The sequence below is a fragment of the Hyla sarda genome, chromosome 6 (genome assembly GCF_029499605.1).
Source record: "Hyla sarda isolate aHylSar1 chromosome 6, aHylSar1.hap1, whole genome shotgun sequence".
Classification (NCBI taxonomy): domain Eukaryota; kingdom Metazoa; phylum Chordata; class Amphibia; order Anura; family Hylidae; genus Hyla; species Hyla sarda.
In genome coordinates, this window is record NC_079194.1 from 145,657,545 (window position 1) to 145,729,633 (window position 72,089).

The 72,089-nt window shown below is 44.6% G+C and overlaps 2 protein-coding genes across 3 annotated transcripts in view; both read left to right on the top strand.

The window, feature by feature from the left end:
• The first annotated feature begins 9,287 nt into the window (after positions 1-9,287).
• On the top strand, positions 9,288-35,637 carry WFDC1 (WAP four-disulfide core domain 1). Its single transcript, XM_056528362.1, has 7 exons — positions 9,288-9,474; positions 21,993-22,188; positions 23,422-23,505; positions 30,700-30,840; positions 33,009-33,050; positions 33,161-33,224; positions 34,022-35,637. The coding sequence occupies exons 1-6, from the start codon at positions 9,352-9,354 to the stop codon at positions 33,220-33,222; spliced, it is 648 nt and encodes a 215-aa protein (XP_056384337.1). The 5' UTR covers positions 9,288-9,351; the 3' UTR covers positions 33,223-33,224; positions 34,022-35,637.
• Positions 35,638-62,518: 26,881 nt separating this feature from the next.
• ATP2C2 (ATPase secretory pathway Ca2+ transporting 2) overlaps positions 62,519-72,089 on the top strand; it is an 89,942-nt gene continuing 80,371 nt past the window's right edge. The window contains exon 1 of one of the 2 annotated variants that reach the window (XM_056525475.1): positions 62,519-62,749. In XM_056525475.1, the coding sequence (XP_056381450.1) occupies positions 62,600-62,749 (150 nt within the window). In that variant the 5' untranslated portion in view covers positions 62,519-62,599. Of the gene's footprint in view, positions 62,895-72,089 lie in introns of both variants that reach the window. The other variant, XM_056525474.1, reaches the window with a different exon arrangement.

Genomic DNA, 72,089 nt, shown 5'->3' on the forward strand with positions numbered 1-72,089 from the left:
GCATGGTTCTTCAGAGACTTCGTGACAATCAACTTTATGCCAAAATGGAGAAATGTCTGTTTGAATGTCAATCTCTTCCTTTCCTAGGATACTTGGTCTCTGGCCAGGGGCTACAAATGGATCCAGACAAACTCTCTGCCGTCTTAGATTGGCCACGCCCCTCCGGACTCCGTGCTATCCAACGTTTTTTGGGGTTCGCCAATTATTACAGACAATTTATTCCACATTTTTCTACCATTGTGGCTCCTATCGTGGCTTTAACCAAAAAGAATGCCAATCCTAAGTCATGGCCTCCTCAAGCGGAAGACGCCTTTAAACAGCTCAAGTCTGCCTTTTCTTCGGCTCCCGTGCTCTCCAGACCTGACCCATCTAAACCCTTCCTATTGGAGGTTGATGCCTCCTCAGTAGGAGCTGGAGCGGTTCTTCTACAAAAAAATTCTTCCGGGCATGCTGTTACTTGTGGTTTTTTTTCTAGGACCTTATCTCCGGCGGAGAGGAACTACTCCATCGGGGATCGAGAGCTACTAGCCATTAAATTAGCACTTGAGGAATGGAGGCATCTGCTGGAGGGATCAAGATTTCCAGTTATTATTTACACCGATCACAAGAACCTCTCCTATCTCCAGTCTGCCCAACGGCTGAATCCTCGCCAGGCCAGGTGGTCTCTGTTCTTTGCCCGATTTAATTTTGAAATTCACTTTCGGCCTGCCGATAAGAACATTAGGGCCGATGCTCTCTCTCGTTCCTCGGATGCCTCGGAAGTAGAGCTCTCTCCGCAACACATCATTCCTCCTGACTGCCTGATCTCCACTTCTCCAGCCTCCATCAGGCAAACTCCTCCAGGGAAGACCTTCGTCTCTCCACGCCAACGCCTCGGAATCCTCAAATGGGGTCACTCCTCCCATCTCGCAGGTCATGCGGGCATCAAGAAATCCGTGCAACTCATCTCTCGTTTCTATTGGTGGCCGACTCTGGAGACGGATGTTGTGGATTTTGTGCGAGCCTGCACTGTCTGTGCCCGGGATAAGACTCCTCGCCAGAAGCCCGCTGGTCTTCTTCATCCTCTGCCTGTCCCCGAACAGCCTTGGTCTCTGATTGGTATGGACTTTATTACAGACTTACCCCCATCCCGTGGCAACACTGTTGTTTGGGTGGTCGTTGATCGATTCTCCAAGATGGCACATTTCATCCCTCTTCCTGGTCTTCCTTCAGCGCCTCAGTTGGCAAAACAATTTTTTGTACACATTTTTCGTCTTCACGGGTTGCCCACGCAGATCGTCTCGGACAGAGGCGTCCAATTCGTGTCAAAATTCTGGAGGGCTCTCTGTAAACAACTCAAGATTAAATTAAACTTTTCTTCTGCCTATCATCCTCAATCCAATGGGCAAGTAGAAAGAATTAACCAGGTCCTGGGTGATTATTTACGGCATTTTGTTTCCTCCCGCCAGGATGACTGGGCAGATCTTCTACCATGGGCCGAATTCTCGTATAACTTCAGAGTCTCTGAATCTTCCTCCAAATCCCCATTTTTCGTGGTGTACGGCCGTCACCCTCTTCCCCCCCTCCCTACTCCCTTGCCCTCTGGTTTGCCCGCTGTGGATGAAATATCTCGTGATCTTTCCACCATATGGAAAGAGACCCAAAATTCTCTCTTACAGGCTTCATCACGCATGAAGAAGTTTGCTGATAAGAAAAGAAGAGCTCCCCCCATTTTTTCTCCTGGAGACAAGGTATGGCTCTCCGCTAAATATGTCCGCTTCCGTGTCCCTAGCTACAAATTGGGACCACGCTATCTTGGTCCTTTCAAAATTTTGTGCCAGATTAATCCTGTCTCTTACAAACTTCTTCTTCCTCCTTCTCTTCGTATTCCTAATGCCTTTCACGTTTCTCTTCTTAAACCACTCATCATTAACCGTTTCTCTCCCAAACTTGTTTCTCCCACTCCTGTTTCCGGCTCCTCGGACATCTTCTCCGTAAAGGAGATACTGGCCTCCAAGAAGGTCAGAGGGAAAACTTTTTTTTTGGTCGATTGGGAGGGTTGTGGTCCTGAAGAGAGATCCTGGGAACCTGAGGACAATATCCTAGACAAAAGTCTGCTCCTCAGGTTCTCAGGCTCTAAGAAGAGGGGGAGACCCAAGGGGGGGGGGGTACTGTTACGCCGAGCGCTCCGGGTCCCCGCTCCTCCCCGGAGCGCTCGCTACACTCTCGCTACTGCAGCGCTCCGGTCAGATCCACTGACCCACTGACCCGGTGCGCTGCGATACCGCCTCCAGCCGGGATGCGATTCGCGATGCGGGTGGCGCCCGCTCGCGATGCGCACCCCGGCTCCCGTACCTGACTCGCTCTCCGTCGGTCCTGTCCCGGCGCGCGCGGCCCCGCTCCCTAGGGCGCGCGCGCGCCGGGTCTCTGCGATTTAAAGGGCCACTGCGCCGCTGATTGGCGCAAGTGGTTCTAATCAGTGTGTTCACCTGTGCACTCCCTATGTATACCTCACTTCCCCTGCACTCCCTCGCCGGATCTTGTTGCCATTGTGCCAGTGAAAGCGTTTCCTTGTGTGTTCCTAGCCTGTGTTCCAGACCTCCTGCCGTTGCCCCTGACTACGATCCTTGCTGCCTGCCCCGACCTTCTGCTACGTCCGACCTTGCTTCTGCCTACTCCCTTGTACCGCGCCTATCTTCAGCAGTCAGAGAGGTTGAGCCGTTGCTAGTGGATACGACCTGGTCACTTCCGCCGCAGCAAGACCATCCCGCTTTGCGGCGGGCTCTGGTGAAAACCAGTAGTGACTTAGAACCGGTCCACTAGCACGGTCCACGCCAATCCCTCTCTGGCACAGAGGATCCACCTCCTGCCAGCCGGCATCGTGACAGTAGTTAGCGTAGCATAGTGTTAGCACAGATTTACACAGGTGTAGTTAGTAGCTAACTTAGTTTTACAGGCAGATAAAACGTAGGGAGTGTAGTGTAGGGTGTAGCTTAGCTTAGTCATACAGTGAAGGGGCTACAACTCCCAGCATACCCAGACAGCCAAAGGAAGGATGGGAGTTGTAGTTTTGCAAAAGTAGCAGAGGCATTTGCACTCTGCTACATTAAAGTGGCAGAGGTCATTGTGCTCTGCTACATTAACGTCGCAGAGGCGAGCACGTCCTTGTATGTTAAAGTAGCATAGGCAGTTGCGCTCTGCTACGTTAATGTGGCAGAGGCGAGTGCACCCTGAGCTGCACTAGTTAGTTCATTAGGGGTATACAGCCATCTATATAGATGGCTGTATACAGTGATCAGAAGGCCACTTACCCACCTCTGTTCCTGCTCCATCACTAGACGTGGAGCAACACAGGAAGATGACAGAGCTGGAATGGGGGTGGTAAGTTAGGCTCTCCAGAGGAAGAACCTCCAAAAATGTACTAACCCATTTTTTTGTGTTTTCTTTCTATTCTCGTTTAAGATACGTGAATGCGGAGGACTATGTCGGATTCAATGCACTACGACGATGACCTGCATTTTTTTTTGTTTTAATAAAATGGTTAACAAGGGCTGTGGGGGAGTTTTTCTCGTAATAAAAATGTTTTAACTTGTATGTGTTTTTTTTTTTTTTTTTTACTTTACAGGCTTAGTAGTGGAAGCCGTCTCATAGAGGGGGCTTAGCGTTAGCCCCAAAAACAGCTAGCAGTAACCCCCAACTATTACCCTGGTATCCACCACTACGGGGGTACCGGGAAGAGCCAATACCAAAAGGCCCAGAGCGCTAAATATAGCGCTCTTGGGCCTAGGCGTTAACAGGCTTGTGTTATTTAGGCTGGGGAGGGCCAGGCTGTTGCTGCTTGTTGGTATCTGGCTGAAAATGAAAAGACGGGGAACCACATGAGTTTTTTTTTTATTTAGTTTTTATTTAAAAAAACGTGTGTGGTTCCCTGTTTTTTCATTTTCAGCCAGATACCAACCAAGCAGCAACAGCCTGACATTACCAGGGTAGGCAAGGAACATTGTTACTGGCCCTCCCCAGCCTAAATAATGCCAGTCTGTTACCGCCTAGGCCCAAGAGTGCCATATTTGGCGCTCTGGGCGTGTTGGTATCGGCTCTTCCCTGAACCTCTGTGGGGGTGGGTACCAGGGTAATAATTGGGGGTTAGCTGTTTTTGGGGCTAACGCTAAGCCCCGGCTTAGTTATGGACTCCGTCTATCGCTAAGCCTGTAAAGTAATAAATAAATAAAATACACAAACACAAGTTAAAACATTTTTATTAGGAAAAACACCCCCCCACAGCCCTCGTTAACCATTTTATTAAAACAAAAAAAAATGCAGGTAATTGTCGTAATCCACCGAATCCAATGTAGTCCTCCACATTCACGTATCTGAAACAGGAAGAGAAGTAAAACACAAAAAAATGGGTTAGTACATTTTTGGGGGTTCTTCCCCGGGAGAGCCAGCTCTGTCATCTTCCTGTGTTGCTCCACGTCTAGTGACGGAGCAGGAACGGAGGTGGGCATGTGGCCTTCTGATCAGCATATACAGCCATCTATATAGATGTCTGTATACCCCTAATGAACTAACTAGCGCAGCTCAGGGCTAGGGATCGACCGATATCGTTTTTTTAGGGCCGATACCGATAATCGGTGGAGGTTAGGGCCGATAGCCGATAACTTATACCGATATTCCGGTATAAGTTATCGGCTATTCATCCCCCGCGACACCGCTGCAGATCATTGATTTAAAGCGGGCGCTTCAAATCAATGAATGCAGTGGCTTTTGCGGGGCCATAGACCGCCGCCGCCACCCGCTTCACTCCCCCTGTCTGTCCGGGGGTCCTGAGTCCTATCACCGAAAACCGCCCAACCCGCCGCACCGCTCCCCCCCACCGCCGCACCGCTCCCCCAGAGCACAATGGCCTCTGCTACATCTGCTACAATTGCCTCTGCTACTTTTGCAAAACTACAACTCCCATTCTGCCTTTGGCTGTCTGGGCAGGCTGGGGTTGTAGCCCCTTCACTGTATGACTAAGCTAAGCTACACCCTAAGCTACACTCTCTAAACTACCCTTTATCTGCCTGTAAAACTAAGTTAGCTACACTACACCTGTGTAAATCTGTGCTAACACTACGCTACGCTAACTACACTACACCTGTGTATAACACCACACTACGCTAAATACGCTAAAACTGCGCTAACACTACACTATGTTAAATATGCTAAAACTTCGCTAACGCTTCGCTAAATATGCTAACACTACACTACAACTGCACTAACACTACGCTAAAACTGCGCTAACACTACACTATACTAACTATGCTAAAATTGCGCTAACACTATGCTGTGATAAGGTTGGTTTTAAATTTGTTATTTTTCTTGTGGCAGCCTGGGCAGAATGGAAATATATTAAAAAAAATCTGTGGATAAACCATTTAAAGGAGAAGTCTTATACTTGGAAGTACAGAAAAACATATTTCCTGGGGATAGGGGATAAGTTTTAGGGGTTCTACCACTGTGACCCCTGCAATCTCCTGTACAGAGCCTCAGCTCTTCCCCAGAGTGGCCTGTCACGGGCTGAAAATGGGCTGCCAAGCCCCCTCCATATATCTCTATGTGAGAGCCGTTTGGCAATCTTCTGGGCTCCCATAGAGATATATGGAGGGGGTGTGGTGGCCCCCGCTTCCAGGGCATCGTGACGCGCCACTCTTGGTGATCTACAACTTACTTAGGGGATTCGTTTTTCTGTACTTCCAGGTATGAGACTTCTCCTTTAAAGAATGAGACACAGATAAATAAATTTAGAACTTTTTTCACCTTTAATGTGATCTAAAACGTGAACAAGATAATTGCAAAACAACTGAAATCTTTATGGTGAAAACAAAACACTTTGATGTGTAATGACTTTTATTTTTTCTGCAGACTCTGCACGGAATGATAGCTGTCTATGAGACGGCACATTTCTGTGCGGTCCTAGCGGCATATTATTCAGTCTCCGGAATGTCTGCACGGAGATTTTCCTTACAGTATATATCAACATCCCGTTTTCTGCAGAAAGTCGATGAATACGTCTATTGAGAGGCAAAACACAGTATGAACCCAGCCTTATTGTACGTTCTTGACCAAAAGGACACACCCCTAGAAATATGTTGACCAATATAATTTCAAGTGTCTATTAGGATGCGAACCTTCTTCTAAGGGTGCGTTCACACGGCTGTCTGTCCCCGTTCTTTTATACCCATTTCAGTTCCGTTTCTGCAGACTGTAAACGGATTAAAAATGGTTTTAAAAAAATCCCATTCATGTCATTGTTTTTTTTTTTTTTACAATCCGTTTACATCCCTGTGCACCCGTCTGCACTCCTTTCCATTTTTTTCATGCAGTATTTTTTCTTCCGTGAAAAAAACGGAAGAAAACACGGACATCATAATTTTAACATTGAAGTCTATGGCCAACAGATGAACCTTTAATGTCATCCGTTTGCACCCGGGTTTAAAATATCCGTAATTACATCTGGGCATGCTCAGAAGAGGTGACATCAGCAGACTCCTACAGTGTTGTGGGACTACTACTACTCCCATCATGGAAACAAGTCTGTTCCATGATGGGAGTAGTAATTCCCCAGCTGCGGGAGTCTGCCGGTGGCTGGGGGGACTACATTAGTGTTTGTACTACTATCCCCATCATGGATCAGACTCCTGTTCCATGATGGGGGTTGTAGTACAGGGCTGAGGGATTGATCGCACCGGGTCTCACTTCTGAGACCCGATCCGATCAGAAGTTATTAAGCAGGGGAGCGGGGCGGCATGGTCCGCAACCCTGCGATGTACACAATGTATTTTACTTTCAATTTTAAATTCCCTGCAAGGAGCTCTGAATGGCCCGTACTTAGGAGCCAATCAGGGCTCCCTGCAGGGATTTTTAAAATGGACAATGTATATTAAAAAGTGCTGTGGGGGGGGGGGGGGGGGGGGGGGGGGCAAGATATATAGTGCTATATATCTTGGCCCCCAGCACATTTATAAGTCTGTGGGGGCCAGATAATACTATATATCTGGCCCCCACAGCACTTCTATATAATATGCCCCTGCAGCACTATGTATGAATAGTATTCTATCAGCAGCATCACGGCGGCAGCTGGTGCGATGCTCTGCGAGTGAAAAATACTATTCACGAGATAGCCCTACATTAATGACATATGCGCCAGCGGGGGGTCACATAAATGCGCTGGCGGGAGGTCACATAAATGCGCTGGCAGGCGGTATATATTGATAAGTGCACCGGCGGGGGGTATATAATTATAAATGCGCCTGCGGGGGGGTAACATATATATACTGCGGGGGATATATTTTTGCACTGCCGGGGGTTATATCTTTATAAATGCACTGGGGGGCTAGGTATATAGCGCTATATATCTTGCCCCCCACAGCGCTTTTAATATACATTGTCCATTTTAAAAATCCCGCAGGGAGCCCTGATTGGCTCCTCAGTACGAGCCATTCAGAGCTCCCTGCGGGGAATTTAAAAATGAAAGTAAAATACATTGGGTACATCGCAGGGTTGTGGACCATGCCGCCCCGCTCCCCTGCTTAATAACTTCTGATCGGATCGGGTCTCAGAAGTGAGACCCGGTGCGATCAATCCCTCAGCCCCTGTACTACAACCCCCATTATGGAACAGAGTCTGTTCCATGATGGGGGTAGTAGTACAAGCACTAATGTAGCCTCTCCCCAGTCGCCGGCAGACTCCTGCAGCAGGAACTACTACTCACACCATGGAAACAAGTCTGTTCCATGATGGGAGTAGTAGTAGTCCTGGCTGCAGGAGTCTGTAGGTGGCTGATTTTTCATTAAAAAAAAAACGGATAAAAAAAACGGTTCAAAACGGATACCCGTTGATCAGCCATTTCTATCCGTTTTTTTTAAATCCGTTTTTTTTTAAATAAACGGAACGGGGGCAAACAGCCGTGTGAACGCACCCTAAAACAGAAACTGTCCGAGGACACTACAGGGAACTTTCAATGATGTGAAGAGTACATTGTTCCCCTATGAACCCCTATAATAAATGGGCTCCAGACCCCTGTACCTCCATAGGCTGCAGTATTCTTCTATTTCCCTGGATCCCATGTACACAGCCCCTGCCCCTTCTGTAATGTGGAGACAGGGGAGCGAATGCTGCTTCCCGGCTCCAGGTTTAAATAAAGCTCAGATCCATGATTTACAGCAGCTGCCGAAGGAGACACAAGATTCTTGCACAACCTGCTCTGACACACGAGACCAACTAGAGCAACGCTCTACAGGGGTCCATCTGCAGCCTCCATCACAGAGCACCAACCCCTATACCCACTATAGGGGCCCTACCACTACACCGCCAAAGGGGATCTATTACTGCATCCGCCACTGGGCCCTACCACTGTGCTCACCACTGGGGCCCAACCACAGGGGTCCATTTGGAGCACCACCCCACATAGGCACTACTACTGCACCAACCATAGGGGCCTTACCACTGGCACTGCGCTCACCACTGGGACCCTACCACTGAAACCATCACAGGGGCGCTACCACTGAACCCATCACAGGGGCCCTACCACTGGACTCACCACAAGGGTACAACCACTGCACCCACCACAGGGGTACAACCACTGCATCCTCCACAGGGGCCCTACCACTGGACTCACCACAAGGGTACAACCACTGCACCCACCACAGGGGCCCTACCACTGGACTCACCACAAGGGTACAACCACTGCACCCTCCACAGGGGTACAACCACTGAATCCTCCACAGGGGTACAACCACTTTACCCACCCCAGGGGCCCTACCACTGGACTCACCACAAGGGTACAACCACTGCACTAACCACAGGGGCCCTACCACTGGACTCACCACAAGGGTACAACTACTGCACCCACCACAGGGGCCCTACCACTGCACCCACCACAGGGGCCCTACCACTGGTACCCTACCACTGCACCCACCACAGGGGCCCTACCACTGGTACCCACCACAGGGGCCCTACCACTGGTACCCTACCACTGCACCCACCACAGGGGCCCTATCACTGGTACCCACCACAGGGGCCCTACCACTGGTACCCTACCACTGCACCCACCACAGGGGCCCTACCACTGGACTCACCACAAGGTTACAACCACTGCACCCACCACAGGGGCCCTACCACTGGACTCACCATAAGGTTACAACCACTGCACCTACTACAAGGGCTTTAACACTTAATACAACCTATGCACTAGTTGTACCATCTCCATACATCACAACTCCTACTAAACATAAAATCCCCCCTTATGTTACAACCTCGGCATCCCTAGCCGGGCAGCTGCGCCCTCCTCCCTTCCCCAGTATCACCGCCCCCGGCCGCACAGCTTTCAGGATGGCCGGGCAGAGCCGGAGCGCGGTGCTGAGCTGCCTGCTGATCTGCGCCCTGTGTGCGCCCTGTGCCGCCCGGAACCTGAGGAAGAGAGCTCTGCACCTGAGAGTCACCGACAAGGACGAGGTAACGGCGGGGGCCACCGACTGCATCGCCCGCACACCGAGCACATGTAGCGGGGGCCATGGGGCTTGTATGCGCGGACCACGGGCAGTACCACTTTTCATGTTCTGTATGTAAATAGGCACTGCACAGTATCACTTCACGTGTTCTGTGTGTATATAGGCACTGCACAGTATCACTTCACGTGTTCTGTGTGTATGTAAGCACTGCACAGTATCACTTCACATGCATGTTCTGTATGTATATAGGCACTGTACAGCATCACTTCTCATGTTCTGTATGTATATAGGCACTGCACAGTATCACTTCTCATGTTCTGTATGTATATAGGCACTGCACAGTATCACTTCACGTGTTCTGTATGTATGTAAGCACTGCACAGTATCACTTCTCATGTTCTGTATGTATATAGGCACTGCACAGCATCACTTCTCATGTTCTGTATGTATATAGGCACTGCACAGTATCACTTTTCATGTTCTGTATGTATATAGGCACTGCACAGTATCACTTCACATGTTCTGTATGTATGTAAGCACTGCACAGTATCACTTCACATGTTCTGTATGTAAATAGGCACTGCACAGTATCACTTCACATGTTCTGTATGTATGTAAGCACTGCACAGTATCACACATGGTGCCTATATACATACATATTCTGTATGCATATAGGCACTGCTCAGTATCACTACTCATGTTCTGTATGTATATAGGCACTGCACACTATCACTTCACATGTTCTGTATGTATGTAAGCACTGCACAGTATCACACAAGGTGCCTATATACATACATGTTCTGTATGCATATAGGCACTGCTCAGTATCACTTCTCATGTTCTGTATGTATATAGGCACTGCACAGTATCACTTCACATGTTCTGTATGTATATAGACACTGCACAGTGTCACTTCACATGTTCTGTATGTATATAGGCACTGCACAGTATCACTTCTCATGTTCTACTATGTATATAGGCACTGCACAGTATCACTTCACATGTTCTGTATGTATATAAGCACTGCACAGTATCACTTCTTATGTTCTGTATGTATATAAGCACTGCACAGTATCACTTCACATGTTCTGTATGTATATAGGCACTGCGCAGCATCACTTCTCATGTTCTGTATGTATATAGGCACTGCACAGTATCACTTCTCATGTTCTCTATGTATATAGGCTCTGCACAGTATCACTTCACATGTTCTACATGTATATGCACTGCTCAGTATCACTCCTCATGCTCTGTCTGTATATGCATTGCACAGTATCACTTCACATGTTCTGTATGTATATAGTCATTGCACAGTAACACTTCACATGTTCTGTATGGATATAGGCATTGCACAGTATCACTTCTCATGTTCTATATGTATATAGGCAACGCACAGTATCACTTCTCATGTTCTGTTTGTATATAGGCAATGCACAGTATCACTTCTCATGTTCTGTATGTATATGCACTGCTCAGTATCACTCCTCATGTTCTGTATGTATATGCATTGCACAGTATCACTTGACATGTTCTGTATGGATATAGGCATTGCACAGTATCACTTCACATGTTCTGTATGTATATGCACTACTCAGTATCACTTCTCATGTTCTGTATGTATATAAGCATTGCACAGTATCACTTCTCATGTTCTATATGTATAAAGGCAACACACAGTATAACTTCTCATGTTCTTTATGTATATAGGCAATGCACAGTATCACTTCTCATGTTATGTATGTATATAGGCACTGCACAGTATCACTTCGCATGTTCTGTATGTATATAGGCACTGTACAGCATCACTTCTCATGTTCTGAATGTATATAGGCACTGCACAGTATCACTTCTCATGTTCTGTATGTATATAGGCACTGCATATGATCACTTCTCATGTTCTGAATGTATATAGGCACTGCACAGTATCACTTCTCATGTTCTGTATGTATATAGGCGCTGCATATGATCACTTCTCATGTTCTGAATGTATATAGGCACTGCTCAGTATCGCTTCTTATGTTCTGTATGTATATAAGCACTGCACAGTATCACTTCTTATGTTCTATATGTATAAAGGCAACACACAGTATCACTTCTCATGTTCTTTATGTATATAGGCAATGCACAGTATCACTTCTCATGTTCTGTATGTATATAGGCACTGCACAGTATCACTTCTCATGTTCTGTATGTATATAGGCACTGCACAGTATCACTTCTCATGTTCTGTATGTATATAGGCGCTGCATATGATCACTTCTCAAGGGTGTGGAAATTTTATAAAAAACTACTTGTCCACGGGACTAAAATGGAGCAAAATCTACTTGTCCCTCATGACGATCCACTTGTCCGGACATTTTTTCGCTTTTACACTCATGTTTTTTCCTCCTCGCCCTATAATAGCCATAAATACCTACTATAATGATAACTACCTACTATAATGATACCTTTTAAATTTTCAATAACATATTTTCCAAACCAAAAAAAATATATAATCGATGAAGTGAAATTGAAATAGTAAGAGATAATTGTGCAGATTTGGTGTTTTTCTTTTCTACGCCATTTACCTTGTGGTTGAGCTAACATGTTGTTTTGATAGTTTAGGTCGGCCTGATTACAGCGATACCAGATTTGTATAGTTTACGTCATGTTCTACTATTTAAAAAAATAATTTGGAACTTTTTTGAATTTTTTTAATAGCCATTTTTTGACCCCTGTAGCTTTAAAAAAAAAAAAAAAAAAAAAGAATTCTGCATACCAGGCTGTATGAGGGCTATTTTTTGCGCCATATCTGTTTTTTGTATTGGCACCATTTTGGTATTGATCTGACTTTTTAATCGCTTTTTAACTTTTTTTCCTGGGATATTATAAAAATTGCGATTCTGTGGTTTGGTATTTTTTTTACATTTACGGCATTTATCGTATGGGATTCATAATGTTATATTTTAATAGTTCGTACAATTACGCACGCAGCGATACTAAATGTTTATTATTATGTTTACATGTTTTTATATAGGAAAAGGGGGTGATTTGAACTTTTAACATGGAAGGGGTTAATGTGTGTCTTTTTTATAAAAAACTTTGTTTTACACTTTATTAGACTTTTAGGAGGAATCATTAGATTCCTCATACAGATCAATAGAGTTCTATTGAACCCCAATGATCTGTGTGCTCTGTGATCCATTGATAGAGCCTAGTCCAGCCAGACTCTATCAATGACAGAGCGGGACAGCAGGGGAACAGAGATAAGCCCTCCGGCTACCTCTATAGTGGATCTCTCCCCCCCCCCCCCCCACGATTACGCTGCGGGGGGGGTGGGCGATCCACCTCACTAGCCCACCAGGGAGCATTCACGTGTCCCTTTAGACGCCGCTGGGGGGGGGGAGAGATCGCGCGCGGGGGGGGGGGGGGGGGGGAGAGATCCACTATAGAGGTAGCCGGAGGGCTCATTGATAGAGTCTGGCTGGACTGGGCTGATCTAAAGGGTTAATAGCCAGTTGCGGCGATCGCAAGATGCTGGCAATTAGCAGTGATGTGAGGTGGAAATTTGGGGAGGAGCTGTGGCAAGTCTGCACAGGTCGCAAATTTCCACCTCACAGCGGCCCCCGGCTACTGAGAACAGCCGGGGGCTGCATAGTATGGAGTGGGCAGGAGTTGGGGGCCCCCTCCATACAGACTGCTGAGCGCCGCCACGATTGTCTGGTCCGGCCCTGCTTGCCCGAAGCCGGGCTAAGGGCCGGAAAAATTCACCTGCCCGGTGCCAAGAACTGCATGTCCCGGGCGTTGGGCGATAGGAATTCCACATCCCTGCTTCTCATGTTCTGTATGTATATAGGCACTGCACAGTATCACTTCTCATGTTCTGTATGTACATAGGCACTGCACAGTATCACTTCTTATGTTCTGTATGTATATAGGCACTGCACAGTATCACTTCTCATGTTCTGTATGTACATAGGCACTGCACAGTATCACTTCTCATGTTCTGTATGTCTATAGGCACTGCACAGTATCACTTCTTATGTTTTGTATGTATGTAAGCACTGCACAGTATCACTTCTCATGTTCTGTATGTCTATAGGCACTGCACAGTATCACTTCTTATGTTCTGTATGTCTATAGGCACTGCACAGTATCACTTCTTATGTTTTGTATGTATATAAGCACTGCACAGTATCACTTCTTATGTTCTCTATGTATATGCATTGCACAGTATCACTTCTCATGTTCTATATGTATATAGGCACTGCATATGATCACTTCTCATGTTCTGTATGTATATAGGCACTGCATATGATCACTTCTCATGTTCTGTATGTAAATAGGCACTGCACAGTATCACTTCTTATGTTCTGTATGTATATAGGCACTGCACAGTATCACTTCTCATGTTCTGTATGTATATAGGCACTGCACAGTATCACTTCTCATGTTCTATATGTATATAGGCACTGCATATGATCCCTTCTCATGTTCTGTATGTATATAAGCACTGCACAGTATCACTTCTCATGTTCTATATGTATATAAGCACTGCACAGTATCACGTCTCATGTTCTGTATGTATATAAGCACTGCATATGATCACTTCTCATGTTCTGTATGTATATAAGCACTACTCAGTATCACTTCTTCTGTTCTGTATGTATATAGGCACTGCACAGTATCACTTCTCATGTTCTATATGTATATAGGCACTGCATATGATCACTTCTCATGTTCTGTATGTATATAAGCACTGCACAGTATCACTTCTCATGTTCTGTATGTACATAGGCACTGCACAGTATCACTTCTCATGTTCTGTATGTCTATAGGCACTGCACAGTATCACTTCTTATGTTTTGTATGTATGTAAGCACTGCACAGTATAACTTCTCATGTTCTGTATGTCTATAGGCACTGCACAGTATCACTTCTTATGTTCTGTATGTCTATAGGCACTGCACAGTATCACTTCTTATGTTTTGTATGTATATAAGCACTGCACAGTATCACTTCTTATGTTCTCTATGTATATGAATTGCACAGTATCACTTCTCATGTTCTATATGTATATAGGCACTGCGTATGATCACTTCTCATGTTCTGTATGTATATAGGCACTGCATATGATCACTTCTCATGTTCTGTATGTAAATAGGCACTGCACAGTATCACTTCTTATGTTCTGTATGTATATAGGCACTGCACAGTATCACTTCTCATGTTCTGTATGTATATAGGCACTGCACAGTATCACTTCTCATGTTCTATATGTATATAGGCACTGCATATGATCACTTCTCATGTTCTGTATGTATATAAGCACTGCACAGTATCACTTCTCATATTCTATATGTATATAAGCACTGCACAGTATCACGTCTCATGTTCTGTATGTATATAAGCACTGCACAGTATCACTTCTCATATTCTATATGTATATAAGCACTGCACAGTATCACTTCTCATATTCTATATGTATATAAGCACTGCACAGTATCACGTCTCATGTTCTGTATGTATATAGGCACTGCATATGATCACTTCTCATGTTCTGTATGTATATAAGCACTGCATATGATCACTTCTCATGTTCTGTCTGTATATAAGCACTGCACAGTATCACTTCTCATGTTCTGTATGTATATAAGCACTGCATATGATCACTTCTCATGTTCTGTATGTATATAAGCACTACTCAGTATCACTTCTGTTCTGTATGTATATAAGCACTGCATATGATCACTGTATGTATGGGCACTGCACAGTATCACTTCTCTTGCTTTTCTTGTGCTGTGTGTAGTTAAATGCATTAAGTGATATAAGTGCAGGAGACCTAAGAGGTTCTTGGGAGCTGCATGGAGCAAAGCAGAAAGGCGCCACTGGGGGGTATGATGCCAAGTGCGGAGTACACATCTGTTATTGATGATCAGGGTATGGAGGCAGAATGGTGCTAAATGATGATAAATATGGAGCTTTCTGATGTCCTTAAAGCCTTAATATGCTCCATCTCAGTAACTATTCTCATCAAGAGTCATTCACATTTAGTCAGTCTTTTACATCAGTTTTTATAAACCAAACCCAAGAAAGAAAGAATAGAGCAGACAAAGTACAAAAGTAAAATGGAAAAATGCCTTCTCCTAAATTTTACACTCACTGCTGGAGTTTTGCCTTACAAATACCGTTAATAAATACTGGCTGAAATATGGAAGTGTAAAAGTGGCCAAAAGTTGCAATGAATGCATTCTGTCCAGGAGCTCTGCTCTCACAGAAGGAAGGGGTTAAGTGCGTTCCTGAGTGTTGGCATGGGGTCAGGACAGCTGCTGTGTGTCTGTGCTGAGAACATACAATATATACAGAGGCTAAGCCGGACCATCAGATGATCTGTATCCAGCAGTATACAGAGGCACCAGGTCATGGGAGCCTGCAGTCTGTGGGGAATGTTCTCCTTCCATGTTATATAATATAGAGCCCAGTGACACGTTTCACGTCAGCATTGATGGTGGTTTCACACAATGGAGGGTTCAACGGCCCAAAAACAGCAAAAAGTTAAATATTATTCGCACAAGCTCCAGCTGTGCGCAAAAAGTGTGCTTTTTTCCCATTTGTACTGCTGTTGCTGAGTGGTGAGGCTTGCTGCTGAGGGGGTGTGGTTGTCCTATGCGCCAAATTTACTCCAATTTTCGTCTACTAGTATTTCAAAGCTGGCGGAGATTTCCTCCAGAGAGCCTGGATTCATCAAGTGGTGTACACCTCTTAAAGGGGTACTCCGGTGAAAACCTTTTTTCCTTTAAATCAACTGGTGGCAGAAAGTTAAACATATTTGTAAATTACTTCTATAAACAAATCTTAATCCTTCCAGTACTTATTAGCTGCTGAATGCTACAGAGGAAATTCCTTTCTTTTTGGAACACTGATGACATCACGAGCACAGTGCTCTCTGCTGACATCTCTGTCCATTTTAGCAACCATGCATAGCAGATGAATGCTAAGGGCAGCATGGTGGCTCAGTGGTTAGCACTGCTGCCTTGCAGTGCTGGGGACTTGGGTTCAAATCTCACTAAGGACAACAATAAATAAAGCATTATTATTATAATAAAGTCAGCAGAGAGAACTGTGCTCGTGATGTAATCAGAGAGCATTCCAAAAAGAACAGAATTTCCTCTGTAGTATTCAGCAGCTAATAAGTACAGGAAGGATTAAGAAATTTTAAATAGAAGTAATTTGCAAATATGTTTAACTTTCTGCAACCAGTTGATTTAAAAGAAAAAAGGTTTTCACCGGAGTACCCCTTTAATAAATGCAGCAGACTGTTTGTTTTTACGCAAAAAGTAATGTGGCAATTGTTTGCTGTAGGTCAGTAAGCAGAATGGCAGCCCACCACAGTGTGTCTTTTTAGGGTGTTTTTTTCTAAAATTTTTTGGGTCCATAGGGGGACATTTATCTTGGCGTTTACCCTTTCCTTTGTTTAAATTAGTCCCTAGCAAAGTCGAAACTTTTTTTTTTTTATAAACCGTATATAACTTTTCACATTGAGCAATTTTTACACACCACTGCATTTATGCGAACTATAAAGTTTTTTTGCAGTGGTCATTGCTTTATCATTTACCACTTTAGTAAAAAGTCACTAATTTATGCGCAATGGACCTCATTTATGCCCACACACCAAGCCTGACCACATGGTAAAAAGTTTCTATACAATACAATATTTCCATACATCATTATCACTGATTCTTCTGCACACAATTCATGAAAGGCGGTGGGACTTTTTGATAAATTAGCCCCAGCATGTCAAATACACCGCACAAAAAACAGGGTAAAAAACATGTACATCACAGACACTATAACAAATACCCCTCCCCCATAATGTTTTTTCTTTTTTGGAGCATGTATTGCATGATGTACATTTTCAAAATGTAGCATGCTCTAGTTATTACTTTTTTTTCTCATGTCAAAATTTTTTGCATAAAAAAGCCCCAAAAAAGTGCCTGTAAAAAGTGCATGTGAAGGAGGCCTTAGGGTAGGTTTGCATATAGTGAAAATGATGCAGATTTTCCTTAGCAAAAGAGGGCTTCTTTCTCTTCCTCTCTCCACTCACTGAACTTTCATTTACTCTGAATAGAAAAGAAAAAGTGATCAATTTGCCCAGTGTTTACAAGACAGACTAACAGATCACTAAGAGATCAGTTACATGCTGCCTATGCAAGTCTATTAAGAGGAGTGAGAAAGGAGAGGTAGTGGGTTCAGCGAGCAGAGAAGATAGAGACATGAGCAGAAACTGCAAATAGTCTACACAAGTAAAAGATCTCACCACATGGTTTGATTCACAGCTTAAACCAGTGATGGCGAACCTATGGCACACGTGCCACAGGTGGCACGCCGGGCCCACTCTATGGGCACGCTGCCATAGTTCACAGGCGGGGCAAACCGGGACATCCCTGTGTCCCGAAAGATCTTTTCGGGACACAAGGATTTCAGGTTACCTTTCTGCGGCCCCGCATTAACCTTAAAAACACAGGGGCCGCCGGGAGGTAGCGCACGCTGGGACGTCACTGACGTCCTGTGCGTGTGCCCATAAGAACGGAGGAGCGGAGCATCGAGGAGGAGGATGCGCAGGCATGGTTAGGTACCTGCACATCATCTTAAGTGGTCCGACCACCAATCCTCTGGTCCCGGGACCTACTGCTATAGTAGATCGTGACCCCTGACCGGAGGAGCGGTGGATGGAGCACTGTGAGGCAGTACACAGACATACAGCCTCCAGCCATACACTGTATATGACTGAAGGCTGTATGTATGTGGGGGAACTATACTGCACCTAATGTGGGGGAACTATACTGCCAACCTAATTTGGGGGAATTATACTGCCAACCTAATGTGGGGGAACTACTGCCTACCTAATGTGGGGGAACTGCAACCTAATGTGGGAGAACTGCAACATAATGTGGAGGAATTGCAACCTAATGTGGGGGAACATACTGCCAACCTAATGTGGGGGAACTCTGCTACCAACCTAATGTGGAGGAACAATACTCCTTCCTAATGTGGGGGAACTACAACCTAATGTGGGGGAACTATACTGCCAACCTAATGTGGGGAACTACAACCTAATGTGGGGGAACTATACTGCCTTCCTAATGTGGGGGAACTGCAACCTAATGTGGGGGAACTGCAACCTAATGTGGGGGAACTATACTTCCAACCTAATGTGGGGGAACTATACTGCCAACCTAATGTGGGGGAACATACTGCCTACCTAATGTGGGGGAACTACAACCTAATGTGGGGGAACTATACTGCCAACCTAATGTGGGGGAATTACAACCTAATGTGGGGGAACTATACTGCCTACCTAATGTGGGGGAACTGCAACCTAATGTGGGGGAACTACAACCTAATGTGGGGGAACTATACTGCCAACCTAATGTGGGGGAATTATACTGCCTACCTAATGTGGGGGAACATACTGCCTACCTAATGTGGGGGAACTTCAACCTAATGTGGGGGTACATACTGCCTACCTAATGTGGGGGAACATACTGCCTACCTAATGTGAGGGAACTTCAACCCAATGTGGGGGTACATACTGCCTACCTAAGTTGTTTTTTCTAAACTTAAACCACAGTATTCTGATTTAATTGCTGTGCTGGCACTTTGAGGGGAAAAAAAGTTGGCATGCATTACAGTTTGGGCACTTGGGCTCAAAAAGGTTCGCCATCACTGGCTTAGACTGATCCCTACTGCTTTGCAATGTCCTCCATGCTGCTGATACATCTGAGGGTGTGGTATAGAGATACAGTACAGGGGAGCAGGATCTTGTCCTCTGTGTGTACAGTGTATGGGAGAGATCATAGAGCATAGGCTCTGTTCACTAGCCCAGGGACAACTAAAAATTAGAATTGGAGCCTGCAGAGGGGAAATTGGTGAAAAATGCCATATATTAGTGATATACTGGGCAGAAATAATGCTCCTTTTCATGAACACACACATCACCTTTTTCTGTAAAGACACCTAAAACAGGGATGTAAGATCTATAAAAGAAAGCAACATTTATAAACTCTGAAGTTGTGTATTTTGCTGCAGGTCCGCAACGGATCCGCAAGAGCTGTGGATTTATTGTAAATTTCGACCACCCCATTGAGGTCAATGGAGAAAATTTGCCAAAAAAATGTGAAATCCGCATGGCAAGTCAAATATTTTTAGCACAGATTTTGTGTGTGTGGAAAAAAAAAATCACTACTTCTATTGTGAAATGAAAATTCCCTGGGGAAATCTGCAGCAAAAACACCACTAGTAATGCTGCTCTTAGGGTATGTTCACACAAGGCAGCTACACTGCAGATGTTGTAGATTTTCCCAATAAATTTCAATAAGAAAGTCAAAATCTGAAACAGATTTGCAGGATATCGGAAACAAATCTGCAGCATATCCATTACATGTGAACAATCCCTTATGGCACTGTGTCCCAACCAGGGAGCATCCAGATGTTGCAAAACTACAACTCCCAGCATGCCCGGACAGCCTTTGGCTGTCCGGGCATGCTGGGAGTTGTAGTTTTGCAACAGCTGGAGGCACACTGGTTGGGAAATACTGCCTTATGGTATGATCACATGTACTGCCTACGCTGCGGTTTTGATGCTCTATTAATGTTCTATTGATTTTCACAGCAAAACATTAGCAACATCAAATCCATACGGTAACTTTGTATTTAGTAGTTTTCATCCTGAGCTTCCTGATGTATGAATACAATACTAGGACTGCAGTTGAGACTGACACACAAGGAGAATGATATGAAGTCTAGAGATGTTTTCTGCAGAATTTGCAAAAAGTTGGATGACAACCCCAAGGAGCACTGTTAGAATGGTAATTCGTGGTTGCCATCCACCAGCCTGGTACACGGTAATCTGTGCCCCCTGTATACTGTGTATACTGTATACCTGTGACGTCTAACATGTGGCTTTACAGCTATTACAAATCTACAAAGAGCCGATACATGTCAGGTCATGCTATCCATTGTAGTATAGCAACAGCTGGAGAACCACAGGTTGGGGGACTGTATACTGTGATATCTGAGATGGGGGCGGGGGGGTTGGGGGGGCACTGTTTGCTAGTTTTCCGGTGTTTTGTTAGGGTTGATCCGACATGAGCTAAGGTTGTCTATGGGATCTCTCTCAGCTGTCTACATCCCAGGAGTTCGGATAAGGACACGCTTCTGGTGACATGAGAATATCCTGGCAGTGCCAGGGGCACATAGCCTGGGCACAGTTATGGGGAGGAAGCACAGCTAGAGACATAGCTGAACAGATACTAAAATATTCCACATGTGACATCATCTGTGTGTACAAAAGAGACCAGTGATGTCACACATGACCTGCGCTAACAGAACCAAAAAACTGACATAAAGGGGTACTCCGGCGGTGGAAAACAATTTATTTTAATTCAACTGGTGCCAGAAAGTTATACAGGCTTGTAAATGACTTCTATTAAAAAATATTAGTCCTTCCAGTACTTATCAGCTGCTGTATACTACAGAGAAAGTTCTTTTCTTTTTGAATTTCTTTTCTGTCTGACCACAGTGCTCTCTGCTGACACCTGTGTCCATGTCATGAACTGTCCAGAGCAGGATAGGTTTTCTATGGGGATTTGCTCCTGCTCTGGACAGTTCCTGACATGGACAGAGGTGTCAGCAGAGTGCACTGTGGTCAGGCAGAAAGGAAATTCAAAAAGAAAAGAAAATTCTCTGTAGCATACAGCAGCTGATAAGTACTGGAAGGATTAAGATTTTTTAATAGAAGTCATTTACAAATCTTTATAACTTTCTGGCACCAGTTGAATTAAAATAAATTGTTTTCCACCGGAGTACCCCTTTAAGTGCTGATTTTTTTGCCATCATGACCTGTATGGAGCAGTAAAGTTGTCCCACGAGCCAGGGACGAATATTGTGGAGTCTCTATAAGCGGTCGCACGTCGCAAAACAGTTATTTGCTCTGTATGTGAATGTAGCTCATGTTTTGTAGAGTCGGTTCTTGTATATGAAGGTTGCACATCCCCGATTACTAGAATGTACACCTTGTCTCCAAAACTAATAATCTTATTATTTCCTGGAATACGCCAGGAATGTCCGTGGTGACAGACAACCCCTCTCCCGTCCCCCTGAAATGTTTCTGTTGAAATCTTAGGAGGTAAAGTAAATATAGCGCTGGACTCCCATCATTTACCGAACAGCTGGTCCCATCGTGTCCTGGAAGTTGTGACATTCCAGGGATGTTGATGTTCGGTTAAGTTGGTCTACAGCACCATCTGCAGGACTGTGGTGGTGGTGCATCTCAGGCTGTTCTGGGCAGAAATGTGTGCAGATTCCTGCAGTGTATATAAATCCCTGTCTACTATATACAGCAGGGACATGACCCATGAGCTCCATTGCTGTGTATGCATTCCACCTACATATGCCTTATGAGACATGAAGTGTATTATGATGCAAATGGTCTCTTGTGGTACCACCTGATTCTCATAATTTGTGCATCCTTTATTTCCCCAGGATTATGAATACCCGTTGTACCCACACAACACCAACTACCAGAAGAACGACCGCTGTCCTCCCCCACCTCAGACCCTGCCAGAGCGAGCCTGCGATGTCCTGAGCTGCAGATCTGACTCAGAATGTGAACGCCACAAGCGGTGCTGCTTCAATGGATGTATATATGCCTGTCTGGAGTCTGTGCAGCCCCCTCCAGGTACTACAACACCCCAGTACTGTAGAGGTATGGTCACATGGTCACAGAATACCTGTGTGGAATACAGCAGCGTCTACAGGAGCAGCAAAGTGGATGAGATTTCCAAATTGTCAACCACATGCTACAAAAAAACTTCCCCAGCGGAACATGACCTGTGGTGCAGATTAAAAATCAATGTATCAATTCTTGTGTTGCATCCACTGCGGATTTATTGCAGATTTACCCCAATGATCTCAGTGGAGAAGTTGAAACCTATAATAAATCTTCTGGGGTTGTGGATTTTGCTACAGATATGTTGTGGAGCTACAGTAAAATCTGCAACTGCAGATTTGAAAAACAATGACCTAAATTAACTATTGAACATGCACCTGAATTTTTGTGCATTGTTCAATTGCCATAGTCTAACACAACCCCCTATCTCACCTTCACCTCCCAGCCCCTTATTGACTCAAGCATTGCAGGTAGGTGAGAGCAAGCAAGGAGGTGTGTCAGGCTGTCACACTTGAGCAGCTCCACCCCGCCTTCTTGACACTTGGCCGAGAACTAGAAAGACAATTTAATAAGTTTAGCAACTTCCATACGCTCCAGGAAAAGTACAGTTTGCTTAAATACCCTAAGGCCCCTTTCACACTATAAAAATTCATCCGTAATGAACGTCGTCATAAAAATCTTGAAAATCAGCCGTTAAACGGCCGTTAGAAAATCCCTAACGGCCATTAGAAAATTCCATTATAGTCTATGGGATTTTTCTAATAGCCGTTTTAACCCGTTATCGCACGTTATTAATAACGGACGTTATTTTGTGACGGGCAAATGAACGGAAGAAATAGTGCATGCACTATTTCTCCCGTTACTATCGCCCATCACAAAATAACGCCCGTTATTAATAACGTGCGATAACGGGTTAAAACGGCTATTAGAAAAATACCATAGACTATAATGGAATTTTCTAATGGCCGTTAGGGATTTTCTAACGGCCGTTTAACGGCAGATTTTCAAGATTTTTATGACGACGTTCATTATGGATGAATTGTTATAGTGTGAAAGGGGCCTAACAGCTATCCATTAGTGTCTGCAACTCTTAGGAGGGGTCATTGACCATATACTATGAACAACCTCCTATGATGAAAACTTATAGCTGTGTCTTCGCCAACAATAATAGATGATGATCCTGCTTGTGCCTTATGTGTGGCCCCTGCGGTCACTAATAACTTCACATTTTTTTTATTGTAGTGCTGGACTGGCTGGTGCAGCCCAAACCTCGCTGGCTAGGAGGGAACGGATGGTTATTAGATGGACCTGAGGAAGCATTACAAGGTACAGTCCAGCACTCAATGATGACTGGTGATGATGATTGATGGGTGATGATGGCTGGTGACTGGTGGTGATGATGATTGATGACTGGGGATAATGGCTGATGACTGGTGACTGGTGATGATGGCTGGTGACTGGTGGTGATGATGATTGATGACTGGTGATGATGGCGGATGACTAGTGACTGGTGGTGATGACTGGTGACTGATGATGATGGCTGGTGGTGATGTTGATGGATGACTGGTGATGATGGCTGATGACTGGTGACTGGTGATGATGGCTGATGACTGGTGACTGGTGGTGGTGATTGATGATTGGTGATGATGGCCGATGACTGGCAATGATGGCTGATGACTGGTCATAACAGCTTATAACTGGTCAAAAAGCTTGATATCCAGTTATAGTAGGTGATTAGTGATGATGACTTATAACAGGTGATGATGCATGATGACTGTTGGTGGCAGTTGATGGGTGGGGATGATGAATGACTTAATGTATGATGATGAAACCCCCCGGTCCAGGCAGTTTAAAGGGGTACTTTGGTGGAAAACTTTATTTTCTAATCAACTGGTGCCAGAAAGTTAAACAGATTTGTAAATTACTTCTATTAAAAAATCTTAATCCTTCCAGTACTTATTAGCTGCTGAATACTACAGAGGAAATTATTTTATTTGTGGAACACAGGGCTCTCTGCTGACATCACTAGCACAGTGTACTTTGCTGACACCTCTGTCCATTTTAAGAACTGTCCAGAGTAGGAGAAAATCCCCATAGCAAACATATGCTGCTCTGGACAGTTCCTAAAATGGACAGAAATGTCAGCAGAGAGTACTGTGCTCATGATGTCAGCAGAGAGCACTGTGTTCCAAAAAGAAAAGAATTTACTCTGTAGTATTCAGCAGCTAATAAGTACTGGAAGGGTTAAGATTTTTTAATAGAAGTAATCTGTTTAACTTTCTGGCACCAGTTGCTAAAAAAAAAAAAAAAAAAAAAAAAAGTTTCCACTGGAGTATGCCTTTAAGCCCTTACACACCGCATTCAAAAAATGAATAGGGTGTGTAAGGGATCTGTGGTGCTTTGTGATCTTCTTTGCAGCCCAGTGGCACAATCGTTGGGTACTGATGAGTTCCCATGGCAGCCAGGGATCTTCTAAAGGCCCCCAGACCTGCCATGTATATAACGGTATAATTTAGACAGGCATAATACACTGCAGTACAATCATGATACAATGTATTATATTATCGGCAATTACAAGATTGCTGGTGACACCTTTCATTTTACCATAAAATGTATGACTCAACCAAAACGAATTATTATTTGTGGGGGGAATTTGAAAAGAAAACAGCAATTTTGCAACTAGTGGGGCTAGCTAAAAAAAAAGTAAAAAAAAAAAAGTTAAATGTTTAATAAAATATATATAAAAAAAACACCCCCATCACAAAATAATATGCCTAAATTCCTATAAAATTCCTATAAAAACGTAATTTGGACGTTTGCATGCCTCGCTTTCTCAGAGCCCGTTTACATTTCTTTATTAGACCTCGGTGCCTCAGCACATCTGGTATTTATGCCTCAGTATCTGCACTATTGGCTAACTCATAGAACTGCTCTCTATGACCATAGAACTGCTCTCTATGACCATAGAACTGCTCTCTATGACCATAGAACTGCTCTCTATGACCATAGAACTGCTCTCTATGACCATAGAACTGCTCTCTATGACCATAGCTTTCCCCCTTCTTTTTTTGTTTTTTTCCTTTCCTTGCACCCCATTAAGTGTTATTGCCTCTGTTTGTTCAGCCTTGTGATAGTCCCCATTGTTCCTTAAGGACGTTTATTGCGTGTCTTAGGTCATTAGATATAAGGCCCAGCTATAAGCTAAAACAGTCCCTTTGTTTTTATGTAAGCCTTGTGGTTACTTGCTCCAGGCTCTAGATTATCGTGATGTTCTATGACTTTCTTTATATTGTGATTTGTTAGTAACAAGGAAAGGCTCTATGAGCAGATTGGACCCGGGAGCCACAGGGAGCTAGTGAGTGCACCTCCGACAGGCATTCAAACTGTTCAGACCCCCGCATACAGGTTGCGGGGGAGCCAGGGGCAATGAGTGCAGCTCTTACTTGATCACTGTTGATCACAGCACTTAAGGGGGTCCGTCATTGACTGTGAGCACACGTCTGAGTGTACACTGTCCTCGAGCATGTCCACAAACTATAATATTATACAAAATGTTCAGGCTATACAGTATATGTTAATATTGATAATACTGACTAGGGGCATTGCCCACTACCTACTGGGGGCAAGGGCATTACCTTCTACCTACCTATAAGGGGCATTACCTACCTGGAGGAATTATCTACCTACCTACTGGGGGCATTACCAACCTACTGGGGGCTTCTACCTTATAGGGGGATTCCCTACATACCTACTGGGGGCATTACATGATAGGGGAGGGGAAATTACCTATGTTCAGTGGTTTTAATCGAGTCACTATGTGGTGTTTATGGTAGTGGTCATGGTGTGGTGTTATTATTCTCCTCTGTTTACTGGTATTATTACTGGTAATATTGGTCTCAGTATACAGAATTTGGTCTGTAACAGTATGGTGGTAATATGTATAGTGATAATATTCCTCCTTGTATACTGGTATTATTGGTAATATTGGTCTCAGTATACAGGATTTGGTCAGTAACAGTATGATGGTTATATGTATGGTGATAATATTCCTTCTTGTATACTGGTATTATTGGTAATATTGGTCTCAGTATACAGGATTTGGTCAGTAACAGTATGATGATAATATGTATAGTGATAATATTCCTCCTTGTATACTGGTAATATTGGTCTCAGTATACCGTATTTGGTCTGTAACAGTATGGTGGTATTTCGTATGATGAGAATATTTCTCCATACATACTGGTATTATTGGTAATATTGGTCAGTATAAAGGATTTGGTCTTTAATATTATGATGTTTATATAAATGGGGATATTTCCGCCTTCCTTCTTCTTTTGACTAAAGGGCCCTTGTTTATTTATTTATTAATTTTTTGTCCTGTGCTTTAAAATATTTTTTCATAGACAATGGGAAAGGCCCTGGGCATATACTCAAAGGCGGGCCACGGGTAGGGGGAAGCTTTGGGGCCTAGGCCTTGATCTGTGTAAGGAGTCCCAGAATTTTTGATGGCAGCCCTGACTAGAATAGTTGAAAATTGCAAAAATGTTATTTTGTTAGCGAGACAGGGAATATATACAGAGTATATATCGTATGTTAACAATTATGGTAACCCACATGCATGTGTGTAAACCAGAATATGGTTTGGGTGCAAAAAACTACCAATGTGCATGGTTGCAAACCAAACAAAAAATCTAAAAGTGCAATAGAAAAAGTAAATCATATGAACATGTGTGATATACAACTGTATAAAAATTAGGAAAAATAATATCTTAACTGTATGAATATTGCAAAAAAATAATTTTATGGAAGATAAAAAAAAATAAAAAATAATAAATAACAGAATAATCGAAAAGAGAAAAATAAAGCATCATGAAAGGGAACAAATGTATATGTTAAAGGGGTATTCCAGGCAAAAACATTTTATCCCCTATCTAAAGGATAGGGGATAAGATGTCTGATCGCGGGGGGGCCCGCTGCTGAGACACCCCACGATCTCCCTGCAGCACCCGCATAGTATGCGGGTGCTGAATCTCCATTTTCGGAAACCTCCGGGTTTCCAGGACTGGGGACGTCACGCCACGCCCCCTCCATTCATGTCGCTGTGTGACGGAGGTTTCCGAAACTGGAGATCCAGCACCCGCATACAATGCTGGTGCTGCAGGGAGATCGCGGGGGGTCTCCGCAGCGGGCCCCCTGCGATCAGACATCTTATCCCCTATCCTTTGGATAGGGCATAAAATGTTTTTGCCCGGAATACCCCTTTAAATGTTCCAAATCTTGGCCTTCTCTTTAGATATAGTGCAGAGTAGTCCAAAACAGTCTATAGGGCCATACCATACAAAACTAATTCCAGGTGCAGTAAGATGACATAAATTCCCTCATACACAAGAAGAACAAAATATAGATGAGATACTGGCTCGTTCAAAAACAGGATACAAGACCATAATAAAACTACCCCAACTGAGGGAAACATGATCAAAGAAAGGATGCAAAAGTAAGTGACTCGTTTTAGCCATGGAGGGGACAAAGTATTCAAATGGCAAAAATATGTGAGTTGCTTTGCCATATTACCTCCACAGAGCCCATTGTGTAAACTGATCAATACAACAAATTTTTAATGATCTGGGATCACAATGGAACCTTCTAAAATGTCTGGGAATTGATTTGAGGTCATTAATACACGTAGCTTCCCCTGCAAGACTTATATCTTGCACGTGTTCACCTACTCTCACTTTTAATTTGCGTGTGGTCAAGCCGTCTTATATCATGAAGCATGAACAAGAAGCGTAATAGACCACTGCTTTTGTAAAACACGGTGGGGGATATTTATCAAAACCTGCCCAGAGGAAAAGTTGCTGAGTTGCCCATAGCAGCCAATCAGATCGCTTCCTTCATTTTTGAAAAGGCCTCTGAAAAATGAAAGAAGTGATCTGATTGGTTGAGCCAAAAACTGTTTTAGATTTTTCATCACGGTATTCGCTCTGTACCATCATGTCACATACATTCTGTCACCTCCTCTCTGTGATGTTTGATATTATTATACTTAGTACTTTTGTAATATTAACTTAATGCCAGAATTGCAGTTTCTCAGGTATCCATGCCTGCCAAATGTAAAAAAAAAAAAAAAAAAGTTGTGAAAAATGTCAAAACCTAAATTTCTAACTGTTGTCATCGTACTGACCTGCAAATAAAGATAAAACTTATACTGCGCAATAAATGTCTTTAATGTCTTCTTTGCCACAAATCATTTTTGAAAAATTGAAAAACAATACATTATATGGTACATTAACTGGTGTCACTGGAAATACAACATGTCCCTAAAAACAAGCCCCCATATCATTATGTTGACGTAAATATAAAATGTATGGCTCTAAGAATGGATAATGACAAATAAAAACAAGATAAAAATGTTTTTCAAGGGTTAAACCATTCAAAAAGCGGAAAGGGGAAACCCTCAACCACCACCTTACACATTCAGGCTAGGTTTCTACACAGGTTTTTTTTTTTGGTATTTTTTGGAAAACCGCCACAACAGTCCTTGAGCCAGAGTCATAAGTGTATTCAAAAGGAATGAGAAATATATAGGTTGGACTTATACTTCTCCTTTCTGCTGGATTCTGCTGGATCCACTACTGACTGTGTGTCATGAATGATGGCTGGTGAAGAATAATGACAATAGGTGACGATTAGTGCGATGACTAGTTAATATTAGAAATGACTGATAATTAGTAATTACTGGCGATGCTAAGTTATGATTAGTAATGACCGGTGATCATGGGTAATTGGGTGATTCATTGTCATGACTGCCAATAATTATGACTGGTGATCAAGGGTAATTTGTAGGAAAGTGTAGTTAGTGTAAGGACATATGGATTAAAACCAGAAAACTACCAAAACGTTTTAACCACGACTTGTTGTCGTAAAGGGGTTATCCAGGAAAAAACTTTATTTTATATATCAACTGGCTCCAGAAAGTTAAAACAGATTTGTAAATTACTTCTATTAAAAAATCTTAATCCTTTCAGTACTTATGAGCTTCTGAAGTTAAGGTTGTTCTTTTCTGTCTAAGTGCTCTCTGATGACACATATCTCGGGAAACGCCCAGTTTAGAAGAGGTTTGCTATGGGGATTTGCTTCTAAACTGGGCGGTTCCCGAGACACATGTCATCAGAGAGCACTTAGACAGAAAAGAACATCCTTAACTTCAGAAGCTCATAAGTACTGAAAGGATTAAGATTTTTTAATAGAAGTAATTTACAAATCTGTTTAACTTTCTGGAGCCAGTTGATATATAAAAAAAAGTTTTTTCCTGGATAACCCCTTTAATCATGGCCTCGTGTCACAGTTGAAAGGCATTGGTTATTGTTCACATTGTGGAGGTGCCGTGTTTGTCTATGTTCTATGGCTGTGGTCGAAGTCTCTGGTCTGTGCTGAAGATGAAACGGAATCATTAGGGGTGAGGTGCTGATCTTTTGTTGTTTTATATGTTCAAGGGTAATGACTGGTGATGATAGGAGATTTATAGTGATGATTGGTAATCGCTGGTGATGTTTAGTGATGACTGATGATCATGTGTCATAATTAGTGAAGACTGATGATTAGTGATGAAGGTTATTGACTAGTAATGACTGGTAATGCTTAGTGCTGACTGATGATCATGTGTCATAATTAGTGAAGACTGATGATTAGTGATGAAGGTTATTGACTAGTGATGACTGGAGATGCTTAGTGCTGACTGATGATCATGTGTCATAATTAGTGAAGACTGATGATTAGTGATGAAGGTTATTGACTAGTGATGACTGGAGATGCTTAGTGCTGACTGATGATCATGTGTCATAATTAGTGAAGACTGATGATTAGTGATGAAGGTTATTGACTAGTAATGACTGGTAATGCTTAGTGCTGACTGATGATCATGTGTCATAATTAGGGAAGACTGATGATTAGTGATGAAGGTTATTGACTAGTGATGACTGGAGATGCTTAGTGATGACTGATGATCATGTGTCATAATTAGTGAAGACTGATGATTAGTGATGAAGGTTATTGACTAATAATGACTGGTGATGGGTAGTGCTGACTGATAATCATGTGTCATAATTAGGGAAGACTGATGATTAGTGATGAAGGTTATTGACTAGTGATGACTGTAGATGCTTAGTGCTGACTGATGATCATGTGTCATAATTAGTGAAGACTGATGATTAGTGATGAAGGTTATTGACTAATAATGACTGGTGATGGGTAGTGCTGACTGATAATCATATGTCATAATTAGTGAAGACTGATGATTAGTGATGAAGGTTATTGACTAGTGATGACTGGAGATGCTTAGTGATGACTGATGATCATGTGTCATGATTAGTCGTGATTAGTGATGAAGGTTAATGACTAGTAATACCTGGTGATCATGGGTCATGATTAGTGATTATACATAATAACTGGTGATTATGGAATCTGGAAATCTGTGACCTGAGAGTTTTCCTCAAGCTGGATTTGTCTGTTTTTCACTTTCAGCGGAAGCCTGCAGCACAACAGAAGATGGGGACGAACCTCTTCACTGCCCTACAGGGTATGAATGTCATATAATAAACCCTGGCAGCCCAGCGGAGGGCATCCCAAATAGAGGACAGTGCATCAAGCAGAGGGGTAACTCAGGTCAGTATAAGAAATTACCAGGTTTGTCTGTTTCTGGGAAAACTGGAGGACCAGTATTAGCTTGTAACCTGCTTTCCAGGGGCAATCACACAGCCTTTCCAGGATCCTAAATAGTGTTGTGTTATGCAACAGTATAGGATTGCTGAGGGATTGGGGAAATAGATATTTGTCTCATTATGGTGGTGTGCCATTCTCAAGCCACTAGGCTTTTACTGGGGGGGGGGGGGGAGGGGGGGCGTGAGTAAAACAGGTGTCAGGGTCTGAGGTGGAGGTCTATAGTTTGATGTACTTGGGTATAATATTTGTTTAATACTTGACATCAATTGCTTTATTTTATATGTATCATTGCACTAGGTAGCTCCTAGTATTGTATAGCATTACATACTGATTTCAGCATTTGATACATTTATCTATTGTGGTTTACATGCCCTATAACCTGGATATTTATCTCTTTTATGTGGACCTTGCCCTCACCTCCACATGTAGCATGTGTTTTTAATTGTTTTTATGGAAAGTTGTTGTATTTAATAAATAATTATATGCATTGTACTTTGTGTGTTACATGAGTATACATATTACCAGGGTATTTTTGTACGCATTACCTTGGTTTATTCAGTACAGTGGTTCCTCAACAAACAATATTAATTGGTTCCAGGAGGACGATTGTATGTTGAAACCATCGTATGTTGAGTATGGAAAACTGGTAATTGGTTCTGGAGCCCCAGAACCATTGTATGTTGAGTATATCTCTAGGGAAAACTGGTAATTGGTTCTGGAGCCCCAGAACCATTGTATGTTGAGTATATCTCTAGGGAAAACTGGTAATTGGTTCGGGGATGACCATGTTGAGTGTGTGTGTAGGTACATACAAATAAAATTATACCCAACTTAGGCTAAGTTTCCACTTGGTTTTTTACTGGCAGTTTTTGATAAACTGCCACTGCAGTTTTTGAGCCAAAGCCAGAAATGTATTCATAAGGGATAGGACATATAAAGGAAGGACTTATACTTCTCCCTTATGGATCCACTTCTAACTTTGGCTCAAAAACTGCAGTGGTAGTTTTCCAAAAACTGCCAGAAAAAAAAAACAAGCGGAAACTTAGCCATATATAGGTTTGATTTTGTTTGACTTCTGTAAAAAAATTATAACTTTGCACTAAATTAGTATGTTTAAAAATGTCCTCTTCTGACCCCTATAATTTTGTTATTTTTCCATATACGGGGATGTATGAGGGCTTATTTTTTGCGCCACGGTCTGTAGTTTTTATCGGTACCATTTTTGTTGTGATGGGACTTTGTGATAGCTATTTATAAAAATTTTAAGGTATACAAAGTGACGCCATTGACCTTGCGGTTCAATTAAGGTTATATTTTTATAGTTCGAACATTTGTGCATGCAGCGATACCACATATGTTTGTTTTTATTATGTTTACATATTTTTTTATATGGAATTTGGGAAAAGGGGGGTGATTAAAACTTTTAATATGGAAGGGGTTAATGTGTTTTTTTAAACTTGTATTATATTTTTTCTTTACACTTTATTAGTCCCTTAGGGGACTTTTAGGAAGAATCAGATTCCTTAGACAGATCAGTGGAGTTCCATAGAACTCCATTGATCTGTGTGATCTGTGCTCATTTGGTTGAGCCTGGTCCAGCCAGGCTCAATCAAATGAAGAGCCTTGGACACCAGGTAAAGAGTTAAGCCCTCCGCAATTGCGCTGCTGGGGGGCTATCCACCCCACTGGACCATCAGGGAGCATTTACTTGTCCCTTTAGACGCCATTGTCAGCTATGACAGCGGCGATCTAAAGGGTTGATAGCCGGCCATGGGGATCGCCGAATGTCGGATATTAACTGCGGCCCCCAGCTATAGGAATCAACAGGGGGATGGCCGGTATTGCGCGGGCACGAGTCAGGAGCCTGTGCCATACACTGGTTGCCATCTCCTTAGATGGCAACCGGTTAACCGGCTATCTGGCAGCTGCTGAAGCAGTCATCGCTCCTGGATAGTTGTCTAAGTGATGGCCCCGACACACATAAGCATTGTATGTTGATGTTGCCTTCAACATACGATGGGTCCTGAGAGGCCATCGTATGTCGGGGGACCACTGTATATTGATTGCACTACCTGGTTTTGTATTAATTGATAATGTACATCTTATTCCAGATGGGAGGAGCCTGAGACACAAATATCCCAAGGATTATAATGGTGAGTGCCCTTTCGCTGCAGTCACCGGCTTTACACACTGAACATTGTCATGTTCTTGGTATCATTAATGAAGTAATAAAATAATGCATGAGGACATCTCTGTGTTGCAGGAGGGAATTATAACAACGTGGTAGTTGCAGTCGATAAACAGACTCAGAAGCAGCTTGGATAGAGGTCAGTAAACAGCACTCTTACTTAGCTATTCCTTCTACCATATTCACAGCACCCATATCTGACAGTCACTCAGTTTAAATAGGGAGCAACGGAACCTATATTCTTTTTATCAGTGGGGGTCCCAGCAGACCTCCTCCAATTAGACACTCATCCTATCTTGCAGATAGAAGCTGAGTGTTCTTCATAGGAAACTCTCTTTAAATCTACATAATAAGTTCAGTCTTTTCACCAATTTGTAACTTTGTTCTTTTTTTGTCCACTTGGGAGGAGCGAGCAATTTAAAATTCAAATTGGTCTAAAAAAAATCCCTGCCAGTGCAGGATTTGGCTGGCAGAGATTTTTAATACAATTTTAGGTCAGTGTAATGAAGAAAACTGTGTCCCTGTAGCAGAATGTGACCCTCCACACAGAGACACAGTTTTCTACCTTCTCTCATGGGGACACAGTTTCTCCGCACATCTCCCAGCCTTCACCCTCCTGCGCTACACATCTACCAGCTAGCTGTTGCGAGACTACAACCCCCACTTCTCATTTTCTGTCCTAATAGTTTGTAACAATGTATTAGTGCTAGTGAAATATATTAGTTTGGAGGCCTGGCTGTTTGCATTGCCGAGGATTGTCCATAGTGAAACATTTCCCGAGGTAACACAAACTGTCAGCTGTGAGACATATTAGGTCAGCCACTTTTATAGAAGCAGTAGTATCTGCATTCTGTGATAGCAAGCAGAAATCTTGAAAACATTGGCACAAACTGTAGTAGTTACCTGATCGGTGTAATTCATCTTTCATATCTACAGGAAGTTACTGACCCCCTATAGAGGATAAACAGAGTGACGTCAGTCATCAGCCACGAGGAGATCTAATCCTGTAATAATAAATAAAATACATTTTCATTAATGACGGTGCTACAACAACAACCGCGGAACCTGAATCTTACACTCATTCCTGCGCCAGACCCTTTATCGCCCTCCGACCAATTAGATGAAGGATATTGCTGCGCCAGTATTCAGTCATGTCTGGTGGGACAGAGATTTGGAATTCTGGTAACTTCCACAATTGGTAACTGCTGAATTGATGAAGCCTTAAACCATACTGAAATGCACTTAGATTTTTTTTCTAGTTTTTATAGAGCGGCACCAGCTTGGCCAAGGGGCGGAGTATCAATCACCAAATATTTTAGAAGTAGCGCGAGCCAAATCTAATTAAATCTTCTATGTTTAGAACCATTATCCCTGTTTGTGTTCTCTATGGCAACCATCTAGGGTGCATGCACACCAGGTTTTTTCAATACAGTTCCTGTATCAGGATTCCTCAAAACCCAACTAAACTGTATCAAAACGTGTGTACAAATTTCAACTCTTATACGGTTAAAAACCGTATACGGTTTGAAAAATGATATCCGGTTGCATCCGTTTTTTAAGAAAAAACGTATAAGTTTTTAACTTTTCACTCCATTTTGAATAAAGTTTCACTTGTTTGATTGAAATTCCAAGAAAAAAAACTGTGCAAAGTCAAAAACCGTATGGTGAAAACCGGATGGAACCATACGCACATACAGTTCCCATTGAATCCCATGTAAAAAAAAAAAAAAAAAACATATACGGTTTAATACGTTTTTCACCCGGACCAAAAAACGTGGTAGACTACGGTTTGGGGTTACGGGTAAAAAAAGGACAAAACCGTATAAGACGCAAAACGGACTAAACCGGATGATGCGTTTGACAGATGGTTTACAATGTTAAGTCTGTTAAGTCAATGCATAAGGTTTTCTATACGGTTCCGTATGGCTTTTAACTTGAAACCGTATACGGGAACTGTATAGCAAAAACGTGGCGTGCATGCACCCTTACACCGATAATCTGAGCCCTTAGACTTCAAATCAGCTGCCGTCCAGTAGAGCAAATGAGTAAACATGTCCATCACCAGCATTACTACTGTATACAACTATGTCCTAAAATGGGGAGCTGGGGGCACATATGGGGCAACTCTACCAATTCTTATAGCTACTTCTGTCTCACATGACCTTGGATGCCACCCTCTCTTGAAGTTGCCACGTAGCCCTTGCTGGCATAGAACATGTAGGGATCGTGATGTTATCACTTATAAGGAATGCAACTGATGTATTAGATGATTTCACCACTCTTAAGAATTTTAATAAAGACAGAATCTTCCAGATGGGCGAGGATGGTTGGTTAGACTAGTGCACGTATCTGAGTCAGCTGAGTTTGTAAGCATTCCACAAGTCATTTACTGACAATCAGGATATCAATCGACCACGCCTGTTGCAGTTCTCTGTGGATGGTGCAGCGGTTTTGGAGTCATTAGGGTCTATTTATATGGCAAAATTTCCGCTTACGGAATTCCCCCTCAAATGAAAGCCCTTTGACTTCTATGGGATTCCGCACTCCCATTCACACTTCTGAATTTCCACTTGCGTGGAAATTCAGAAGTGTGAATGGAAGTGCGGAATCCCATAGAAGTCTATGGGCTTTAATTTGAGGCGGAATTCCGCTTCCGAAATTCTGCTGTGTGAATAGACCGTAACAGATACTGGCTGCCATTACAGTGCACATAGTGATGCCATATCAATATATATATTGCTACATAGAATTGCAACGTTCCTGTTCTTCTTCTGCTGCTCTCCTTGTGTCAGTTTTTGCTGAATTGTTGAATTTCTATTCACAAACCAGAAAGCTCATGGGGAGATGATAGACTTCCTAACTCTAGTACAGAGAGATGCATGAGGATGCACTTCCTTTTTGAAGTATTTTTTCATCCATGTTTTTGTTTCATGCAGCTTTTTTATCCTCTGTACAGCATTTTATGCAAAATCGGTTTTGCTTTACTTTTCAAGTGTTTTGATGCATTTTTCTGCAAGATAAATGCACCATAATGCATGAAAATCTGACTTGTTTTGCACATAAAATGGCCCAAAACACATACCATGAACTTATTTTACAACTGGTATAATTACATCTGTAACATAAACTGCATCTGAATTGTAAATTGTCGTGTTTTTTTTTTTTTTTTGCGCCTATGTGTGAACTTCACTTAAGTGATAAGATTCATGATAAGCTCTCCAGAGATGATGCTGCATCTGTTATCTGCAGGGGGACAAGTAAATATAAGTAAAGATAACAGTTGGGCTTATTAAATACAAAGTGTGAACTGGAGCTGAAGTGTGATCTCTGCAGTCCCAGCCTGATGACACATTGGTGCAGACAATCTCTCTACATTTCCTGGTATTAATTAGCAAGTGGCACTGCCCAGATTAAGCTCATTATAGAGCGAGCAGCTGCCAGCGCTGCCCACATGCCTATAATACCAGGCGCTCCCAAATATATGTGTGTGTCTGATTCTTGTCTGCAAAATATGTTGACATATATAAGATTAATAATTTATATCTTTAGTCATCTACTGTATATCCTGCTATAAATAGCTAATGTGCCAAATATACAACTCTATAAACCTTTGTACGCAGCTCTTTATGCTAGTAGTGGTCTATAGTGAGATACCAAAAGAAAAGATTCCCACACAGTAGGTCCTACGCCACAAGACATAGAATAATTCATAAAGAAAAAGGCGTCAAACAGGACATAGATATCACAAAGTATACTTTATTAACATGAATCCAAAATGACAAGATATTTAAAATAATTTAAAAGAATACATATATAGTAGTAAACATGAATCCAAAAAGTGCTGAGAGAGAAACGGGGGCTATGCTTGTCTGCCAGGGGAAGGGTTAAATGAATAGTGCACAATAAGTATTGACTACCGTGGATTAATGAGGGAGGCTACGGCTCATAGGTTGTGGATTAAATATTAGAGTCGGATCCAGCAAATATGCTCGGATCGCAAGTAAGTACAGAAAATCAAAGAGCAGATAAGGGAGCCTCAGGGGATCAATAACGCATTATAGGTAGGACAAAACCTGAACTAGACAGAAATAACGAAATACTTTACCAAGTGGAGCAAGGAGTACAGCGCTACAGCCACCCGCCACCCAACGTTTCACCAATGAAGGCTTCTTCCGCCCCGGGAAGGAGTGGGAATGGGGAGGGAGGGCAGAGGGTGAAGCTTGGCACGGGGCAGGGTGACACCAGGACGGGGGCCATGAGGAGGCACTGAGGCTTGCCTGACGGGACTGGGAGGGGGGGAGAGGCATTTCTTGTGGCAAGCAGAGTCCCAGTTCTTGATCTCCCCGGTGGTCCAGTCAAGGGTGGGAGAATGAAGCTGGAGCCATGGCAGACCGAGGAGGACCTCAGAGGTGCAGTTGGGGAGGACGAAAAATTCGATCCTTTCGTGGTGGGGTCCAATGCACATTAAGAGGGGTTTTGTGCGGTAACGCACGGTGCAATCCAATCTAACTCCGTTGACCGCGGAAATGTAGAGCGGCTTGACGAGACGAGTCACCGGGATGCAGAACTTATTCACCAAAGACTCCAAAATGAAATTCCCAGAGGCACCAGAGTCCAAGCAGGCCACGGCTGAGAGGGAGGAATTGGCTGAAGGAGAAATCCGCACGGGCACCGTGAGACGTGGAGAAGCAGACTTAGAACCAAGAGACGCCACACCCACGTGAGCTGGGTGCGTGCGTGCGTTTCCCAGACGTGGAGGACGAATAGGGCAATCCACCAAGAAATGCTCGGTACTGGCACAGTACAGACAAAGATTTTCTTCCCTACGGCGATTCCTCTCTTCCTGGGTCAGGCAAGACCGATCCACTTGCATGGCCTCCTCGGCGGGAGGCCCAGGCGTAGATTGCAAAGGATGCTGTGGGAGAGGTGCCCAGAGATCTAAGTCTTTTTCCTGGCGGAGCTCCTGATGTCTCTCAGAAAAACGCATGTCAATGCGGGTGGCCAAATGGATAAGTTCTTGCAGGATGGCAGGAATCTCTCGTGCGGCCAGCACATCCTTGATGCTACTGGATAGGCCTTTTTTAAAGGTCGCGCAGAGAGCCTCGTTATTCCATGATAATTCGGAAGCAAGAGTACGAAATTGGATGGCGTACTCGCCCACTGAAGAATTACCCTGGACCAGGTTCAGCAGGGCAGTCTCGGCAGAAGAAGCTCGGGCTGGTTCCTCGAAGACACTACGGACTTCACCGAAGAAGGACTGGACTGTGGCTGTGGCAGGATCATTGCGGTCCCAGAGCGGTGTGGCCCAAGAAAAGGCCTTTCCTGAAAGAAGGCTCACTACGAACGCCACCTTAGACCGTTCTGTAGGAAACAAGTCCGACAACATCTCCATATGCAGGGAACATTGAGACAGAAATCCACGGCAGAGTCTAGAGTCCCCATCAAATTTGTCCGGTAGGGACAAGCGGAGGCTAGGAGCGGCCACTCGCTGCGGAGGAGGTGCAGGAGCTGGCGGAGGAGATGGTTGCTGCTGTAGCAGAGGCAGAAGTTGCTGTAACGTGGCGGTCAACTGCGACAGCTGCTGTCCTTGTTGGGCAATTTGCTGCGATTGCTGAGCGACCACCGTGGTAAGGTCAGCGAGACTTGGCAGCGGCACCTCAGCGGGATCCATGGCCGGATCTACTGTCACGATTCGGCTTACAGGTAGTGGATCCTCTGTGTCAGCGAGGGATTGGCGTGGACCGTGCTGGTGGACCGGTTCTAAGAGGCTACTGGTGTTCACCAGAGCCCGCCGCAAAGCGGGATGGTCTTGCTGCGGCAGTAGCAACCAGGTCGTATCCACTAGCAACGGCTCAACCTCGCTGACTGCTGAGAAGGCGTGGGACAGAAGGACTAGGCAGAGGCAAGGTCAGACGTAGCAGAAGGTCGGGGCAGGCGGCAAGGTTCGTAGTCAAGATGGATAGCAGGAGTTCAGGTAACACAGGCTTTGGACAACACTAAACGCTTTCACTGGCACAAGGCAACAAGATCCGGCAAGGGAGTGCAGGGGCAGTGAGCAGATATAGCCAGGGAGCAGGTGGAAGCCAATTAAGCTAATTGGGCCAGGCACCAATCATTGGTGCACTGGCCCTTTAAGTCTCAGAGAGCTGGCGCGCGCTCGCCCTAGAGAGCGGAGCCGCGCGCGCCAGCACATGACAGCAGGGGACCGGGACGGGTAAGTGACTTGGGATGCGATTCGCGTGCGGGCGCGTCCCGCTGTGCGAATCGCATCCCCGACGGCCATATCAGTGCAGCGCTCCCGGTCAGCGGGACCGACCGGGGCGCTGCAGGGAGAGAGACGCCGTGAGCGCTCCGGGGAGGAGCAGGGACCCGGAGCGCTCGGCGTAACATATACCAGTCAGTGTATGCTGTATATATATATATATATATATATAGAAAAAACTATAATGATCAAGGATGTAGGTCTCCCAACTCGTATAAATATATCAAAAATGAAAAAAATAGGGAACCTTTAAAATGTTAATATTTATTGTATCCATTAAAATATGAAAAAACTTTTGGAAAAAAATCACACCACGTGAAAAAACTAAGAATGTATTGCCACCGCCATATGTTGGTATCTTTCTTGGTGCTCACCTCTCCACATTAATTCATACAGATGAGAGCCCCAACATTGTATTCTTATATTCTTATATTCACGCCACAGTCTTTTGATCACTGTTCACACTTCTAGTAACGACACAGTCTTTTGATCACTATTCACACTTGGTTTTTAGAGCCAAGAGAAAATAATCATGCAAATTTCGCAATTGGAATCCATAAAACTGTTAGTAATTTACTGCATTCAGTGCCATATACTTTAGATCACTGTTCACACTTCTAGTAACGCCACAGTCTTTTGATCACTGTTCTCACTTGGTTTGTAGAGCCAAGAGAAAATATTCATGCAAATTCCGCAATTTAAATCCATAAAACTGTTAGTAATTTACTGCATCCAGTGCTATATACTTTAGATCACTGTTCACACTTCTAGTAACGACACAATCTTTTAGTAACGACCGCCATCAGAGTTATGCACAAGCTCACTCCACAAACAAACAACAAAAAGAAAGGAGATGCTGGAATAACAAAGCCTAAGTACGGTTCCTGATGAATTAAAGGCTGAAGGAAACGCGTTGAACCGAAATCTTACAGAGGAGCTGTGTGAACGAACACAAGGAGAAGACATCAGGTTTTTTTCTCACGTCCTCTATCTATTATTGCCACCATGTGTGTGAATATATGAAATGAAATCATCTTAGTATTCTAAAGGGATAGTGCAATAATATATGAAGCTTAAACATGTCTATTAACAAAAATAACTAAACTATTAACACGTTTGCAAATGTAAAAATACTGGTTTAAATATATCTAGGATTAAGTGAAGTTCATTTAAGAGGAACTGTGCAATATCCAATAAGGCGCTGATACACATGCAGATAGTGGACCTATTGGACTTTGTACAAACACCCATGGGACAAGGAAGCTTTTTGCACAAAAAGTTATATAAAACGCCTTCACCTTGTTCACATTGATGCGATTTTTATGGATGAATAGTCTGGTGCAACATCTATATTAGACATTTCATGTGTCTGTACCAATTTGTTGTGTGTGGATGATTGAGCTTGGTGCTAAATATCTGTAAAAACGCAGACATTCATATATCATAAATATTACGGACAATCACTGAAGCGTGTTCCCATAACATCAAAAGGAACAGTGCATGTAGTAAATCATCCATTTCAAACATATGGCACTGGATGCAGTAAATCACTAACAGCTTTACGGATTCAAATTGCGAAATTTGCATGAATATTTGTTCTTGGCTCTACAAACCAAGTGTGAATAGTGATCAAAAGACTGTGTAGTTACTAAAAGACTGTGTCGTTACTAGAAGTGTGAACAGTGATCTAAAGTATATGGCACTGGATGCAGTAAATTACTAACAGTTTTATGGATTTAAATTGCGGAATTTGCATGAATATTTTCTCTTGGCTCTACAAACCAAGTGTGAACAGTGATCAAAAGACTGTGGCGTTACTAGAAGTGTGAACAGTGATCTAAAGTATATGGCACTGGATGCAGTAAATTACTAACAGTTTTATGGATTCCAATTGCGAAATTTGCATGATTATTTTCTCTTGGCTCTAAAAACCAAGTGTGAATAGTGATCAAAAGACTGTGTCGTTACTAAAAGATTGTGTCGTTACTAGAAGTGTGAACAGTGATCTAAAGTATATAGCACTGGATGCAGTAAATTACTAACAGTTTTATGGATTTAAATTGCGGAATTTGCATGAATATTTTCTCTTGGCTCTACAAACCAAGTGAGAACAGTGATCAAAAGACTGTGGCGTTACTAGAAGTGTGAACAGTGATCTAAAGTATATGGCACTGGATGCAGTAAATTACTAACAGTTTTATGGATTCCAATTGCGAAATTTGCATGATTATTTTCTCTTGGCTCTAAAAACCAACTGTGAATAGTGATCAAAAGACTGTGTCGTTACTAGAAGTGTGAACAGTGATCAAAAGACTGTGGCGTTAATATAAGAATATAAGAATACAATGTTGGGGCTCTCATCTGTATGAATTAATGTGGAGAGGTGAGCACCAAGAAAGATACCAACATATGGCGGTGGCAATACATTCTTAGTTTTTTCACGTGGTGTGATTTTTTCCAAAAGTTTTTTCATATTTTAATGGATACAATAAATATTAACATTTTAAAGGTTCCCTATATATATATATATATTTATATATACAGTGTATATATATATATGCTACACATGTTATCACGTTATGATTCATAGAAATTGTTTTATGGGGTGCACAGTTAATCAATCCATCTACTATAACAAACAAAAGGAGGGATAGAACTAGCACCACCACCATCAGCCAATTAGTTTCTTCCATTACATAGAATGGATCTGCAGGGAGGCATGTCAGGGTGCTTCACAGCGTCCAGACATGCGTCCCGACAGATCCGTTCTATGTAACGGAAGAAACTTATTGACCGATGGTGGTGAGTGCTAGTTCTATCCTTTTGGTTTGTTATCTCTGTAGTATATACTGCTTGTGTTTTGTGTGCAGCTATATAGACTGCGACAGATCTATATAGCTAGTGTATTGTATTTGCAACCCTATAGAGTACTGGTTCCCTATGCAAAAATCAGTCATAACATTATGACCACTGACCAATAAAGTGAATAGCACTGATTATCTTGTGACATTGGCACCGGAGATTTTATATATTATCAGGCAAATGTGCATTCATGTTCCTGTAAATTGGCTCTTGCAAAAGGGCCACCGATTAGCAGACGTCTGAAAAAAATCTTTGTGTGGCCAAGGAAATCAGAGAATCTTCAAAATGGTAGGTTTTGTGGGGTGTTGCTTGGTATACAGTTACCAGTTCTTGCCAAAAGTAGTTCCTATGTGAGTGGGGAATAAAAACTAGCTCAATAGGCCTGATCCTGCAGAACAGCAATTGTTGCATAGATTACTGAAAATGTTACTATGGGCATTGAAATTATAATTTTTTTGTTGCTAATCTGAGAAAGATAAGATAAATCCATCAGATGTATTTGCTGCCTCTCTCACTGTTAGAAATAACAACAGGGAGGCAGTGGGGTTATACACTTGCTCAAAGAATCAACAGTGCAAGAGAAATACTGGACAAAGAAACAGGGGCATACAAAATGCAGTTTGCAGGGGAGAATCATATAGGCCGTGTATAAGTGAAATAGAGCTCATACAGCAAGCTTCAGAAACTGTAGAAGAAAAAGTGAGCACATTTTAAATAAAGGTCTATATGAAAAAATGATTTTTGCACCTTAAGATAAACAACACACAAAAGTGCTTTTTAAATGTGTCCATGACCTTTAAAGCTAAAAAGGTGAATCACGGCTTGCTGATGGCTTGGTCAGAATGCCCAAGCTAACTGTTGGCCAACAGTGAAAGCCCTTCAAGTGGGCAAGTGTGTATAAGAACCATGGAGCAATGGACAAAGGTAAAATGTATCCTTTACATCACATGTACGGGTGTGTGCATTGCTTATCTGCTGAAGAGATGGCACCAGGATGCACTATGGGAAGAAGTCAAGCCAGCAGAGGCACTGTGATATCCTGGGCAATGTTCTGTAACATTTTGAGTCTTGCATTTTTGTGGATGTTAAGTTGACACATACCACTGTTACCCCAGTTTATATTGCTTGTATTTGTACATTTAGAACACTTGAAAACTTTGGTTTGCCGGAAATTGCGAGTTCGGTTCGGCTCTGTTCATCTCGAACCGGCAATGAAATAAGCCCCTAAACACATTTAACGGTGGGTTCATATCACATTTTCTTAGTACGGGGAACGGATCCGGCTGTTGGGGGGAGTGAAAACCGTATCCCACCCAGACCCGGGCCCCTTATTCATTTGAATGAGCCAACCGTAGTCAAACAGTGACTCCAGTCGGCTCATTTCTGACTGAACTGAAAACCGCAGCATACCACAGTTTTCTGTCCGGTCAGAAAACCGGATACGGGACGAAAATGAGCCAACTGGAGTCACTGTTTGACTCCGGTCGGCTCATTCAATAAAAGAGAAGAGGTCTGGGTCCGGCTGGGATACGGGAGCTCCCGGTTTTAACTCCCCCCCCAGCCTATCTGGTCCCCATACTAAGAAAACGTGATGTGAACCCACCCTAACACTGCTAGGAATGTATTCAAGTAGTTTTTAAAGTGTTTTTAAGGCTCAGCTATGGTGACATGATGTAACCCATGGTAACTATTACTGTTCGACCATTTTTTAGGCTTATTCCCACCAAAATAAAGCGGCATAATGTATGCCTGGTTGTCGGTAGATGCCTGCTGGTGTTAATATGCACACAAAGGCATCAAAAAACGCAGTGGCTTTATCCCAGCATGCCAAAAATTATCACTTTTTGGGGAGTAGCAACAGGTTCTTAGTCTAACAAGTGAAAAAGACAACATGGATTTTTCCAAGCGTTCCAAAAATGATCCTTTTTTTAGGAGTAGCAACAGAATTGGTGTTCTAAAATAGTGAAGACTGAAGAAGAAATAGAAGAAATTATCCCTTTTCTGGGGATGATGGGTTGTGTATGTGTAGGCCTGGCTGGAAGTAGGGTGATGGTGGATGGGTGTTACCAGTAGTAGCCCGTGTACAGCAGGTGGTGGCTGACTGATTTTAATAGTGTACAGCATTAGATGGCGGGCTGGTAATGGCAGGAAGGTGGTCGGCTGGTGTCTAACTGATGTTACTATTGTACAGAATGATATGGTGGACAGATGTCACAAGCGTACAGCATGAGATGGCAGACCGATAGTAGCAGGAAGATGGTGGGCTGGTGGCTAACTGATGTTACAATTGTACAGCATGAGATGGCGGACAGATGTAGCTAGCAACCAGCAGAGGTGGTGGTAGTTCTGTGTAATCAGTGGCATCTGGCACAGGAGGTTTAAATTACTCAGTGATCTATGCCTGATTCATTTAAGAAAAAGTAAATTTTTCCACGCTGCTGGCTGACAATGTTGCGGTTGACCACGCCGCCTGTTGCGCTGAACAACCTTTCCAAAGCTACAGTAGAGGTTGGACAAGACAGAACACTCATGGTAAACTGGGCAAGTTCTGGCCAATGGTCTAATCTGGTGAGCCAGAAGTCCATGGGTCTGGGCTCATGGTCTGTCAGAGAAAGGGCCCTGCTGACATGGGCCTCAACCTGGTTGTTCAGGTGGGGGTTTACATCCCTTTGATGACTCATGTTAGGGGAGCATTTAGGATGCAGAAACTTCACCATCATGTGCTCATACGCCAAGATGCTGCCACTGCAATATTAAATGCACCAGAACTGTATTAACACTACAGGCTAGGCACCTGTAATTTCAACATGCTTTTTGCGTGGCAGATACACTGAATACAGCCCTGTAGATTGCTGGTGCCCTGTATACAGCCCTGTAGACTGCTGGTGCCCTGTATACAGCCCTCTAGACTGCTGGTGCCCTGTATACAGTCCCTGTAGACTGCTGGTGCCCTGTATACAGCCCTGTAGACTGCTGGTGCCCTGTATACAGCCCTGTAGACTGCTGGTGCCCTGTATACAGCCCTGTAGACTGCTGGTGCCCTGTATACAGCCCTGTAGACTGCTTGTGCCCTGTATACAACCCTGTAGCCTGCTGGTGTCCTGGATACAGCCCTGTAGACTGCTGGTGCCCTGGATACAGCCCTGTAGACTGCTGGTGTCCTGTATACAGCCCTGTGGACTGCTGGTGCCCTGTATACAGCCCTGTAGACTGCTGGTGCCCTGTATACAGCCCTGTAGACTGCTGGTGCCCTGGATACAGCCCTGTAGCCTGCTGGTGTCCTGGATACAGCCCTGTAGACTGCTGGTGCCCTGGATACAGCCCTGTAGACTGCTGGTGTCTTGGATACAGCCCTGTAGACTGCTGGTGTCCTGGATACAGCCCTGTAGACTGCTGGTGTCCTGGATACAGCCCTGTAGACTGCTGGTGCCCTGGATACAGCCCTGTAGACTGCTGGTGTCTTGGATACAGCCCTGTAGACTGCTGGTGTCCTGGATACAGCCCTGTAAACTGCTGGTGTCCTGGATACAGCCCTGTTGACTGCTGGTGTCCTGGATACAGCCCTGTAGACTGCTGGTGTCCTGGATACAGCCCTGTAGACTGCTGGTGCCCTGGATACAGCCCTGTAGACTGCTGGTGTCTTGGATACAGCCCTGTAGACTGCTGGTGTCCTGGATACAGCCCTGTAAACTGCTGGTGTCCTGGATACAGCCCTGTAGACTGCTGGTGCCTTGGATACAGCCCTGTAGACTGCTGGTGTCCTGGATATAGCCCTGTACACTGCTGGTGTCCTGGATACAGCCCTGTACACTGCTGGTGCCCTGGATACAGCCCTGTAGACTGCTGGTGCCCTGGATAAAGCTGTATAGACTGCTGGTGCCCTGGATACAGCCCTGTAGATTGCTGGTGTCCTGTATACAGGCCTGTAGACTGCTGGTGCCCTGGATACAGCCCTGTAGACTGCTGATGTCCTGTATACAGCCCTGTAGACTGCTGGTGCCCTGTATACAGCCCTGTAGACTGCTGGTGCCCTGGATACAGCCCTGTAGACTGCTGGTGCCCTGGATACAGCCCTGTAGACTGCTGGTGCCCTGGATACAGCCCTGTAGACTGCTGGTGCCCTGGATAAAGCAATGTAGACTGCTGGTGCCCTGATTACAGCCCTGTACACTGCTGGTGTCCTGTATACAGCCCTGTAGACTGCTGGTGTCCTGTATACAGCCCTGTAGACTGCTGGTGTCCTGGATACAGTCCTGTAGACTGCTGGTGCCCTGGATACAGCCCTGTAGACTGCTGGTGTCCTGGATACAGCCCTGTAGACTGCTGGTGCCCTGTATACAGCCCTGTAGACTGCTGGTGCCCTGTATACAGCCCTGTAGACTGCTGGTGCCCTGTATACAGCCCTGTAGACTGCTGGTGTCCTGGATACAGCCCTGTAGACTGCTGGTGCCCTGGATACAGCCTTGTAGACTGCTGGTGTCCTGTATACAGCCCTGTAGACTGCTGGTGTCCTGGATACAGCCCTGTAGACTGCTGGTGTCCTGGATACAGCCCTGTAGACTGCTGGTGTCCTGGATACAGCCCTGTAGACTGCTGGTGTCCTCGATACAGCCCTGTAGACTGCTGGTGTCCTGGATAAAGCCATGTAGACTACTGGTGTCCTGGATACAGCCCTGTAGACTGATGGTGTCCTGGATACAACCCTGTAGACTGCTGTTGTCCTGGATACAGTCCTGTAGACTGCTGGTGCCCTGGATACAGCCCTGTAGACTGCTGGTGCCCTGGATAAAGCTCTGTAGACTGCTGGTGCCCTGATTACAGCCCTGTAGACTGCTGGTGTCCTGTATACAGCCCTGTAGACTGCTGGTGTCCTGTATACAGGCCTGTAGACTGCTGGTGCCCTGGATACAGCCCTGTAGACTGCTGATGTCCTGTATACAGTCCTGTAGACTGCTGGTGCCCTGGATACAGCCCTGTAGACTGCTGGTGTCCTGGATACAGCCCTGTAGACTGCTGGTGCCCTGTATACAGCCCTGTAGACTGCTGGTGCCCTGTATACAGCCCTGTAGACTGCTGGTGCCCTGTGTACAGCCCTGTAGACTGCTGGTGTCCTGGATACAGCCCTGTAGACTGCTGGTGCCCTGGATACAGCCCTGTAGACTGCTGGTGTCCTGGATACAGCCCTGTAGACTGCTGGTGTCCTGGATACAGCCCTGTAGACTGCTGGTGTCCTGGATACAGCCCTGTAGACTGCTGGTGTCCTCGATACAGCCCTGTAGACTGCTGGTGTCCTCGATACAGCCCTGTAGACTGCTGGTGTCCTGGATAAAGCCATGTAGACTACTGGTGTCCTGGATACAGCCCTGTAGACTGATGGTGTCCTGGATACAACCCTGTAGACTGCTGTTGTCCTGGATACAGTCCTGTAGACTGCTGGTGCCCTGGATACAGCCCTGTAGACTGCTGGTGCCCTGGATAAAGCTCTGTAGACTGCTGGTGCCCTGATTACAGCCCTGTAGACTGCTGGTGTCCTGTATACAGCCCTGTAGACTGCTGGTGTCCTGTATACAGCCCTGTAGACTGCTGGTGTCCTGTATACAGCCCTGTAGACTGCTGGTGTCCTGTATACAGCCCTGTAGACTGCTGGTGTCCTGTATACAGCCCTGTAGACTGCTGGTGCCCTGGATACAGCCCTGTAGACTGCTGGTGCCCTGGATAAAGCTATGTAGACTGCTGGTGCCCTGATTACAGCCCTGTAGACTGCTGGTGTCCTGTATACAACCCTGCAGACTGCTGGTGTCCTGGATACAGCTCTGTAGACTGCCGGTGTCCTGTATACAACCCTGTAGACTGCTGGTGTCCTGGATACAGCCCTGTAGACTGCTGGTGTCTTGTATACAGCCCTGTAGACTGCTGGTGCCCTGGATAAAGCTCTGTAGACTGCTGGTGCCCTGATTACAGCCCTGTAGACTGCTGGTGTCCTGTATACAGCCCTGTAGACTGCTGGTGCCCTGGATACAGCCCTGTAGACTGCTGGTGCCCTGGATAAAGCTATGTAGACTGCTGGTGCCCTGGTTACAGCCCTGTAGACTGCTGGTGTCTTGTATACAGCCCTGTAGACTGCTGGTGCCCTGGATAAAGCTCTGTAGACTGCTGGTGCCCTGATTACAGCCCTGTAGACTGCTGGTGTCCTGTATACAGTCCTGTAGACTGCTGGTGTCCTGTATACAGCCCTGTAGACTGCTGGTGTCCTGGATACAGCCCTGTAGACTGCTGGTGCCCTGGATACAGCCCTGTAGACTGCTGGTGCCCTGGATAAAGCTATGTAGACTGCTGGTGCCCTGTATACAGCCCTGTAGACTGCTGGTGTCCTGTATACAACCCTGTAGACTGCTGGTGTCCTGGATACAGCTCTGTAGACTGCTGGTGTCCTGGATATAGCCCTGTAGACTGCTGGTGTCCTGTATACAGCAATGTTTACCTCTGGTGGAGGGGGTTTATTATCCATTTAGACCCAGTTGCGCAAACATTTCGGACTTTTCAGTAGCTCGCAACTTGGAAAAGGTGATTGGAGTTCACTGTAAAAGAGGCGTGGCCACTACAGCCCATCAGATTTACAATGACTTATGCCACTGATGGAGCTGCACGGTGGCAGATGTATTAAGGGGCTGGCACCTCTTAATAAATCTCCCAAAATGAACAGCAGCTGTCATTTCCTTAAAACTTGCATGACATACACTGATCTTAGTTAAATCCCCCTTGTGTCTTGTGCACAGACCTATATACAGTATGCGGAGTCCTTTACGTTGTAAAGTCAGTCATGTGACTCTGTGCCACCAATATTAACCAATCAAACTGCAGCTTACAAGATAAAGGCAGTGATCTGATTGGTAAAAAAAAGAAAGAAGGCAGTATCTATGACAACTGCTGTGATGATTGGAAGCTACAGAAGAAATGAGAACCAGGCCATTGTTAACCTGTATCTGCCAACAGAATGGGGGAAATTTATTAAAACTTGTGCACAGAAAAAGTTGACAAGCTGTCCATAGCAACCAATCAGGTTACATTTTTCAGAGGCCTTTTTAAAAAATGAAAAGAAGCACAGTCTTTGATAAATCTCCCCCAATGTGTCTATTAGTCCCCACCTCATAATGAGCGCCCCGTTATGACAGCTGCATAATTTAGAAGGAGAAGTCAGGTTTTTTGAGCAGTCACCATGTTCTCCATACAATTGCATACAGTACAATAAATAATTATAGAAATCTTCTCTACCCACAATGACCTGGGAGTGAAGAGGGTAAATGTCCTGTATAATAGACATGACTGCAGAAATAAAAAGTAGCCACAGAACAGGTGGTGGCGGTGTAGTGCCGTAGAATGTGTTCTAGCACTGAAAAGTGCTGAGTCCCTATCACATTCAATGACAAAACACATTCTACGGCACTACACCGGCTACACAACGGGCACAGCCCGTTTATTTATTTTTACACTTTTTAATGCTTTGGAATACTTAGTATTCCAAAGCATTGCAGTTATATCCTGCCTGCCAGTTTTCACTAGCAGGCAGCATATTAGGACGTGCCTCTCAGGCAATACCCAGGGCAGACCTGGGGGTCTTTGTAGGACCCCCGGCAGCCCAGGTATGCATCAGCACCCCGCAATCGCGATGCGGGGTGCTGCAGGAGAGACAGAGGGAGCCCCCTCCCTCTGTCAGAACTCCTTACAGCGCGCGGTCACTTCTGACTGCTCGCTGTAAGGGTTAAACTGTCGGGAGTGAAGTGAACTTCACTCCCGGCAGTGCGGCAGGCCCCGGCCAGCCGTGTATTACACACAGCACCCCGCGATCGCGATGCGGGGTGCTGTAGAGGAGACAGAGGGAGCTCCCTCCCTCTGTCATAACACTTACAGCCCGCGGTCACTTCCGACCGCGGCTGTAAGGGTTAAAACTGCCAGGACCGAAGTTTACTTCGGTCCTGGCAGTTCAGCAGGGTCCCGGCTGTGTGATACAGCCGAGTCCCTGCCGCGATCTCGTGGGTGCACTGGGCAGCACCCACGAGAAGAATGGACGAGTATAGATGTCCAGGTGCGGGAACGCCCGCCAACCTGGACGTCTATACTCGTCCATGGTCGTTATCGGGTTAAACCACTTTTTGTGTAGACCACTTTTCAGTGTAGACATTGATTTTCTCCTGACAATAGTGGAGATACATTAGCTAGTAAGTAAACAGTCAGTTATTTGTGGTGAGCCACAGGGTGTGAGGTGAGGTGTAAGGGGCAGATTGTGTTGCCCAGGGCTAGATGGTATTAACCCCTTTGTGTTCGTGACACCAGGGCGTGGTTTGCCTATGTAACCACCCGAAGGTAGAACCGCTAGTCCTAGGTTATGCAGGGGCAAATAATACAAATAATAGTCCAAGGCCAGGTTAAGGTTAACGGTAGCTTTCTCTGAGGTAGACAGATGGTACAGTCTTTACAGCTCGGCCAGAATCCCAGAGAGGTGGCCAGTAACACAGGGGACCTCGCAGCTTGCTGGGACTGGACAGACTTTAGCGCAGCCATACTGACTATATCTGACTTGACTTGACTGAAGATAGTGACAGCAGACAAAGATGACTTGACTTACTGACTTGTGGCTGCAATTTAGGCTTGAGGCCTCCAGATGGGCTGGACACTGGCTCTGAGACATCTGGACTAGACTTGACCTCAGGATCTAAGAGAGACATTGTAGTACCTCCCCCTCTTATAAAGGGGGGGCTGAGCAAGGAGCCCATAGGCTAGTTGCGGGTCATCTGGTCACCTGGTTCTCTCTGGGTAACAAAACATATGACTTAAACATGTGACAACAATTATCAGGTGACTAACAATCATTTGACCATATCAAAGGTCCTTTACACTAAATATACAATCTATACACAATATGGGGGTAACACTGCAGGAGAGCCCTGAGGACGTACAAGGACTCAACCTGACAGGATTGTAGGAGAAAATCCCGTACTGGGACATCACATATTGATGTTGGGTTGTTGAGAATAGAAAAAATGTAGAATAGGAAAGTATAAGGATCTCAGCGACTATAACAAGAGCTAAATTGTGATAGCTAGACTACTAGGTGAAAGTTTCTTTGAAAGGGCAGGTCTTGTGGGGTGTTTCCCTATATAAAGTGATTAGTACCTACCATAAAAGGATGTATGCCCAAGGCTCAACGATGGGCATAGGGAGCAAAGGTTTGCATGTCTGGAGATAATCTGGAGAGTAAGGCTAGGTTCACACTATAGAATTTCCACCTGCAATTCCGCTTTGAAATTGCAGGCAGAAATTCCGCCTACTAAAATGCATAGTATTGTGAATGGGTTTCTGTTCACAAATTCAAACTTAGGAATTTGTGAAGTGGAATTTGTGAATGGAAAATCCGCTTGAAAATTTTCGCCTGAGAATGGCGTTGTTCATTCTTCAGGTGGAAATACTCACAGAACACATTGAGGTCAATTGGAGACTGCAGTGTCCACGCTGGCTTCACAGTCCGTGCTGGCCGCACTCAGGGCGGAAATTTTCTACCCAGAGATTCCGTAGTGTGAACCTAGCCTAAGGGTCTATTCACACAGCAGAATTTCTGCCTCAAATTGAAGCCCATAGACTTCTATGGGATTTCGCACTCCCATTCACCCTTCTGAATTTCTGCTTGCGGAATTCCGCAAGCAGAAATTTAGAAGTGTGGTTGGGAGTGCGGAATCCCATAGAAGTCAATGGGCTTCAATTTGAGACAGAAATTCTGCTGTGTGAATAGACCCTTAGGATCCGTTCACACCATGGAAATTACGTGTGGATTTCGCACTGTAGATCTCAATAGAAATTCCGCTGCTTAGTTTAGATGTCTGAATTTCAGTAGTGGAACTTCCGATAAGGAATTGGATTCTGGTAGATGATTCAACATTCTGTCTGCAGCAAACAAGCCCAATTCCGGATCATTTCTGCTTCATACACAATAGAGGAGGAATATCGCAGATCCAGGAAATTGCTGTAGACATAAGTGCCGTTCCATTCAGAAACAACACATAAGCTGATTCTGGACCATATTGAATGGCGCAGATCCACTGAGGAAATTCAGCAAAGGAAATTTCTTGCTAAATTCCTTCAGAATGGACGAGACCTTACTGTGGCACACGTTAAAAAGAAAGCTATTGCTGGCTATGAAAAAAATGTGTCAGCACTCACAGTGAATCACAGGTTACTGTATATGGAGCTGCGTAGCTGCAGACTGGTCAGTGTGCCCATGCTGATCACTGCAGAAGCACTCACAAGAAGCATGTGATCATCAGAACTGGATTATGGAGCAGTAGAAGAAGGTGGTCTGGTCTGATGAAGGGCATCTATTTTACATCATATGTAGGGCCAGGTGTATACATCACATTCCTGGTGAAGAGATGGCAACAGAATGCACTATGAGAAGACAAGCCTGTAAAGGCAGTGCAATGCTCTAAGCAATTTTCTGCTGAGGAACATTGGGTCCTGTCAAGTTGGTACTTTGACGCATATAATCTGCCCAAACATTCTTGCATATTGTCTCCTTTCTATCAGCATAGTACAACAGAAATCTGGATTCATCTGACCAGGCAATGGTTTTTCTTTGCTCAGTGATCCAATTTCTGTCCTCTTTTGCTCATTGGAGTATTTCTATTTTCCTTAGGGTACATTCACACTGCGGAATTCCCGTGCAGTGAACATTACCATAAGTGCAAATGGGTCTTCCGTGAGACCTGCTCACACTGAGGAATTTCAGCGGCGGACAATTCCGCCTTTGAAATTGTTCCGCACAAAGAAGGAACATGTTCCTTCCGCCGAAGTATTTTTGGCGATGGCTGCCAGACAGTATCTCCGCTCGCGGAATTCTGCGAGTGGAGATTCCGCAGTGTGAACCTACCCTTAGACAGCAAGGCCCTAGAAGTTATCCGCAGTTATAACCCATCCATAGTAAGGAACCAAGAGTTGTTTACATCCACATGATCCCCTTCTACTGGATGGTGTTACCATTCTCTACATATTTTTGAGAAAATCGCACAAAAATGGCAGTTTGTGAAGCCCTGAGTCGTCTAGCTCCTGTGACCAGGCATTGTTGACTCAAATGCTCGATTTCCCATTGTGGTTTGGATTCACACTGAGACAGACAATTTCTTACTTGATTCTATGCTGCTCTCTACAGACACATCTAATTTCCATACAGAGAGAGCAGTGACCATTCAGTGTGTATATGGGTGAATTCAGTATTAAAAATAAATAAGTGATACTTACCTACCCTGGTCCCCTGCAGCTCCCATTGCATTTCCCTACAGTACTCATGCAAGTCTCTTCTCCCTGCAGTCAATATAAGATACCTCAGAATTACCGGCCCGCTCAGCCTAGACAAGACACTGCTGCATCATCACATCTCACATATCCTGGTACTATAAAACATAGGGTCACACCAGTCAAAATAGCAAGATGCTTACCTAATCCTCTACCAGTGAGGATTAGGGGCTCTTGCCTACATGTGTTTTATGTATATGCAATAGACACCATGAACAGTCTATCAATATAAATGCAATGCCAACATACTGGCCCAGATTTATCAAACTGTGTGAAAAAAATTGGAGTAATTTTCCCACAGCAACCAATCACAGCTCAGCTTTCACTTTACCAGAACTCGTTAGCGGAGCTGTGATTGGTTGTTATGGAAAATCTCACATAGTTTGATAAATCTGGGCCACTATCTATTTGATAGGCATTTGTTATTTACTGTAAACACAGCTTACAGGAGAAACTCGAAACATTAGAATATCATACAAAAGTTCATTTATTTTAGTAATGCAACTTGTCTGCAGAAGGAAACATGAAGTGCTCCCAAATCTCTGGTAGACGGATGCGTTGACCCTGGACTTAATGAAGCCCAGTGGACCAACACCAGCAGATGACATGGCTCCCCAAATCATATATTGGGTATTTGGGGTTTTCATGAGCTGTATGCCATAATCATCACAATTACGACAAATCACGGCTTGATCTATCTTGCTTTGCATGTAATGAGTCTCATATATTAGTTTCACCTTTTAAGTTGCATTAATTAACTTTTTCACAATATTCTAATTTTTCCAGTTTCACCTGTATGTAGTGGGCACAGCCCTATCTATGTAATAGGCACAAGGTACACAGACTGGTCAAAGTGACAATGTTGACCATTGTCCATCACTGAAAAGCACCTACAATGGGCATATGAGCCCCATGACTGAACTGTGGGGCAAAGGTGGCCTGGTCCGATGAATCACATTGGGGGAGATTTTTAAAAACCTGTCCAGAGGAAAAGTTGCCCAGTTGCCCATAGTAACCAATCAGATCGCTTCTTCCATTTCTGAAAAAGCCTCTGAAAAATGAAAGAAGCGATCTGATTGGTTTCTATGGGCAACTCAGCAACTTTTCCTCAGCACAGGTTGTGTTAAATCTCCCCCATAGTCTTTTACAACATGTAGACAGCCAAGTACTTGTATGACACCTACATGGGAGATTGCACCAGGAGTCCCTATGGGATGTTAGGCTGGCAGAAGCAGCATGATGCTGTGGGCAATATTTTGCTGGGAAACCTTAAGTCCTGTCACTCATACCAACTGCCTAGATTTTGTTGCCAACCAACTACACTCTTCATGACATCAATGGGACTCTGCTGCTGCGCAATCTCTGTGCGGAATTCTGCATGGAAATTCCATTGTGTGAGGACAACCTAATAGTGAAGGGATTAGTGAATAGTGTAATATAATAGTGCAGGTAGTAGAGTGCTTTGCTCTGTACAAATTGGGCTGATGCTCTGCACTGATGGAGGTGACATTATGCTCTCATAGGGGTAATGCTCTGCACTGACAACATACCGCAGTGCTCTGATAGGACTGATGCTCTGCACTGATGGGGGTTGGAACTGTGCTGTGATGGGGTTGACACTCTGCACTGATGGGGGGGGGGTTTGACGCTCTGCACTCATGGGGGGGTGATGCTGTGTTCTGATATGACTGATGCTCTGCACTGATGGGGGGTTGACGCTCTGCACTGATGGGGGGGGGGTGACACTGTGCTCTGATAGGACTGACGCTCTGCACTGATGGGGGTGGCACTGTGCTCTGATGGGGTTGATGCTCTGCACTGATGGAGGGGGTTGACGCTCTGCACTCATGGGGGGTGATGCTCTGCACTGATGGGGGGTTGACGCTCTGCACTGATGGGGGGGTGACACTGTGCTCTGATAGGACTGATGCTCTGCACTGATGGGGGTGGCACTGTGCTCTGATGGGGTTGATGCTCTGCACTGATGGAGGGGGTTGACGCTCTGCACTCATGGGGGGTGATGCTCTGCACTGATGGGGGGGGGGGACGCTGTGCTCTGATGGGGGTGACTGTGGTGGCCCAGTACGGGATGGTGTTGCCCCATACCTTTCCTGCCCTGTCAGGCAGTGTCCCTCAGTGTCCCAGAGCCTTTTGTTGTTTTCCTATTTTTATAGACAGTCTTCTTGGCCGTAAATGTTGGCACCCCTGAAAAATAAGTATTTCTCACAGAAAAGGATTGCAGTAACACATGTTTTGCTATACACAGGTGTGGTGTCCCGGTACTGGACTCGGTCCCGTACCTTTGGTTGTAAGTCCCCATAGTCAGAGTTCCTCATGCTGATAGGGCTCTCCTTGTGGGATAGCCCCTAGTCGCCTCCTAGTGTTCTTAAAATTGTATATATTTAATATTTTGTAGTGTAAGTAATGTACAGGACCTTAGGTCACGTGATCAATGATATTTGTGTTGTATTGGAGGTTAAGGACCTTCGGGTCATGTGACTAGGTCATGTGTTATAACCACAATCCTTTGTACTAGGATTGACAGGTTTGGGGAACCAATAAGCTTTTAACCTTCCCCTTCAGATATAAGGGCGCTGTATCCAATGATCGCTCTCTTTCCTCCGGGATATGACAGCGAGCGGAGCTCTGTACAATTCTACAAGCAAATTAGGCCTGAAGCCTACCAATTTCAGCCGCATACTAAACCGTGAGTTTATCCAACTCCATCCTAACATCCTACCTGACTACTGAACCTAAAATGTACCCCTAAATTCAGTGGAACGGCGTAAAGCAAGAATTCAAAGCTTATTCCCTACAAGGTCCCAGCCAACCTGTCAGGAGCCTAAATTCCGGTCCTCTTGTAAAGACAGTTGTTAATTGCATCCTGCATAAAATCTGCAGTAAAGTTATTCCAAGTTCAATACAATTTCGGCTGTGGAGAATCCTTTATTCCTCCCTATTGTTCCTGGGACGGGTGGCAGTAGGATATATATATACATTGAGGAAACCCGCACCCTGGCGTCACGACAATCAAGGGCTAATCCTATACCCAGCAACACTGCACTGCAACACCCCTGTTCACCCCTCATCCCCGAGCACCACACATGTTTATTCCCTTTGTGTGTATTGGAACTAAACCAAAAAAGGGAGGAAAAAAAGCAAATTGGACATAATGTCACACCAAACTCCAAAAATGGGCTGGACAAAATTATTGGCACTCTTAATATTTGGTTGTACACCCTTTGAAAAAAATAACTGAAATCTGTTGCTTCCTATAATCATCTATAAGCTTCTTACACCTCTCAGCCGGAATGTTGGACCACTTTTCCTTTGCAAACTGCTCCAGGTCTCTCTTATTGGAAGGGCACCTTTTCCTAACAGCAATTTTAAGATCTCTCCACAGGTTTTCAATGGGATTTAGATCTGGACTCATTGCTGGCCACTTCAGAACTTTCCAGCGCTTTGTTGTCATCCAGATCTCGGACGCAAACCCAGCTTTCTCACACTAAGCTGTACAGTGTGACCCAAAATCCGTTGGTAATCCTCAGATTTCATGATGCCTTGCACACATTCAAGGCACCCAGTGCCAGAGGCAGCAAAACAACCCCAAAACATCATTGAACCTCCACCATATTTCACTGTAGGTACTGTGTTCCTTTCTTTGTAGGCCTATTTCCGTTTTCCGTAAACAGTAGAATGATGTGCTTCACCAAAAAGCTCTATCTTGGTCTCATCTGTCCACAAGACATTTTCCCAGAAGGATTTTGGCTTACTCAAGTTCATTTTGGCAAAATGTAGTCTTGCTTTTTTATGTCTCTGTGTCAGCAGTGGGGTCCTCCTGGGTCCCTGCCATAGCGTTCATTTTATTTAAATGTCGCCGGATAGTTTGCGCTGACACTGATGCTCCCTGAGCCTGCAGGACAGCTTGAATATCTTTGGAACTTGTTTGGGGCTGCTTATCCACCATCCGAACTATCCTGCATTGACACCTTTCATCAATTTTTCTCTTCCGTCCCTGCCCAGGGAGATTAGCTACAGTGCCATGGGTTGCAAACTTCTTGATAATGTTGCGCACTGTGGACAAAACAATTTTGGTTCTCAAGTCCTCAGACAAATCTCTTCTCCTCTTTCTGTTGTCCATTCTTAGAGTGGCACACACAGACACACAATGCAAAGACTAAGTGAACTTCTCTAATTTGTATCTGCTTTCAGGTGTGATATTCAGGTGTGATATTAATATCACCAAAAACCCGGGGCACACGGCCCATAGCACAAGATCCCTATATGGGAAAAACTCCCCTAAAATTTAACTTTTATTGTCTATTAATATAAAATGTATTATAAGTGACAAACAGTTGTTAAAACCGTTGTGTCATAGGCTCCAGATGTCACAATTAATTGGGATAACCCAACAGTGCAATGTATAGGGGCCTGCAGTTTCCCTTTTATAGCTGGAATGCCATGACAGAGTTTAAAAACAATTCAATTGCCTCCCTCTACTAGTTTCGGTGCTTTAGCACTGTCCTCAGGAGGAACAATAGGAAAACACCTCTCCTCGTGGTCTGCCCGTCCTTATATATCCTATGTTCATGTTGTCATCATTCAGTGACAGGATAGTTCACCTATCCCGAACTCTTTTGCTTTTAGTCCAATCCTTGATGTTGTTACAAAACATTTGTCTTGGTATACACCAATGGGATTTCTCCCTATCATGTTAGGATATGAGGGAGAAAAAGGGGGCGCTCCCTAAGTAGGTATATTCACTGATGTGCACCCTCCACCACACCAAACAGTGATATACCGACCTTAGTAGGGCCGCACTTGAGCCTGTGCAGCCCTTAGGTAATGGACGACGTGCTTGGTATTAGACAAGCTGCAGGACTCCTACCGGCATCGGGCTTCTTGGCTAGAAGCCGATATACAATATGGAAGGACAATGTGGAAAAAAAAACGGGTATAGTGGAGGCGTTGCTCGGAAGGCGAAATACAGGATATACTCAGGCGGTGCAGGACAACAAAATGTTATCAAGAATGTTTAGGACAACGCGTTTCGGCATCTGCTGATGCCTTCTTCAGGTCCACTTAGCAGTTCCCGAACTTCATTGTTGTTCAGTGTAGAAGTGCTGGATTGTGATCCTGTATAGCGTCTGCACCGCAGCGGTGCAGACGCTACGCGGGATCACAATCCAGCACTTCTACACTGAACAACAATGAAGTTGGGGAACCGCGTTGTCCTAAACATTCTTAATAAAATTTTGTTGTCCTGCACCGCCTGAGTCTATCCTGTATTTCGCCTTCTGAGCAGCGCCTCTACTATACCCGTTTTTTTTCCCACATTGTCCTTCCCTATCATGTTGTCATTCCTTACCTCATCATTCCTAGATCATTGTGTGCCGTGGTTCCGGTTTTAACAATTGTTTGTCACTTATAATACATTTTATATTAATAGACAATAAAAGTTACATTTTAGGGGAGTTTTTCCCGTATAGGGATCTTGTGCCCTGGGCCGTGTGCCCAGGGTTTTTGGTGATATTAGTTATAAGGTGGTCCCTGACTCCCTTGGGGAGATTTGTGGGTGTGATTTTATATTGCCCACACCTGTTACTTGCCCCAGGTAAGTTTAAAGGAACATCACATGCTTGAAACAATCTTATTTATCCACAATTTTTAAGGGTGCCAATAATTTTGTCCAGACCATTTTTGGAGTTTGGTGACATTATGTCCAATTTGCTTCTTTTCCTCCCTTTTTTGGTTTAGTTCCAATACACACAAAGGGAATAAACATGTGTATAGCAAAACATGTGTTACTGCAATCCTTTTCTGTGATAAATACTTAATTTTCTAGAAAAATTTCACGGGTGCCAACATTTACAGCCATGACTGTATGTTGTATATTAAAAGATGTGTTATGCCTTTAATAAAATGTACCATGTGGTTGTTTCCCAGGGGGTGACCAGCTGACCCCAAAGGTGACCTATGGGCTCCCTGCTAGTCTCCCCCATATAAACCCTGGGTGGAGCTAGCTCTCTCTCTTGTTCCTGCTGAGCCCCAGTAAAGTCGTGCCTAGTGTGTGTCCAGAGTAGTGGAGGTCTCAAGTCCAGTCCTGCAGCCTCAAATCAAATGCAAGTAAGATAAAGTCACCGTCCTGCCAGTCACAAGTCAGTCAAGTCAAGTCATCCGTCTACCAGCATGGCCTGCACGAAATTCTCCTGTCCAACTACAAGTCCCAGCAAACCTGCGAGGTCTCTGTGTCACTGGTCACCTCCTTGGGCCCTGGCTGTACTGCATAGACTGTAACAACTGTCTACCCTCAGTAAAGCTACCGTTGTCCGTAACTTGGCATCAAAGTTTTCATTGCACCCGTACCTAGCCCAGGATCCATCGGTATACCTTCCGGTGGTTAACAGTAAACCACGCCCTGGCGTCACAAACACAATTTAATGCCATCTGCTCCTAGGGTAATTACATCTGCCCTGCGCCTCACATCCCGTCATACCACATGATGTTGTGCTCTCATAGGACTGATGCTTTGCACTGATGTGGGTGGTACTGTGCTCTGATGGGGTTGACGCTCTGCACTGATGGGGGGGGGGGGGTTTGATGCTTTGCACTCATAGGGGGGGTGACGCTGTGCTCTGATATGACTGATGCTCTGCACTGATGGGAAGTGACGCTGTGCTCTGATATGACTGATGCTCTGCACTGATGGGGGGTGATGCTGTGCTCTGATGGGGCTGATGCTTTGCACTGATGAGGAGGTTGACGCTATGCACTGATGAGGGGTGATGCTCTGCACTGATGGGGGGTGACGCTGTGCTCTGTTATGACTGATGCTCTGCACTGATGGGGGGTGACGCTGTGCTCTGTTATGACTGATGCTCTGCACTGATGAGGAGGTTGACACTCTGCACTGATGGGGGGTGACGCTGTGCTCTGTTATGACTGATGCTCTGCACTGATGGGGGGTGACGCTGTGCTCTGTTATGACTGATGCTCTGCACTGATGAGTAGGTTGACACTCTGCACTGATGGGGGGTGACGCTGGGCTCTGATAGGACTGATGCTCTGTACTGATGAAGGGGGGGGGGGTTGACGTTCTGCACTCATAGAGGGTGACGCTGTTTTCTGATAGGACTGATGCTCTGCACTGATGGGGGTGACGCTCTGCTCTGATATGACTGATGCTCTGCACTTATGGGGGTGACGCTCTGCTCTGATAGGACTGATGCTCTGCACTGATGGGGGTGACGCTCTGCTCTGATATGACTGATGATCTGCACTGATGGAGGGGGGGGGTTGACGCTCTGCACTCATAGTGGGTGACGCTCTGCTCTGATAGGACTGATGATCTGCACTGATGGAGGGGGGGGTTGACGCTCTGCACTCATAGTGGGTGACGCTCTGCTCTGATAGGACTGATGCTCTGCACTGATGGGGGTGACGCTCTGCACTTATGGGGGTGACGCTCTGCTCTGATAGGACTGATGCTCTGCACTGATGGGGGTGACGCTCTGCACTTATGGGGGTGACGCTGTTTTCTGATATGACTGATGCTCTGCACTGATGGGGGTGACGCTGTTTTCTGATATGACTGATGCTCTGCACTGATGGAGGGGGGGGGGTGACGCTCTGCACTCATAGGGGGTGACGCTGTTTTCTGATAGGACTGACGCTCTGCACTCATAGGGGGTGACGCTGTTTTCTGATAGGACTGATGCTCTGCACTGATGGAGGGGGGGGGGTGACGCTCTGCACTCATAGGGGGTGACGCTGTTTTCTGATAGGACTGACGCTCTGCACTCATAGGGGGTGACGCTGTTTTCTGATAGGACTGATGCTCTGCACTGATGGAGGGGGGGTGACGCTCTGCACTCATAGGGGGTGACGCTGTTTTCTGATAGGGCTGATGCTCTGCACTGATGGAGGGGGGGTGACGCTCTGCACTCATAGGGGGTGACGCTGTTTTCTGATAGGACTGATGCTCTGCACTGATGGAGGGGGGGGGGGGTTGACGCTCTGCACTGATGGGGTGACGCTGTTTTCTGATAGGACTGATGCTCTGCACTGATGGGGGTGACGCTGTTTTCTGATAGGACTGATGCTCTGCACTGATGGGGGTGACGCTGTTTTCTGATATGACTGATGCTCTGCACTGATGGAGGGGGGGGGGTGACGCTCTGCACTCATAGGGGGTGACGCTGTTTTCTGATAGGACTGACGCTCTGCACTCATAGGGGGTGACGCTGTTTTCTGATAGGACTGATGCTCTGCACTGATGGAGGGGGGGTGACGTTCTGCACTCATAGGGGGTGACGCTGTTTTCTGATAGGACTGATGCTCTGCACTGATGGGGGTGACGCTGTTTTCTGATAGGACTGATGCTCTGCACTGATGGGGGTGACGCTGTTTTCTGATATGACTGATGCTCTGCACTGATGGAGGGGGGGGGGGTGACGCTCTGCACTCATAGGGGGTGACGCTGTTTTCTGATAGGACTGACGCTCTGCACTCATAGGGGGTGACGCTGTTTTCTGATAGGACTGATGCTCTGCACTGATGGAGGGGGGGGGGGGTGACGCTCTGCACTCATAGGGGGTGACGCTGTTTTCTGATAGGACTGACGCTCTGCACTCATAGGGGGTGACGCTGTTTTCTGATAGGACTGATGCTCTGCACTGATGGAGGGGGGGGGGGGTGGCGCTCTGCACTCATAGGGGGTGACGCTGTTTTCTGATAGGACTGATGCTCTGCACTGATGGGGGTGACGCTCTGCACCGAGGGAGGGGGGTTGACGCTCTGCACTGATGGGGGTGACGCTGTTTTCTGATAGGACTGATGCTCTGCACTGATGGGGGTGACGCTGTTTTCTGATAGGACTAATGCTCTGCACTGATGGGGGTGACGCTGTTTTCTGATAGGACTGATGCTCTGCACTGATGGGTATGACGCTCTGCTCTCATAGGGCTGATGCTCTGCAATGATTGGGGGGCGGTTGATGCTCTGCAGACCCCTCCTTGGGCTCCGCCGCAGCCTCAGTACTGGCTCCACACATGCGCGGTGCAGCCGGTGATGAAGACCTGCTCTCCCCGTCCTCCTCCTCCTCCTTCGGGTATGGCTTCCTCCTCCTGTCCCCAGTGCTCGGGCTGCGGGATGGGCAGACACCTGCTGGAGGAGGGCGGGGCTACACTCACCTGTCCCAGGTACAGCCCGGAGTCCCCCGCCCCGGAGCCGCCGCTCGTCTCCCCGGGGAACATGGGGGGAAAGCGGCTGCAGCGACTGATGCACAACGTGCGCCGCCTGCCACATAAATACCATCTGCTGGGGGGCAGCGAGCTCAAGGCGGAGGTGAGTCCCGGGGACGGATGCCGACACCTGACGGGGACACAGCTGGGGGTACATACCGGCACTGATCACAACTGGTATAGGTACATAACGGCACTGATCACACCTGGTATGGGTACATACCGTCACTGATCACACCTGGGGGGAGCTCCGTAACGACCGGGCACTGATTGATGACACCTGGGGGGCATAGCGGGCACTGATCACACCTGGTATGGGTACATAACGGCACTGATCACACCTGGGGGGTGCGTAACGGGCCCTGAACTGATCAGGGGGTGGCACATATTGGGCACTGGTCACACTTGGGGTACGCACAGTACTGATTACATCTAGGGGTTACATTCAAAGCTCTGAGCACGCCTGGAGGGAGGGTACATGCTGGGCACCAGAGGTAAATAGTGTATATGGTGATAGTGAGGTTACATATATACACTGCTCAAAAAAATAAAGGGAACACTAAGATAACACATCCTAGATCTAACACAATCACACAAAAATTATCAATAGAAATCAAATTTATCAACCCATGGAGGTCTGGATATGGAGTTACACTCAAAATCACAGTGGAAAACCACACTACAGGCTGATCCAACTTTGATGTAATGTCCTTAAAACAAGTCAAAATGAGGTTCAGTAGTGTGTGTGACCTCCACGTGCCCGTATAACCTCCCTACAATGCCTGGGCATGCTCCTGATGAGGTGGCGGATGGTCTCCAGAGGGATGTCCTCCCAGACCTGGACTAAAGCATCCGCCAACTCCTGGACAGTCTGTGGTGCAATGTGGCATTGGTGGATGGAGCGAGACATGATGTCCCAGATGTGCTCAATCGGATTCAGTTCTGGGGAACGGGCGGGCCAGTCCAAAGCATCAATGCCTTCCTTTTGCAGGAACTGCTGACACTCCAGCCACATGAGGTCTAGCATTGTCTTGTATTAGGAGGAACCCAGGGCCAACCGCACCAGCATATGGTCTCACAAGGGGACTGAGGGTCTCATCTCGGTACCTAATGGCAGTCAGGCTACCTCTGGCAAGTACATGGAGGGCTGTGCGGCCCCCCAAAGAAATGCCACCCCACACCATTACTGACCCACCGCCAAAGCGGTCATGCTGGAGAATGTTGCAGGCAGCAGAACGCTCTCCACGGCGTCTCCAGACTCTGTCACATGTGCTCAGTGTGAACCTGCTTTCATCTGTGAAGAGCACAGGGCGCCAGTGGGGAATTTGCCAATCTTGGTGTTCTCTGGCAAATGTCAAACGTCCTGCACGGTGTTGGGGTGTCTTGCTAATTGCCTATACTTTCCACCTGTTGTCTGTTCCATTTGCACAACAGCATGTGAAATTGATTGTCAATCAGTGTTGCTTCCTGAGTGGACAGTGTGATTTCACAGAAGTGTGATTGACGTGGAGTTACATTGTGTTGTTTAAGTGTTCCTTTTATGCTTTTTTGAGCAGTGTAGAATAGTGATAGGTTGTATATGATGAGCTTATATGTGGGGTATAACAGTGGAAATTGTAAGGTTATATATAGGGGTAAATATGATATGTAATATGCTGTATGTGGTAAAAGTAACAATGATACTTTGCATGCAGTGCGGTTACATAGAAGTATAATAATAGGCTGTACAGGGAGTGGTTACATGGAAGGATATAACAGTCATATGTTATATGGTGAGGTATAATATAGGGTTATGGCAGTGAGATATATATACAGTGAGGTTACATATAGGGTACAGCAATGATACCTTGTATATGGTGAGGATACATATTGGGATATACCACAGTGAGATATATACAGTGATGCTATATATTGGGTACAGTAATGATACCTTGTATATGGTGAGGATACATATTGGGATATACCACAGTGAGATATATACAGTGATGCTATATATTGGGTACAGTAATGATACCTTGTATATGGTGAGGATACATATTGGGATATACCACAGTGAGATATATACAGTGATGCTATATATTGGGTACAGTAATGATACCTTGTATATGGTGAGGTGACATATAGGGTTATCACATTGAGATATATATACAGTGATGCTATATATTGGGTACAGCAATGATACCTTGTATATGGTGAGGTGACATATAGGGTTGTCACATTGAGATATATACAGTGATGCTATATATTGGGTACAGCAATGATACCTTGTATATGGTGAGGTGACACAAAGGGTTATCACAGTGAGATATATACAGTGATGCTATATATTGGGTACAGCAATGATACCTTGTATATGGTGAGGTGACACAAAGGGTTATCACAGTGAGATATATACAGTGATGCTATATATTGGGTACAGCAATGATACCTTGTATATGGTGAGGTGACATATAGGGTTATGGCAGTGAGATATATACAGTGAGGTTACATATAGGGTACAGCAATGATACCTTGTATATGGTGAGGTGACACAAAGGGTTATCACAGTGAGATATATACAGTGATGCTATATATTGGGTACAGCAATGATACCTTGTATATGGTGAGGTGACATATAGGGTTATCACAGTGAGATATATATACAGTGATGCTATATATTGGGTACAGTAATGATACCTTGTATATGGTGAGGATACATATTGGGATATACCACAGTGAGATATATACAGTGATGCTATATATTGGGTACAGCAATGATACCTTGTATATGGTGAGGTGACACAAAGGGTTATCACAGTGAGATATATACAGTGATGCTATATATTGGGTACAGCAATGATACCTTGTATATGGTGAGGATACATATTGGGATATACCACAGTGAGATGTATACAGTGATGCTATATATTGGGTACAGTAATGATACCTTGTATATGGTGAGGATACATATTGGGATATACCACAGTGAGATATATACAGTGATGCTATATATTGGGTACAGTAATGATACCTTGTATATGGTGAGGATACATATTGGGATATACCACAGTGAGATATATACAGTGATGCTATATATTGGGTACAGTAATGATACCTTGTATATGGTGAGGATACATATTGGGATATACCACAGTGATACATTGTATATGGGGAAGTTATATATATAGGGAAGTAATACGATGAGTGTGTTGTGATTACATATAGGATATTTAGATACATACAGGTAAGTTTACATACAGGGTACAGATATTATTCACTGTGTACACTGTGTAGCCATATTGGTAAAACGTGGGCCGCCTTTATGTGGCACCTTTTACCACAAAGAGGCAAATGATGTCACAAATTTGTCAGCGCCCACTCTTATGAGTGCAAAATCTGTTTGTTTATTTTTTGGTACAAAATGTAAAAATATCTGGTATAAAGTCCATGCGCCACTTTTAAAAGCAAAACAGACAAAATATATGAATACTGGGATCCTTCTAGTTGTTTTTCATCTGCCTTTAGGTGACTTTCGATTCCATTCCCAAGCATTGCCAGCTCATGACTAAAATCTACACAATGGATTGGAGTGCATCGACCTTTGTTCAGTGCTTGTGAAACTAATCACTCCCAGCATCCTCTGATAGATCTACATGAGAGTTGTAGTTTCACCACTGCTTGAGATCAGTTTGCTAATCCTAATCTGCTGCCTCCAGAACACTCTGATGAATGTCTATGAGGCAATGCTCTTTAGGGCTTTCCTGTTACCGTTAGCTAGGGTTGCCACCTATCTTGCAAACAAATACTGGCCATGCTAATTTGCAGGTCCTGAGGAAGGAGGGGAGCGCCACCGAAACGCGTGGTCCACCCCTGTATGTCACTTTTTATGACTATTAATAAAAAGTACTACTACTCTACACCTGACTCCTGTGTCCTCACGCCGGTGTAACGCTGCCTTTCCACCTGCCCACATCTGTACTCGTGCATTCTTCACCGTCCTCGACGGGACCGACGACCAGCTGCTCCCGACACACCAGTGACCTGCCTAAAGCGATTATCAGTGTTGTGCCTGTAATATAGTGCAACCTGTAAAGGTGAACAGGTCCTTTACCTCTCTGTTTTACCTCTGCTAATAACACGGATAACCGGCACTATATAGCGCCATCTCTATCCTTTTTTTTTTCCCCTCCTCTATCTCCTAATGTTACAGCCTGTGGCTCAGCAGCTGCCGCAAATGAAAACTACAACTCCCAGCATGTTGGACTATATAGTAGTATATAGCATAGGTCAGTGTTTTCCAACCAGGGGTGCCTCCAGCTGTTGCAAAACTACAACTCCCAGCATGCCCTGATACAGCCTGTGGCTCAGCAGCTGCCCCAAACGAAAACTACAACTCCCAGCATGTTGGACTCTATAGTAGTATATATCATAGGTTAATGTTTCCCAACCAGGGGGGCCTCCAGCTGTTGCAAAACTACAACTCCCAGCATGTTGGACTTTTGTTAAATGTTTCCCAACCAGGGGTGCCTCCAGCTGTTGCAAAACTACAACTCCCAGCATGTTGGACTATATAGTTTGGTAAATGTTTCCCAACCAGGGGTGCCTCCAGCTGTTGCAAAACTACAACTCCCAGCATGCCCGGATCCGGGCATGCTGGGAGTTGTAGTTTTACAACAGCTGGAGGTGCTTTGGTTGGCAAACACTAGAATAGCAGATGGTGCAACATTCCGGGAGTTGGAGAATTGGTTGGATAAATACCGACCATTGCATTGCGGATATTTTTAATATAAAAGTACCGTCAGGGTGGCCAAAATACCGGCTGTGCCAGTAAAGTACCGGGTAGGTGGCAACCCTAGTAGTAGCTCTGTATAAACCCCCTTGTTTTCTTGGGGTGTCAGGATTTGTGGAATGGTTCTGATATATGTGAGCCCCTAGGGCAGGTGTTCTGCCAGGAGGTGGGTAAGTGTGTCTCTGATGGTGCTTTGAGGAATGTGTGTGGGCATGTGTCACTGTATATGGACATTTATTGGTTTTATGCTATGTCCTTGACATTTGGAATATGGGCTTGGTCAGGAGTGCCGTCGCCTTGTATGTACACATGGAACATAGAAACAATATCAACAGTTCATTGTTACATAACCTCCAGGGAGATCAGTTTGTTTTCTGATCAGAAAAGCAGAATATTGACAAATCTTAACAAGTTTTACGTAATTCACCTCATCCTAATGTCACTGTCCTGTCCCCCAAGTGTCAGTGTCCCATCCCCCATTAGTCGGTGTGTCGTTGTCCTGTCATTTCAAGTGTCCCCAAATGAAATGTTATTCTATGAGAGGAATCGGAGGCATTCTGTGTGAGAGGCTTCGATTTGCCTTGGTCAGGTATCTCTCCCTGTTGAGGTTCTTTGCACATAGAGATTTGTGGTCAGTGGGAAGCCTTGTTGGCAGGCTGCTGCATTAGTCAGACTGTCATGTCTGTGGGAGTCTGTCAGCCTCATGCCCCCTTTCCCCAGGAACTTGTCAGCCTAGCTGCGTCATGTACATCTGGTGGAGAATTAGGAGATGTGACAGGTGGCCTCGTCCCCCTCAGACCGCTCGTGATGGAGTTTAAGCTGGGTCAAGTCTTCCCTGTACATTAGGTACAATGCTCTGCCAGTAGAGCCTGTGCTTCTGTATATGATGCCAGGGCTAGACCACCCTGCATTCAGTCCCTGCTTCTCATGGGAGTGATACAGATGGGCAGCAGGGAATAACCAGAGATCAAAAAAAATCACTGAAATTGTAAAATATAGCTGATTGTGGCTAGGGCTATTAGGCCAACAGTTCACAGAAGTAGAATAATAAGCTCAGTTAAAACTTAACCTTTAATAGTATTTTGTGATAAGATGAGTAGTCCTCAAAAAAACAAATACAAATTAAATAAGGTATAGGTCAGATGGATGGAGAGCTCAGACAAATAAATGGGGCTCCAAATACCATCACCTATCACAACAATATTATTCTACAATATGCAATCTGTGCAATTAAACACTAGGAAGAAGTAATTAATCCCGACGTGTTTCCCCTGCTCCCTCCAAAACAGATAAAGTGGAGCAATACGGGGTTCATCAGGGGATATAGGAAGTAGGAAGAGATAACCTAAAATGATACAGCTAGTAATTAATCGCTGCCAGCTACAATTAGATATAAGGTCCGATAAGGACCACTCACTCAGACCCAATGGTACAGTCCTTGACATGGAGTGGTTGTCAGGGTAGCCACATGATGATGTCTGGTTCCCTCCTGGCAGCGCAGCTGTATCATTTTTGGTTATCTCTTCCTACTTCCTATATCCCCTGATGAACGCCGTATTGCTCTACTTTGTCTGTTTTGGAGGGGGGAAACGCGTCGGTATTTACTACTTCCTAGTGTTTAATTCCACAGGTTGCATATTGTAGGATATTATTGTTGTCATAGGTGATGGTATTTGGAGCCCCTTTTATTTGTCTGAGCTCTCCATCCATCGGACCTATACCTTATTTAATTTGTATTTGTTTTTTGAGGACTACTTATCTTATCACGAAAAACTATTCAAGGTTAAGTTTTAACTGAGCTTATTATTCTACTTCTGTGAACTAATAACTAGAGATCCCTTTCCCTGATATATAAGTGAAGTATATTCACTTGGCAATATAACTAGTCTTGTCACAAGCAAAACCGTTGTGTCCGGCAGAGGAACTCGAAACGCTGCGACTGCATCTATTGGAATCGTAGGGAACTTGGCGGTAAATTGGTCAGCCGTAATGTTGGTCAGGAGCACTGCTTTATCTCTGTACATTTCCCATTTAGTGGTTGGGTTGAGTAGACATTCACCAGGTCTCTTATCTGTGGCAGGATACTCTGCGGCTGAGAGACATTGTTTCCTGTCTCCCTAGCGAAGTGATTTTACAGTCCACAACATTACATACAACTCAGTGTACTCCTTACTACAGCTGTTACTCAATAGTTAAAATCAATTGGCCACGCTAAAAAAAAGTCTCTGTGTAGCCAAGGCCTCAGGGTGATCGCCATTGCTTTGCAGTGTATAGCCTTACCTGTAATTACCTGTTAATGTAAGAGATCCATTGATCTGGAGCACTTAACCCTTGTCCTCCCTGCATGCCCCTCACCAGTGAAGCCCAGGCTCAAATGTCCCAGGTCGTCATCTGCCGCCAAGTCTTAGACAATTACACCTTTAATACCAGCCACCGACTATTGTTCATCTCCGGATCCACAAAAAGTTACTGAGTCACCCTCTCCTGCATAGAAACCTGATGACACTCAAAATGGCAGCGCTTAGAGGGTTGTCACCCAGACGCTTAGAGGGTTGTCACCCAGATCATCTGTCACCGATGGAGGTATTAGGTGATCTGGTGATGTTCTTTCTGCAGTGTTGGAATTATTTAGGGTCATTGTTAACAATGCACATTGTCCCTTATTCCTGGTTACTGATGTCTGTTACCACAACGTATTGTTCCTAAGGAGGAAGGTGCCTGGTCGTCTTCTCGTTCATCTTTTACATAAACCGGTTCTTAAACACATAAGATTACTGCAAGTAACCAAGGAATTCCACAGTCCACAGTCAAGTGTTTCCCCCGCTCTTTCTCTCATCCCATAAATATAACTCCTTCATTGGACTTCCAGCATCTTACAGCAACAGTTCACTTAAGTTCTTTGAGCAGTAGTGCATGGCAGCCAAGCCTCAGTGGTTTGTTGCTTCTAAGTACTGTGGTGCCGTGGCAAATTGACCCTATCAGTATAGGTGAAAGATGGTAAACGGCATAGGGAAGATTTATCAAAACCTGTGCAGAGGAAAAGTGGTGCAGTTGCCCATAGCAACCAATCAGATCGCTTCTTTCATTTTTAAAGAGGCCTGGGAAAAATAAAAGAAGCAATCTCATTGGTTGCTATGGGCAACTGTACCACCCTTCCTCTAGACATGTTTTGATAAATCTCCCCCCATGTGTTTACCCATTTTGTTTTCTGTTTTATATGTCACTATGTATATTAAATGAAAATCCTTAAATCATTTTTTTTATTCCCATACCGTATATAGCAGATTTTTTTTTCTATCTCTTTCGACCCAAAAAATGCAATAAAAGCCAAACAATAAATTATTTATATATATATATAACAGTTCTAATAGAAATTGCAACTCATCCTATAAAGGGTAAGGCCATATTTGGCTGCTGAGGCGGAAAAAAAAGTATTGAATAGTTATAAAGTATACTATATGTATTTGTTATCGTAATGTAAAGTTAAAATGTTATTTATAGAGATGAGCGAACTTACAGTAAATTCGATTCGTCACGAACTTCTCGGCTCGGCGGTTGCTGACTTTTCCTGCATAAATTAGTTCAGCCTTCAGGTGCTCCGGTGGGCTGGAAAAGGTGGATACAGTCTTAGGAAAGAGTCTCCTAGGACTGTATTTTCCAGCCCACCGGAGCACCTGAAAGCTGAACTAATTTATGCAGGAAAAGTCATCAACTGCCGAGCCGAGAAGTTCGTGACGAATCAAATTTACTGTAAGTTCGCTCATCTCTAGTTATTTATATCAAACATTGCATGCTGTAAAGTGAATCATATGGCCAGGTCCATATAATAGATTGGTATCAACAAAAGTGCTGGCTGGCTTATTCTTTGTCTGTATTGCACATACGGGGGGGGGGGGGGATCGCGGTGGGACGGTCCAAGCTATTTGACTGCCGGCGGAGACAAATTTGCGAGCTAAGTGCCTCACTATCTCATAGTTTCACATTTGCATCTATTACACCATAGCTGTATAGCTCTCCATGTTTTATCTGCATGTTCATGTTTCACCTATATTCTTGTGCAGGCAGTGTGCTGCTGCATTCTTCTATGTATTTGTTATCGTAATGTAAAGTTAAAATGTTATTTATATCAAACATTGCATGCTGTAAAGTGAATCATATGTTGTGAACCCCTGTTTCACTACCTTGCAGATAAATCAAAAATATGGTCCATATAGTGAAGACTAATGAACTTGAGGTTAATAACATTACTATTAGAATGTGTGTACTTTTAAAAGATTTTTAAAAACCTGCATGCTTTAATAGATTAACCCTTCAGAGTAATGACAAGATGATTTTTTGGTCTCTCATTGCTGTTTTTGAGCCCCCTGAGAGCCCCCCCCCCCCCCCCCCCCCCCCCCCCATAGTGCACGGCTGTTTTTCAATCTCTGTTTCAGTGATTGGGACTAGTGCTGTGCTATTTGCCAGCAATACTCACACCTGCACTTTACTTCCTTAGTATTCTGGCCTATGGCAGGAGAGCACTACTCACAA

Bases quoted from the DNA above. Each gene is read 5' to 3' on its own strand.
- WFDC1 (XM_056528362.1), top strand. From the start codon at position 9,352: ATGGCCGGGCAGAGCCGGAGCGCGGTGCTGAGCTGCCTGCTGATCTGC. The intron at 9,475-21,992 runs GTAACGGCGGGG...TTATTTCCCCAG, and splicing joins GAGTCACCGACAAGGACGAG to GATTATGAATACCCGTTGTA. The intron at 23,506-30,699 runs GTACAGTCCAGC...TTTCACTTTCAG, and splicing joins ACCTGAGGAAGCATTACAAG to CGGAAGCCTGCAGCACAACA.